At 50.9% G+C, this 70364-nt stretch overlaps 1 protein-coding gene across 1 annotated transcript; it reads left to right on the forward strand.

Annotated features, from left to right (window-relative positions):
* Positions 1–528: 528 nt before the first annotated feature.
* MTMR12 (myotubularin related protein 12) lies at positions 529–51671 on the forward strand. Its single transcript, XM_059694999.1, has 16 exons — positions 529–744; positions 17356–17416; positions 20071–20213; positions 21161–21233; positions 22047–22177; positions 25028–25121; positions 30462–30591; positions 33498–33573; positions 39127–39233; positions 40143–40267; positions 40933–41011; positions 42027–42097; positions 43824–43996; positions 46587–46754; positions 47531–47692; positions 48984–51671. The coding sequence occupies exons 1-16, from the start codon at positions 532–534 to the stop codon at positions 49551–49553; spliced, it is 2376 nt and encodes a 791-aa protein (XP_059550982.1). The 5' UTR covers positions 529–531; the 3' UTR covers positions 49554–51671.
* Positions 51672–70364: the final 18693 nt, after the last annotated feature.

The raw sequence follows: 70364 nt of genomic DNA on the forward strand, positions 1-70364 counted from the left end.
GCCTATTCCCAAGTGCCTGTTAACTCTTGGTTTATCTCACTTTTTTCAACATTTGAAATAAACCTGAAGCCACTAGTGTGGACTTGGAACTCACGCGGAGACTCCACATACTCTGCTTCTGGGAAGTTTCATTTCAAAGCCACCAGCAGCAATGGGACACCCGCCGTGAACCGCCCCTCATCACTTAGTGGCCGCAGGACCATTGGACGACGGCGACATTCTTGTTATCCAATCGCCGAGGAGTCCAGAGAGAGTGCTCTCTGGATTGGTCAGGGAAACATCACTCCAGGTGGGGCATGGCGCAGGGGGTGGGCCGAGAGCGTTTCTGGCCAATCATAAAATCAGGGGGCGGGCCTTTCCGGTGAAACATAGCCAATCTCAGACGGCGAATCTCCGCCAGTTAGACGCGCCGGCCGCGAGGGGGGCGTGGCCATTGGGCGAGGTCTCCCCGACGGCGGGGGAGTGGGCGGGGCTCGTGGGCCTGGGCGGGGCGGGGCGGGGCGGGGCGGGCGGAGCAAGCGGCGGAGCCGGATGCGGGCTGCGCCGCGGCCCTCGCGGCCCTGGGGATGGGCGGAGCCCCCGCCGCCTGTGCTGGTGGCCGCCGCCGCTCCGGGAGCCGAGCAGCCGCCTCTTCCCGCGCGTCGCGGCTTCCAGGGCGGGGGGATGCTGGGCAAAGGGGTGGTCGGCGGTGGCGGCGGCACCAGGGCGCCGAAACCCTCCTTCGTGTCGTACGTGCGCCCCGAGGTGAGCGGGCGCCGCGAGGGCGGGCGTCCGGCTGGGCGGCCGCGGCGAGGGGCGCCGGGAGCCCTTTCCCCCGCTGCGGGGAGGGCGGCGGGCGTGTGCGGAGGGGAACCGGGCGGGGTGACGCCCGCCAGGGCGCGCTGGGGCCTCCGGGGCCCGGGGTGGGGACCCCCGGGGCGGGCAGGCAGGTGCCCGAGCGCAGGGCCCCTCTCGCTGTCGATCCGGTGAAGGGCCGGAGCCCAGAGGTCCGGCGGCCCGGGGCGCCCCCGGGTACGTCGAGGGGGAGCTGGTTTCTGGGCCCCGAGGCAGGGGCAGGGGCGGGGAGGGTGGTCCCGGTCCCGCGGGGCCTGCCCGGGGCCCGCGTCCGGCGAGTCTGCCCTGCCCTTGGGTTTCCCCGCGTCCTCCGCGCTCCGTCTCAGCCGCCCTTTGGAAGCGCTGCTCAGCGCCGCCGGCGGACCCGGTGCCACTGGCGGACCCGGTGCGCCTCTCGCCTCCCATCGGCTCTGCGGGAGGAATCCTGCGGCCTGGTCCCCCAGCCTTCCTCTCCCCGGGGAACTCCCCCCCCCCGCCCCCCAACTTCACCCACACACCGGCACCCTTTCCACCCCCCTTGCCTTCCTCCTGGAGTGCTCCTGTCCATTCATTCATTCATTCATTCATTCATTCATTCATTCATTCATTCAGAAACAGTTCTTGAGCTCCTGCTTGGTGCCAGGCACTGTCCTAAGCGGCTGGGATAGACACCAGGGGACAAGCCACCGAGCCTCCCCGTTCTTCCGAGGCTCATCTGGGAGAGGAGCGAGCGGTGGGGGAGGCAGAAGGGAATTGCATGGTGTGTTAGCAGGCGGTGCGTGTCTGGGGGAGCGGCTCCTTTTTCCTCCTGCAGCGGTGGCGTTTGAGCCGAGGCCTGAAGGATGCTTGGGGCGAGGGGACAGAGCCTGGTGTGTGTGTGTGTGGTGGGGGCACCGAGGCAGCAGGCCCAGTGTCTGCGGGGCACGGTCCCAGACAGGGGCTGCGAGGTGACAGCTTGTAGGTGCCCAGGGCCTCTTGAGCAGTAGCTCGCGATCCAGATGTCCAGTTGGACAGCCCCCCTTTTGGATTCCAGAAGTCTCTCCTGCCCCCCGCAGAAGCACTGCCAGCTCTGTCTTCAGCGGCCTCCACCTCTGCAGGGAGGGCAGGTAGGCTGAGCCCGCCCGCCTGGGCCTGCAGCCTTGGCGTCTGTGTCTCCCACTGCAAAATGTGTGCTTTCCCCGGTGGAGCACGCTCGTGCACCGGTCCGATTGTTAGACCTCATTTTAAAAATAAAGTGAAAACCACTTCCTCTTCCTCTGTCAGTGCTCGATAAGGAGTCAGGGTCGCTTTGAGTTTCCAGCTGGCTTCCCTTGCGGTGTCACGGCAGCACTGTGGCCAGTGGGTCGCGGCGTCTTTTGTTTTTTATTGTGCCCTGGGTGAAGTACAACTGATCTTTAACCTTCGCTTTTGAGCGAGGTTAAACGCAAGTGGGAACCTTCTGAAACGTGGCCAGAGTTCAAGAAGGCCCAGGTGTTTGTCATCCGCCAAGTGCACATGTTGTAATTAGACTTGTTTTCCCTCTGCCCGCAGCGCCTGTTCTGTTTCTTTGGAGGATAGTTAGGGAAGGGGAGTGGTTCAGACCCAAAACGAGCTGAAGTGATCACGTTTTTGTTTTTGTTTTTTTCAGATCCTGATAGTTGGCAGTTTTTTCTTGCAAGAAAATAGTGCTGTGTAGACTCTATGCTTTTTTCTTGTAAGCAGTCTCCACGAATGTTCTATAACAGGATAAGGCTCTGATGTGAATCGTGGAGGGCTTTTAAGAGATACGTGAGTGAGGGGTGAGGAGACAGTTGGTTTTGAAGCGTGTGTAGCTTTTGCCAGATGCCGCGTTGGAAAGGCATGAGAGGCAGCAGCGTCCAGGCTCACTTGCGTGCCTCCCAGAGCACTGGGCCTGTTGGCATTCTCCCCCTCACTCAGTGCGGGGGGTGCCTCAGACACTCTTCCGAAGACTGTCCTCCTGCTGTTTCTGCTGCTTTCCCTTCTGTTGCCTTCATCTTTGCTGCCTGCGATGTCTGTCTCCCTAGCCCTTCTTTGTGTGCACGTTGCTTCTGCTAGCTGGGAGGTCTGTGTCTGAAGACGCCCGCCTGCTGGCAGGTCTCTGAGCTGCCGGGACAGCCTGCACGCCTCCTGATGCCGTGACACCTGTGCCCGGAGATGAGCTTGTTTCTTGGCTGATGGGACCTTGGGAGGCTCAGCGGTGGCGGCTTTTGAGAGGCCAAGCAATCTATTGGGAGTCAGCACTTCGTGTTAAAAGCAGAAGTGTGGAACTGGATCATGGATTGGGCGATGATGCTTTTAAACATCATGGCTTATTTTTTATTCTTATCAGAAAGGATTGGCCCGGCCGGCGCGGCTCATGGTTGAGTGTCGACCTATGAAGCAGGAGGTCACGGTTCGATTCCAGGTCAAGGCTGGATTCCATCCCCAGCGTGGGGCGTGCAGGAGGCAACCGATCAATGATTCTCTCTCATCATTGATGTTTCTACCTCTCTCTCCCCGTTCCCTTCCTCTCTGAAATAATAAAAACATATTTTAAGAAAAAAGAAAAGAAGGGCTTGGCTTTGGCTAGCCTAACATGAGGGGTAGAGATTAGCTCCAACTTTTAAAACTGGATCTCTGCCAGAGTAACTTGTGTTCTCCGGTTATTGACCCTCTTAAATCAAGGAATGTGAACGTTAAAATCCTGAACTGTAACTTAGGGCCTTTGGTCAGTTTTGAAAACTGCCCAGAGGGTTACAATCAAATAAACCTTGTGAGTGGGAAGCCGATGGCTCTGGAATCAAGGTGAACAGGAAGGAGAGCTCTGGGCCTATCTCAGTGGTACTTGATGGCTGGTCCCTAAAAATCTCAGCGCCCGCCCCAGCTTGGCCCCAGGTACAGTGTACAACAGATGCTGGCCTCTGTACGGGGAATCCCTGAGCTCTGCTTGAGGGAGGCATCTGTTGATAGTTTGGGTGCCAGGTCCATTTTTATTGTTACATAAAATGTTTGCATTATTTCAGGAGGTATAAGTGTTCATTGTAGAAAAATAAGAAAATTGTTCGGCTGATGTGGCTCAGTGGTTGAGCATCGACCTATGAACCAGGAGGTCACGGTTCGATTCCTGGTCAGGGCACAGGCTCAGGTTTGCAGGCTTGATCCCCAGTGTGGGGCGTGCAGGAGGCAGCTGACCCATGATTCTCTCTTATCATTGATGTTTCTACCTCTCTCTCCCTCTCCTTTCCTCTCTGAAATCAATAAAAATATATTTTAAAAAAATAATAAGAAAATAGAGATATGCAAACATTTTACAGAAAAATTATAAGCTTATTAACAACTTGGAGTGTATCCTATTGGATGCGTGTAGGTGTGTGCATATACCAGTATATATTTTTTACCAAAATGGGATTGATATTGTTGATTATATTACTTTGTAATCTGCCTTTTTCACCAGAAATCTATATTGTAAATGTCTTTCCATGTCATTTGTAACCTCATTTTAATTTGACCCCTTTTCCTCAACAGAGGCATACAGTGTCTTGGGGAGATGTTAGGTAGCACAGAGAACCAAGAAAGTCATATGATTGTTGAGTGTTTTTCTACTTAGTCCCCTTCTCTGGTGCTGAGTGACAGTTCTGATTCTTCCAAACTGTCAGCTTTCTGCTCAGTTACCTTGAAATTGTAAACACTGGTCTGGTAGTTTCTCGTGATTAGAAATGCTTGCCTGGCCAGTGTAGCTCAGTGGTTGATCATCGACCTATGAACCAGGAGGTCACAGTTCAATTCCTGGTCAGGGCACATTCCTGGGTTGTGGTCTTGATCCCCATTGTGGAGCGTGCAGGAGGCAGCTGGTCAATGATTCTCTCTCATCATTGATGTTTCTATTTCTCGCTCCCTCTCCCTTCCTCTCTGAAATTAATAAAAATATATTTTAAAAAATGTATATGTAATTTTAAAACAAAGAAATCTTAGTGCCTGTAACCAGAAGCTTGTAAGTCACGGACCATTAAGAGGTCCTAAGAGAAAGTTCTGATTTAATAATAGTCTGTTCCGTTGTGAGAAGGAAGTTGAATGGAAACTTCGGGGAACTTGTGTGTTTAGAGCTTGCTGCGCTTGTGCCCATATTTGTGCGATATTCCAAGTACAGTTAAAGTGTATTTTCCAGTCGATCTTAGGTGAGTGTTTGACTTGAATGCACTAATAACAGTTTTCAGTTTCTTCTTTGTGGAGAGTTAGATTTGGAAGAGAAGTTAAAGGTCATCTAGGGAGGCCTGTGCTCCTGGTCCCGGATGTGGAAGTGAGGCCTCCCTCCAGCTGCAGCACTATGGCAGGACAGCGATGGGACTGTCTCTAGAGCCAGTGGCAGTGGCCAGGCCCGGGCCGCAGGAGCGCAGGGAAGGCTTTAGGACGGCGTCGGGAGAAAGGCAGGGAGAGAGAGGAAGACTGAGGGTCAGAACAAAAATCCAGACTTAAGAGCTATCTTTTTTTTTTCCCATTTATCCCTTAGGGCAGCGGTTCTCAACCTGTGGGTCGCGACCCTTTGGGGGTCGAACGACCCTTTCACAGGGGTCGCCTCAATACATCCTGCATATCAGATATTTACATGACGATTCATAACAGTAGCAACATTACAGTGATGAAGTAGCAATGAAAATAATTTTATGGTTTGGGGTCACCACAACATGAGGAACTGTATTAAAGGGTCGCGGCATTCGGAAGGTTGAGAACCACTGCCTTAGGGACAAGAATCCATTCCATTGCTTAGTCCTCATTTAAGGTTCTTTCTTTTGGTGGGGAGAGGTAAGCCTATGGTCCTGTATTCTTCCCAGAGGGAGGACTGTGGGTATATGTCCAAATTAAAACACTTCATAATCCCTGACATTTCTGAGGTACTGCTGTGTCCCAGGAGCTGCACTTGCCTGGTGTCACCCTTTCAGCTTCTTACGTCGTGGATGCCAAGTCCTGTTACCTCCCTTTTTGGGCCGAGAGGTGGAAAGTCAGACCCAGAGAAGTGAAGTCGTCAGGGTCCCAGTGGCGAAGGGTGGCGGGGCTTTAACGAGGGCAGTCGGCCTGCAGGGCGTTCGTTATCCTGTGATATGAACGCAGGCGTGTTGTCCGTGAAGCACGCGCTCTGAGTGCCTTCTCCTTCGTGTTCTCAGCAGCGGTTTCTTTCTTGGCCTTTGTTAGGTTATCCGCCAGGTGACTGAGTGGACACAGGCTCCGTGGAGACACAACTAGTTTGTTCATCAGATATTTACTCAGCACCTTCCAGTACCAGGCACTAGTCTAAATATTGGGGATACAAACAGATGAAATATTTGAGATTATTTTGTGGTAAAATACTCTGTATTGGACCACTAATTTTGATGACTTTGATGGATTGATGACAAGAAGAGATTGTTTTATCCTAAGATAGCCCTACTTCCCCAGCCCTAGCAATAAAATTACCGTTAAAAGCAAAATCTAGATCCATTACTTTTTTTTTTTTAAAGATTATAACGCTTTCTGTATTCCAAACTAGTGTTTTCATGGCAGAATTTTTCCTTTTATAGCGGGCATTGCTAGTGATTGAACAGGCCATGAAGGACATGGAAAGTTCTTCCCAAAACGATCGCTTTCTTAGCTGTGGCTGGAGCCTGACGTGTCCCGAGCTTCTGCTTCCCCCCCATGTGCTTCCTGCGGAGTCTGCCTGGGTCCTGTCCAGCGCCGCCCGGCCCGCTGCTGCAGATGGAGCGCCAGCAGCACTTCCTGATCGCCCAGCTGCCATCCGACAGCCGCCACCCAGGCCAGACCCGCCTCTGGACGGCTTCCGCCTTCACTGCTGTCAGAATCTTGGGCTCTGGGGAACCCGGACTTAGAAACCTAAAGTTCTAGATTTTTCTCTAAATATCAACAGGACGTTTAATGGTCTTGAGCTACTTCCACATTAAACCATCCTGTGTGGTAGCATACTTTAGAGAAACCTAGATTTTGGGGGGCCACAATTTTTTTTATCACTATAAAGATGTACACCCTGTTTTTATGATAAAGACAGTGTAATAAAGTTGCAGACTTTAGAAGTTAGAAAACAAAGTCGCCCTGAGTGATGCTCCCCTAACGAAAGCGCGTGCTTGTCTTCGAGTCTGCCCAGGCTTCGTCCGTGTGAGCCTGTCTGACATGGTCGCAGCCACGTGTACGAATCATAACCTGCGTGTGGTGCCGGGGTGCCGATGGCCCTGCTGCTCTGTGTCGGGAGAGCTTTTACTGGGGGTTGTTTTCCCAGCAGGAGAACGCCCTCCGTTTCTCTTCCCGTCCCGCTCCTGACTTCTGATGTGCTATATTTAAGACCATAAGGACAGCGGGTTTGCAGTTTAATGAATCATTTAAAATAACTTCGGAAGATAGGTTGGGAGGTAGGATGGAACTGGAATAATTCTCAGGTGACCTCTCATCTTCCGCTGCTTTGGGGGAGGACGACAGGAGGTGGGGGTGGACTGGGAGGGGGGAGGGAGTGAAGCGGCAGGAAGGGCTGCAGGGTCTGCCTACCTGGCGGGTCGCAGCTCCAGGGAGCCAGCAGCCAGTCGCTCTCCCGTGCTCGCTGCGTGTCTCAGCCGTATCCCTACAAGAAACATGGGAATAGTGACACTCCCGCTTTTACCTGAAGTGTGGATGAGTATTGTGAACAGTAAATGTGGGTATGCAGGGAGAGCCCTTAGCGGGGTCCACGCAGGGGTCGGCCTTCAGGAGCTGTGGGTCAGAGCCACGTGCATGGCTTCTGAAAGCGCTTGACCATTGCTTAGGACACAGCTTCCCCAGCTCAGGGATTCATGAAAGCGGAGTTTTAGTTGTGGTGGTGGTTGCCATGGCATCATGCCAGGAAAGTTCACTGTGTGGTAACTGACAGTATTTTTCACTATCTCTAAAGTTCCTTTTCCTCTTTTCTTTGTTCCTTCATACATTTGAGAATGGTTTGATTACATTTAAAATTCCAGCCGAACGGGAACACTTAGTAGTTGACTTTTTTCATTGTTAATATTTGGCCTTTGACATTTTGCTAGTTTCAGCCTGTGTGCTTATTTCTCTCTCTTTCTCCTCGTTTCTAGTAAGTCTGTCTGTCATAGGGCAAATTCTGTCCATTTACCACTCTGTTCAGAGGTTTACATAAGATCTGAGTAAGCAAAATCAATGACCTGTGGGAGTAATAGCGATTTCACAGGCAGTGGCAAGACCATGCTGTTTTGATTTCATATGTAAATGCTTTTCCTAAAATAATATCATCACTTTCCCCTCCTGTGCCCCGTCCTTCCTTGTAGCTCGTAGACCTGGCTGGTGGGCAGCCTTTCAGAGGCGGCATCCGAGGCCTCGCTTCTTTGCTTTTGGGGAAGGGAGAGGTTTCAGCCACGAGAAAAGCCAGACTTGCCTGTGGAAGCCCTCGCCACAGTGGTGAGGTATTTTGAGTCCGCCTTTCCCCTGTGACAGATTGCCAGCCCTGTTTCAGACAATGGCCTGTGCTGCTGAGGATTTTGCTTTTGTTTTTGCTAGGAGAGTTTTAAAATTCCTGAGAGAACCTTGGAGGAAATGAGCCCAGTGTTTTTGATGAAAAGCCCACTGTTCCTACCTTTTCTCTGGACATAAAATTGAATTCCTGTTTTGCTTCAATCCGGTGAGATCCATTCCCCATTGTGACTGGCTTTCTGACTTCCTTTCCTCACCTGTAACCGCGATGGCCGTCTGCCCTGCAGGAGAAGAAATACCATGTCTGCCCAGCCCAGGACCTGACAGACGGTGGACATTCACCACAGGCTAGATGCTGTGGCTCTTCGTAATGACTTGAGTGGGAAGGAGTCTTGCTTGCATGCCTACCGTTTGCTAAGCACTGTGTTAGAATGAGGGCGGCAGAAAACCAGCCTGTGCACTCAGGGTGTCACATTCTGTTGAGGAGCCGGCAAGTCAACAGATGGCTCTATCGCGGAGGTGGGTGCTGCCTGCTGATGCGGGAGCAGGTACCACGGAGCCCGGAGGAGGCCTGCCGCAGCCGCAGCCGCAGCCTGTGTAGGACTTGGAAAGGGCGGCCTTGGAGTGGGCTCGGTGGGGCGGGGGATGCTGGAGCTGGCAGGCCAGAGGGACAACTCAGAAGGCTCAGAGGGGTGGGGACCAGGTGGCTGGAGCACCTGTCCTCATCCCTCATGGAAGGCATGTGCGTGGGTGCGAGTGAGGAGTCTGAAGAGTGGCTCGCGGCAGGACTGTTTCTTCCTCTCTCTGGAGGCTGCTTTCCGTTAGGTCAGCCTGGCCCCTCCGGCACCTCTGCCCCTGGTTCCGCTCGCACCGAGCCCTAGGACAAGCTCCTGCTGCCAGGCTTTCAGCCCCTCACAGTCTTCAGCTGAGCTAGTATTTATGGAGGGGTCCTGGAGGGGGTGTGGTCCTGGAGGGGGAAGGGCTCTGGAGGGGGAGGGGTCCTGGAGGGGGAGGGGTCCTGGAGGGGGAAGGGTCCTGGAGGGGGAAGGGCCCTGGAGGGGGAGGGGTCCTGGAGAGGGAGGGGTCCTGGAGGGGGAAGGGCCCTGGAGGGGGAGGGGCCCTGGAGGGGGAGGGGTCCTGGAGGGGGAAGGGCCCTGGAGGGGGAGGGGTCCTGGAGGGGGAAGGGTCCTGGAGGGGGAGGGGTCCTGGAGGGGGAAGGGCCCTGGAGGGGGAAGGGCCCTGGAGGGGGAGGGGTCCTGGAGGGGGAAGGCCGGGGGACAGAAGGCAAGGCCATGTGTTTCTGCAGCTGCTGTTGCTCACATCAGTTAGCACGGAAGACTGACAGCCCCGGCGCTGCCGCCTGCCGCCTTTCTCTGAGCACGTGCACACATCCCAGTGCTGCCACTTTAAACTGCTGTGGGTAAGAGCTGGCTGTGGAGCTAGCGCTCTGCTGCTGGCTCACTGTGGGTTTGGGCTGGGAATTTAACTCTCTGAGCCTCAGTTTCCTGATCTGTGAAATGGGAATTAAAATCATAGTATCTATTCTAGCCCATAAGATTGTTGTTAGTCTTCAGTAAGGCAATCCTTGGAAAGTTAGCACAGTACCTGGCATGCAGTAAACACTTACTGAACGTGAATTGTAGTGGCTGTTACTCTTCTCCCTGAAGCTGCGGCTGTGTGTGTGTGTGTGTGTCTGCATGTCTGTGTTCACATGTTCTTTGGGCCACCCGTGCAGGTCCCGATAGTGGCAAGACTTGACCTCAAGTCTAAATTCCCTTCCAGCACTTTCTCCCTGGCGCTCGCAGAGGCTGTGTCTGGAGCTGGGGTGCTGTCCGTCTTGCAGGACTCTGCCAGGTCACACAGGCACCCAGCCCATCTCCCTGGAGGCCCTGCCTTCCTGGAGTTTTCCTTCTCCGTGAGCTGTTTCATGGGTCCCTTCTCTGCCCTCCTGAACAGTATTGTCTCTGGTCTTAAGGGCTTCCAGGAGGACCTGTCAGCGGCCCCGTTTTCCCAGTCGCTGGACTCCAAACCAGGCGTGGTCCCCAGGGTGCCTTTTGGGAGGGTGGTCTGTCTGCATTTCCATCACCACCCTCTGCTGGCATCTCCTCTCGTGCCTGGGACCACACACCAACGTCCCTTCTGCAGCGCCCGAGTCAGCCCATGCACCGCGGCCAGGCCTGGACGCAGCCTTCACGCGTCATTTCCATGTGGAGTTCGTTCTCCCCTCCCCGTGCCCTTTCCCGGGTCTGATCCTCACTGACTCGCCGGCTCCTTCCGACTGCGCTCCTGGTTTGTTGAAAGAGCGTTCGTTTGGCTTTGGGAGGCCGGGCTGGGCCGTTGCTTTTCTGTGTGCCTCTCGTTTCCTGATTATAGAGTTGGATGAGGGGGGTGTGTTTAAACCTGCTTCGTGCAGGGAACTTGTACTTTTTATTTTTTTAAACAACATGGTTCTGTGGGGGACTTTCTAAAAACACACTGTTGCCATCCTGCTTTAGCGATTCGCGGCTGCCTCAGGGCGGGGACGGGCGCCTGCAGTAGGACTCAGCCTTCCTCCCAGGCACTGTGGTCTCCCGTCCTTGCTGAGACGGCGGTTTCACATGAAATCATAGAGGAAACCCAAGAATAGAGAGAAAGGAAAGAAGAGAAAGGGTGCAAGTCTAGTGTGAAAAGCACCTGGCCACACGCCTTGGAAGCCCTTGCCACAGCCTCTCTGCTTCTCGCCTTAGCTCACTGGCACTCCCTGTGTTTTGGCCTGTGCCAGGCCTTCAGGCTGCCTGTAGCTCTGGGTTCTTGGGGATGCAGTTGAGATGCGCTAGCCCTCGCTGTCTGACTGCTCTCTGCCTGTGGTCTTGTTTCGCCGCAGCACTGTAAGCTGTCAGGGCAGGGCTGTGGTGCCATTCAGGGTGGCTTTGTGGATGGAGCTCGGGGTGGCAGAGAGAATGGGTCCCGGGCCCTCCCAGGAGGGGGCTCAGCGGGTAGCTGACGAGAGCCTCACTCGGAGCTTTTAACATGTCTCCTCCACAGTGACTCGGGGGCCGGGGTTCAGCGCTGTCTTAGGCCGTCAGTGTGACTGCTGACTTGCTCTCTGTCTTTCAGCCCCAAGAGTCGGCTTTGGCATGAGATGCTTCGCCCGAGAATAGTCCCTTTAGCTGTCACCGTGGCTTGTAGCTTGTTAAACCAGGGCCTTGGCATGGATGCCAGAACCCAGCTGTTCTCTGTGGTGTCCTCTGCTTCTGTTTGCTTCCAGGCAGCTTCCTAGTCCATCGGGTGAGCAGCCCTCTTAGTTGGAATCGAGCCAGCTAACTGTTCGGTGAGGTCACGTCTATGGTTCCGAGGCTTCCACTGGTATTTGGGTCTTAACATTTCTTCTTGAGCTTGAGTGTCTTACTAGGGAGAGTTTGATAAAGCGTTTGGATTGTTTAAAGGCCAAGGAATGTCTGGTAAGAGCAATCCTTGCTAAGAAGCTTGAATGAGTAATACTTTCACTGCCCTTCAGTGAATGCTGAGCTGTCAGAACAGAGTGAGGGCTCTAGTTTGGGTCTTAGCAGTTCCTTCCTTCCTTAAAAAAAAAAACGAACTGAGATAAGGGAAAAAGCAGTCTAAATGTGAAAAATGGACGTGAGTATTGCTCAGCTGCTGGGGTGGCGCCCCATCGCAGGGTGCTGTCTGCTCCGCTCTCCTGAAGCCTGGTTACAGCTGAAAGGACACTCCCGTGGTGTAGTTTATAACAGGAACAAATGTTATGATTGGTAGTTGCCAAGGGCTAGGGGCAGGGGGTGCAGATAAGGAGAATGAGGGGATGAATGCTAATGGGTACAGGGTTTCTTTTGCTGTTGGGGAGGGGGGGAGAGAGAGGTATCAGGTTGTCTCCTGTACACACACTGACTAGAATCAAACCTGCAACCAGCCACTGCCTAGGGCTGGGTACAGGGTTTTTGTTGTTGTTGTTTGAGAGAGAGAGAGAGAGACAGAGAGAAACATCAATCGGGTTGTCTCCTGTACGCACACTGACTAGAATTGAACCTGCAACCTTTTGGTGTACGGGACGGTGCTCCAGCCGACGGAACCACCGCCCAGGGCTAGGTACAGGGTTTCTGTTAGACATGATGAAATGTTCTAAAATTGATTGTGGCCATGGTTTTACAACTCTGGGAATATACTAAACACCATTGAATTGTACACTTTAGGTGAATTGTATCTTCTGTGAATTATGTCTTAATAAACTTGTACAAAAACAGAGTTGGAATCAAGAGCACTGAACTTGGTCCCCACGTGTGTAGCTGTGTGAGTCCAGGCACATTGCTTACCCGCATGGAGCTTCCTTGGCCTTATCTGCAAAGTGGGGGTGGAAACGCCTTACAGGATTGTTGTCAAGGTAAAGACAGGACCTCCACCACTAACCGGTTTGGCTCAGTGGATAGAGCCTTGGCCTGCGGACTCAAGGATCCCAGGTTTGATTCTGTTCAAGGGCATGTACCTTGGTTGCGGGCACATACCCAGTAGGGAGTGTGCAGGAGGCAGCTGATTGATGTTTCGCTCTCATCGATGTTTCTAACTCTATCCCTCTCCCTTCCTCTCTGTAAAAAATCAATAAAATATGTTAAAAAAGAGACATATTTGCGTGTTTAAGGTAAACATATATTTCTGTGGGTAATAAACGCTTAGTCCCAAATGCTCGTGAGTGTCCCGGTGAAATGAACACGTGTGGTGGCTGAGAACGGGTTCGCATGCTGGGCAAATAGCAGGGTCCTTAAAGCTCAGTCCGTGGGCTGGTACCTTGAGCCCAGACAGGTTTCAGTTTCCTCTCCCTGCCTGCCTGCTTCCCTGGCTTCAGATGCTGTTTGCTTCCTTTATCGTCAGAGTGACTGTTGCTGTATTTGCCAAAGCCAGTGTCCAGTGGGTCGAGTGGAGTTGAGCTGGCCGTGCTCTCAGGGGCGTGAACCTGCTAGTCATGCCGCTGGGAGGGAGCGAAGCCGCCGGGCCAGGAGCAGGGAGCCAGCGGCCCAGGAGTCAGTTCTAGGAAACAGGTCCTGTTCTGATTTCTAGTTTCCTGGACCTGGACGGTGATAGAGTCACCGAGTCTCTAGTCTCTGTCCTCAGTGGTAAGGCTTCAGATTTGGAGAAAGCCCCTACCCTATTGGTGAGACTAGAGCGGCGGTTGCCAACCTGTGGTCCGTGGGAACTGGTGGTCCCTGAGGTCCGAAAGGTTCGCTGGACTAGAGTGTATTTCAGGAGCCAACTAAGGGAGGGTCTGCAGAAGCTCCGTAATACCTGGCGCTCATCGTATGCTTAGGTCATACAGTTGTGTCTCTCTTAAGAACTGTTCAGGGTTAAAGAATAGTACCAGGATCTAGAATTATTTGTCTCTCTGTATGCTTTCATTTCTACGTTCTCTCAGTAGACTTTTATTGGCAATTTACGCTCTGTCAGGACAGGCTGCTTCCCATTGCTGCATGGGATTAGGTGTTCTGGAGAGGACTGGAGCTGTGTGGACTGTGGGTTGGAAAGTGAGTAGGATGGGGGACCGTGGATTGGTGGGCCCAGTGGGTGCACTGGGGGCTAGATGAGCGCAGGGCAACTGTAATCAGGAAGCAGCCAAGCAAGTTGGAGCTAACTAACGGTCGCCTGAGCAAGAGAGCAGGAGGGGTGGGCGGATGTGGATGAGCTCTGAGCTGTTAGAGCAGAGCGGGCAGAATGTGAAGGGCAGACTGCAGTTAGGATGGCTCTTGAGTGCTGGTGTGGCCAACGGGGTGGGTGGCGGGGCCATGTGCTGAGCCAGAGTCCAGAGGAGGACCAGCTGGCTTGGTGAGGGGCAGGGGGAAGTGACCGCTGGTTGTGAAGTGTGAACTGGGAGGCGCTGAGGGACATTCCAGTGCAGGTGGCCTGGAGGCTGTGTGATGTCCAGGTCGGAGCTCTGAAGAGAGGTCTGGAGGGAAGAGCCATTTGGGGTCATCAGCGCATATTGCTGGCCATGTGAGCGGGAGAGCTCATCCAGGGAGCACAGGCCTGGAGGAGGGAAGGAGACCCGCCAGAAAGAGACTTGAGAAGAGCAGCTGGAGAGAGCGCTGGTCGTTGGCCTGTCGCTCATTTCTGCTGATTTTCAGGTCTCGGGGTAAAGGACACTCCTGGGGGCAGCCTCCCTGCCCCTCTGACTGCAGCTCCCGCTTCTGCTGTTCCCAGCCGAGCCTGGCCTTCGCGAGCAGCCACGTCGCCGTGTCCCTGTCAGCGCGTCGCCGTGTCGCTCCCGGGCACCCGGGAGGGCGCCGCCCTGTGTGTTGTCCCCCCGGGTTTGCAGTGCTGGGTGAGAGCGGGGGCAGGTGCCGTGGCCGTTCAGTAGATGGAAGTGGGTGAAAGCCAAGGAGGAGGCAGCACCTGGGGGAGGATGTGGCCGGCAGGGACAGGCCGGTTGGGTTGTAGTCAAGAGTATGGCCGGCCAGGTAAACTGAGGCTTGAGTCCCACCTCACTTAACCAGGGCCAGCTTCATCTCCTCGTCTCTGAAATGAGGACAGTGATGGCTGTTCGAGTTTTGAGGACTAAATGAGACCGTGAGTCGAGAAATCATCTTTGTAGGCTCTAGTAGTATTGCCTGATCTCCCAGTGTTCCAGTTATCTTTGTATGTCTGCACTTCTTGAGGGCAGAAGTCAGTTCTCACTCGTCTTTTTATCCTCAGCATTGGCTATTTAGGGGAGTCGGGAGCTGTTTGCTGGAACGAATTGGTCTATAGTATCATAAAAGCTTTGAGTAGCCAAACATACAACTTGAGTGCTGACCCACTGGTTTCGCTCCCTGCGCTTTGGGCAGCTCTTTCTAGAATCCTATTTCTGAGGAGTGAGCCGAGGGGCAGCTTTGTGAGTCTGGGCCAGCTGTGGGAGGTGGTCCCACGAGGGGGTCTCCTGGGCCATAAGCACGCGTGACAGTCTCACCTCCTGTCAGGCGTAGCCTTCGGCTCAGCGCTGGGTGAGACGCCTGGATCATGGGGGCAGGGCAGCTGTGGGGCCCTGGGACTTGTTGATACTAGCAGTGGGAGCAGGAGCAGGTGGCGCTCCTTTTGATCTGTGAGGTAAAACGTGGAAACTGGAGGACTTGTGAATCATGCCCTTATCCTCTTTACATTTTTTTACTTAACGAATTGAGAGAGAGAGAAATGGAGCCAGAGAGACAGAGAAAGAGGGACACATTGCTTTGTTGTCCCACTTATTCATGCATTCGTTGGCTGAGTCTGTGTGTGCCCTGACCAGGGATTGAACCCACAGCCCTGGTTGTATCCGGGCGATGCTCCAACCAACTGAACTACCCGGCCAGGGCTTAGCCTCTTTTTTTTTTTTTTTTCAAAAGGATTTAAAAAATATATATATCTTATTGATTTTTTACAGAGAGGAAGGGAGGGGAATAGAGAGTTAGAAACATCGATGAGAGAGACACATCGATCAGCTGCCTCCTGCACACTCCCTACTGGGGATGTGCCCCCAACCAAGGTACATGCCTTTGACCAAAATCCAACCTGGGACCCTTCAGTTCACAGGCCGACGCTCTAGCCACTGAGCCAAACCTGTTAGGACTTTAAATTGATTTTTTAGAGCGAGAGGATGGGAAAGAGAGAGAGAGAGAAATATCGCTGTGAGAGTGAATCATTGATTGGCTGCCTCCTGCAAGGCCCCCAGTGGGGATTGAGCCCACAACCTGGGCATGTGCCCTGACTGGAATCAAACCGGCAGCCTTTTGGTGCACAGGAGGTTGCCCAACCAACCAAGCCACACTGGCCAGGGCTTACCCTCTATTTAAAATGAAACAAACAAAAGGAGTACCCAACCCCTCGCTCAAAATGGGTTCTCTGAAACAGCCATGATTTTCTACTTCAACCCCTCCCTGTCTCAGCTGCACCAAGTTTCTTCTAATTCAGTCGGAATTAACAACTTCAGAAAACTACCAGAGCCTTCTGTCAGAAACAAAACAAAACGAAACAAATTCCAATTGTATTTGTTGACAAACTGGTTGCGTCTTGTAGAGTCAGGATTTGACTGATTGCATCCCCGTGGTGTCATTTAACATGTTTCTCTGCCCCAGTGTTTCTTATGAATTGGTAGGTTAACATAGGTATAGATCAGTGGTTCTCATAATCACCTGGGAATCTTTTTAAAATCCTGATTTCTGGGCCTCATCCTCCGTAATTCTGTTTCTTTGTGATGGGGTGGGGCCACAACATTAGTAACATAGAAACAGAATTTCTGGAGGATGAGGCCCAGAAATCAGGATTTTAAAAAGATTCCCAGGTGATTCTAATGTGCAGCCAAGGTTGAGAACCACTGATATAGATGCTCAAGCAGACGGAGATGAGCTATTTTGGCAAGACTGCCTCATGGGTGGTGTGGTAGGTTGCCCACCATGCCTCTCTTTTGTTAGGTTAACTGCCGTGGATGAGTGTGGCTTTGGTCCATTAATTCATTAAGGATTGCTGATTATCTCTGAATGTCCAATAAACACTGAGCCCAACAGGGAGGCATTTGGAGAGGTTTTCATTGAGAAACGGTGACACAGAGGCTGGCCTCAGCTCCTTACCTCAGTGGCACTGTCTTGGGTCTTGGTCATTGGAAGGGGCCGTTGGCGTTCCCAGCTGTCCTGGCCCTGCTGTGCCTGGAGCAGCTGCGTTAACATTGGCTTGATTTATTTTTTACTATTTTATTGTTTTACAATCGGAGTACTGACTTGACACATTCATATTTTCCTGTTCTTACCTTTAAGCTCTTTACAGAAGTCCATTTTCTCTCCAGAACAGCAGTTGCGTGCTTTTCACCCTTGCTTCTCCCGGAGGGAGAGGGAGTCACTCTGTGGGCTGCCTGGCTTTGCTGTGGGACATCTGATCCTTGGAGAGGGAGTGCCTCTCCGTCCCTCCGCTCCGGCAATGATAGTTGTCAGTCCTAAGTAATTATTTTAATGCCTTGAACTAATTTGTTGGAATTTTCTGTCATCCTTTAGTTAAAAAATACTTTTAAAAAATAATTAGCTTGTCAAATAAACAAAAAACTCCTGCGGGCATATATTTTCATGAATATTCTGAAAGCATGGCTTTATGTTACTCATTTTGAGCCCTAAACAAATAAAAATATTACCCTTTGCTCTTCTCTTTTAGGAAATTCACACAAACGAGAAGGAAGTAACAGAGAAGGAAGTAACTCTGCACTTGCTGCCAGGTAACAGTCACGTTAGCTTCATGTACTACGCAAAGTCACGTCCTTCCTACTGTCACTATCTACACCTTTGTTTCCATCCAGACAAAAATGTGACAGTTGTGAGCTGGACAAAATAGCAAGGTCTTTAGTTCAGTAGTTACACACCTGGGTTGTGAGTATTACAGCAGCGGTAAAGAATTTTCTTCTTTTCCTCCCCCCAAGCAGAGGAAAATACACCTGGGAAATGCTCACCTTTCACAATCAAAGGAGACCTTTCCAGGTTGCCTCGCTGGCCCCAGCCACTGTTCTGGTCCTCCGTCAGGACAGTCCTGGTCCCCGCACAGCCCTCCTCCCCACGCTCTCCTCCTGCCGCCCTCACTAGCGCAGCTGGCATCTCCGCTTGGCCATCGGAGCCCCGTGCCAGGTGTGCTGGGGTTTGCCAGCGCCATCCCAGGGCCACCAGAGCTACCGGGACTTTGCTCTGTGGTCATCACCGAGGAGCGTGGGTTGGTTGGGTATTTTTTGTTGTTAATCTTCACCCAAGGATATTTTTTCCATTGATTTTCAGAGAGAGTCGAAGGGAGGGGGAGAGACCCAGAGAAAAATTGGTGTGAGAGAGACACATTGATTGGTTACCTCCTGCATGTGCCCCGGCCAGGGCCGGGGATCAAGCCCAAAACTGAGGTCTGTGAATTGAACCTGGGTCTCTTCAGTGCACGGGCCAATGCTCCAACCACTGAGCCAGATTGCCAGGGCTGGTTGGGTACTTTTGAGGAAAGGAGAGTGACTCTATAACTTGAGTTAAGCTTTCATCAGTTCTGAATTCAGAACCAGAACCTACTTGATGGCGTGTCCTCTTCATACCTGGGGCTGTCCAATAAGCTATGCATTCACTTCTTCCTCTTTCTTTTTTCTAACCCCAAATAGCTTTTTAAAATGAGTGTTTAAAGGTGCATTTTCCTAAAACAATAGGGGCTTGTTCTGGTACTTTTTATTATATTCCGTTTTATTGGGAGTATGTGAGTACGTATAGGTTTCTGGCTGGCCCACCTTATTTGGTAAATATGTTGGAATTTTATAACTTTTTTAAAAATGCTTTTAAGTTTCAAAGGCTTTTTCCCATGATAATGGCCTAAACCTTAATCCATATACCCTATTGTCTTTCCTTTTCTTGGACTGGAGATTCTGAAAATACTTTATGTTAAGCATAGTGTTGCATGCATTCTCCCATCCCCTCTTACCTGATGGTTCTTCTGGGTGTGCAGCTGTGAGCTCACAGCTGACTCCTCTGAGCCCCGCCTCCGAGACCCGACTAAGATCCTGTCCCGCTCCCATGATCTTCCCCCCTCTGCACACACAGGCTGATGGCGGCGCCGTGTGCCCGTCTGCACAGCCTCACCAGTGCTGGCGGCCACTCACGGAGTTTCCAGTCTCCAGTGCATGACCGCAGGCTGTCGCTCCCTGTCTTGGGCGAGGTCCACACTAGGAGCTGAAAGCACAGGAAGCCTTGTTCACAGGTCTTCCACCTTGGACAGGTCTTCCACCGCCGGGACTATTTAAAACCCTAATGAGCCCTGACTTCATTGTTTTCTTCAAGCTCTGTGGTCTTGCTGGAGGCTGAGCCGTCTCCCAGTATTTCGTAGTAACTAACCCCTGGAAGGGAAAAACACACCACAGTGTCTCTTGATAGTCTCAGTGTCTTGTAACTTTTCTGTTTACATATTGATGCTAGACTAAATGAATTTCTAAATGAATTTCCAGCCAAACAGTACATTTCAAGGCGTTGAAGGAAACAGCCAGAGGGAGCTTCTGGGGCAAAGATTCTGGGGGCTACTGATTGGGGAGAAGAGTTTCCTTCTCCTTTTGGTTGCAAAGTATTTACACTTCTTTCCCCCATAACCTTCTCTTTTCCTGCCCTCAGCCAGACACCCCGCCCTGACAGGCTTCTCTGTGGGAGCAGAGACTGTCACCCCTAAACCCTCACCTTTCTGACTGTTAAGAGAACTGCTCTGGCTCCAGGAAGTGCAGCTTTCCATGGGGCTGGGTTGCTGCAGATAGAGCAGGAAGGTGACACACTGGGAGGAAATAATCTCAGCGAAGAAAGAGAGGAAACCATTCTTTCCCACAAACCTCTGCCCTCCCTTTTCCTCCCGTCCTGACTGCGGAGCCAGGATGAGTGTGGTCATGTTGCAGCCTCTGCCACAGCGGAAGCTGCCGGGAGCCCTGCGGCCCGGGAGACGCCCACTGCCTTGTCGCAGCCCCGGAGAGAGAAGCAGCCACTGGCCGGAGAGTGGCCGGAGAGTGGCCGGAGAGTGGCCGGAGGTCCTGCTGCCATCGCTCCTGGGAACCTCTGCTCGGGGCCAAGCAATAAAACACGAGACCTCAGCCTGAGGGTAGCTGAAGTCATTGCCCCCTGGGGAAACGTCTGTATTCATAGTGAGAAGATAGAGAGGCGCCCTGTGTGAAGGGGGATCTGAGCCGTCTATCTCACTCCTCAGGGGCCCCCACGCGGCCTCATCTGCTCCGATTTTGGCAGCTTGTGCCTGTTGGAGGGTGAGCGTGCGAGGGCTGCGTGTGCTGAGGGCTGGCCTCTGCAAGAAGAGGACAGGGCAGCGTGCTGCTGGCGAGCTGGCGGTTCCCCAAGGACTAGCGAGGACTTGTTTTGGTGTCACCAGGTGAGCAGCTGCTCTGTGAAGCCAGCACCGTGCTGAAGTACGTCCAGGAAGACTCCTGCCAGCGTGGCATCTATGGCAAACTCGTCTGCACGGACTTCAAGATTGCGTTCTTGGGCGACGACGAGTCTGCACTGGAAAGCGACGTATGTCCGAGCCGCCTTTGGCTGCATGGGGGGGGCCGTGCAGTTGTGGCCCAGTGTCTGTCCCTGGCTCCCCAGCTCCTCCACCCCCAGCACACACAAACGCAGGCACAGGGCCCTGCTCCACTCTCTCTCTCTCTCTCTCTCTCTCCCTCAGTCCTTCAGGTGTCCTCCCTGGGGGAGGGCCACCCTGGAGCTTCCCGCTTGGGCCTCCTGTCACGCGGGCTTGCGTTTGACTTCAGAGGTTGACACTTTCTCTCATTTTCTTCTGTATTTCATCGCAGCGTATAACTCATTGGAATCCCATCTCCCCGAATATACGGTCCCCCACCCCCACCCCCACCCGCCGTGTTCTCTATACTAAGCTCTTCCTTAAACTCGGGAGCTAAGTTCGTTTATGAAACGTGCCCAAGGCAGCCCTTGGATTGGGGTTTACGCTGCCCCCCGTGGTGGTGCCACTGGATGAGCAGCGCAGTGCGAGGACTGGCCACGCCACTCGGAGGCGCCATGCCGCCCGGCCACCCTCGCTTCTTAAGCAGCAGCTCCGTGGCCGTTGCAGAGTGCCGTCTGCTGGCTGCCGTCCGCTAGCGGCGTGGCTCCCAGTCCTGGGAAAGAGCATTTACCGAAACGCGAGCCTGCCATGTTTTCGTCCTGGGCAGCTCTCACTCACCTACTTGCATTGGTGTGGACCGATCGTAACCTGCGTGCCACTTCCAGCACCTCTCACGGTGACCCTTGTCATGCCCAGGAGCGGCCCAGGAATGGCATGTTTGGCCTGGGTCTGACGAACCGGGGATCACAGCTCTTCACACGTTTTGTCCCCTTCCCAGGCACGTGGCTGCATTGCCCTGTGTTTCCTAACGTGCCCATGGAGAACAGCGAGCTGCTCTGTATTAATGTCCAGCAGTGCATAGAAAGGAGTCACAGTTGTTCCCTTTTGAATCCCTTAGGAAACCCAGTTTAAGAATAAGATCATAGGAGAGAATGACATTCCGCTCCACTGTGTTGATCAGATCTATGGAGGTAAGGATTAATATCTGTTTTCCCCGGGGGGAGAGGGGGTGCTAGCTTCTGAAAGTGTAGCTGATAGTGTGTTTATGGTCTTACATAGTTTACTGTAATTTCTTCACATGTCATCTTGTTTAAATCAGTGCTACGGATGATAAAGTTGAGATAGGAAGTGATTGTTTGGGTCACCTAGCTGGAGGAGCTTGGACTTGACCTTGGAACCTGTTCTTCCCAGTCCCCACAGTGCCACTGCGTAGGGTTTTGTGTCGCTGTCAGCGTAGGTTTTACTGTAAAGGGGAACCTGGGGAAGGGCCGTGTCCTGCATGTGGCTGTCGAGCCTCGGCTCCACTCCTCTATTTCTGTAAGCAGGACTTTCCCAGAAACCATGCAGTAGTCATTTATGATGCTTTTAACACCAGGAGGAGCTGCATGGTCAGACTCAGACAGGGAGGGAGGTGGAAGGAGGGCCCCCAGCTACAAGCCAGGAGTTGACAGTCCTAGCCATGTCGCTAGGGTCTCCCGTCCATCGTTGGTAATCTCAGCTTTCGGAGCTGGGTTTTCTGCTGGTCGGTGGAGGCCGCTCTCCTGACAGTGGCCAGTCCCTTGAGTCTAGTGCTCCCTCCAGAGGAATGAGGGGCCTGAGCGGCTCAGAGCCAGGCCCTGCGGAGGGATGGGGGGCCCTGCTGGCTGCTGCTAGGAGGTAGCACCTCTCCTCTCACTTCTGCGCGCTCTCCTGGAAGTCAGTAGTGCACCTTGTTTCTTTGGCATTAACTTGTTGCCTTATAACATCATTTCCCTTCCTGGTTTTATCGTTTGTCATATGCGCAGTGTTTGATGAGAAAAAAAAAACTCTGTTCGGACAACTGAAGAAATACCCCGAGAAGCTCATCATCCACTGCAAAGACCTCCGGGTGCTCCACTTCTGTCTGAGGTTCACAAAGGAAGAGGAAGTCAAAAGGGTAACTAGCTCCCTGTGTTTCAGGCTGTATTTCCCACCAGGGTCCCCACTGCTTGCTGCTTACGTTGCATGAAGGTGGAGGGCGCCTTTCACTCTGCAAAGTTGAACTTGGTTATAACCCCAGAGGCTTTGACAGAGTTGAGAGACACTGGTGAAGTGTGCCTGCGTATTATCCTGCACAGGCCACCGTTACTTCTTTTTTTTCCCCTCCTCCACCCCGCCACCTTTAGTTCTCTAGTCCATCATGTTTTCATTCCTGGAGCCTCTGCAGGGGTCAGGAGGCAGTGAGGGAAAGGGAAGGGGAGCAGCCAAAGCAGCCCTCTTACCTGGCCCCCGACAGCCTTCCGGGAGGCGGTAGCAGGGCCCCAGCTCCTGGGTGGATGAGCGTCTGTCTGGGAAGCAGTGAGGAATGTGGGAGGAGGAGGCCACAGGTCGGGTGGGCAGAGCCGAGTCACGGGGTGATGCTGTGCTTTTGGACTTGGTGGTAGACTCCATCTAGTTGCCACAGCAAAACAAGATGAATAACTGCGTCAGCTGGTTACAGTGGTCATTGTGACTGCTAAGCTTTCTCTTGCTGAGACATTGAGGGGGTCAGACTTGCCCCCTGACCACGTGCGCCAGGGCAGCCCGGCGAGAGCCCAGTTCATCTCTGTCTGTGGCCCTGTGAGTTACGCACACTGACAGGCGAGTCCTTGATTCTCTCTCGGTCAGATTAGAGAACAGGGCCCCAGGATTTCCCCGAGCAGAAGAGTGGTGCAGACATGGAAAGTTCCCTGAGAAGCCGAAACTCGCTCTAAATGACGAGTAGTCGTCTACCTAAACTTCCTTTGGCTGGGAACCTTGAACAAAAAAGCACAATTGGTTGATGTCTTCTGATCTTCTAGAAGGAAGTCCTAAAGGCCAGAAATGGGTCAGGATGACTCCGTGTATTGGTTATTATCTGATATCAGCTGTATGTTGTTAATGTCAGATTTTTAGAGTATCTAAATATGGCCCTTGAGGTTTCTTAGCACGTAGTTTTTGAGAAATTGGGCTGTGCTTTAAAAATTTCCCTAGAAATTCAATGCTCTTAGAAAACCTGACAGAATGGTTAGCTTTTGTTTATTTGGTGTTATTATAACAGACTAGAGGCCCAGTGCATGAATTCGTCCACGGTGGGGTCCGAGCAGCCTGGCCCCAATCAGGGCGGATCGGGCCTGGGCCTGTCAGGAGGAGGAGATGGCCGGTGATTGGCTGGCAGGCCCCGCCCTCGATTGGAGTTGGGAGGCTGATTGGGGGTGGGGCCAGCCATGGGGAAGGGCTGTGGGTGGTGGGCTGGCCGGCCCCACCCCCGAATGGGGTGAGGGGTGTCAATTGGGGGACAGCGGTCTGGAGGAAGGGCCATGGGTGGTTGGCTGGCCGGCCTTGCCCCTGATTGGGGTGGGAGGGCTGATTTGGGGTGGGACTGGGTGGGGGAGAGGGGCTGCAGGGGGTTGGCTGGCCAGCCCCGCCCCCGAATGGGGTGAGGGGTGTCAATTGGGGGACAGCGGTCTGGAGGAAGGGCCATGGGTGGTTGGCTGGCCGGCCTTGCCCCTGATTGGGGTGGGAGGGCTGATCTGGGTGGGACTGGGTGGGGGGGAGGGGCTGCAGGAGGTTGGCCAGCCAGCCTTGCCCCCTATTGGCAGGGGTGTGATCAGGGCCAGGGCTGGCCTGGGGGAGGGGCTGCAGGCCTATTGTGGTATGGTGGGCCAATCGGGGGCAGGGCTGGTAGGGGCAAGGGGGTGGGGCGTTTGGCCGGCTAGCCCGCCCTTGATCGGGGTGGGAGAGTCCAGTAGTGGGCAGTACTTATTAAAGGATACTTTTGAGAACAGTAACTGGGAAGAATGGGAAAAGAGCAGGTTTGAGCAGAGGAATAAGTAAAGCTGCAATGCTGGCCAGGCATCAGCCTCAGCGAACCACATAGAGCAGCGGTTCTCAACCTGGGGGTCACGACCCCTTTGGGGGTCGAACGACCCTTTCACAGGGGTCGCCTAATACCATCGGAAAACACATATATAATTACATATTGTTTTTGTGATTCATCACTATGCTTTAATTATGTTCAATTTGTAACAATGAAAATACATCCTGCATATCAGATATTTACATTACGATTCATAACAGTAGCAACATTACAGTTATGAAGTAGCAACGAAAATAATTTTATGGTTGGGGGTCACCACAACATGAGGAACTGTATTAAAGGGCCGCGGCATTAGGAAGGTTGAGAACCACTGACATAGAGAGCTCTTGGGTCAATGGGGAGAAAAGGAGATGTATGTACCTGATCAGGCCAGTTCGCTGGCCACAGTGGGCGTCATAGCGACCGGTTAGGTTATTATGGTCGTTAGGGCATTATGGTCGCTGGCTTTTTGTATATATTGACTGGTGGCCCGATGCATGAAATTCATGCACATTAAAAGGGAATTAATTAGAGGAAATATTTTAATATTGCTATTTGTCCTTTCTCTATAATAGAAGTGTTAGAGATGAAAGAAAATTAGTAAAATGTATATGAAATAATATATAAGTTTATTAATAAACCATAACAGCCTCCTGTCCTCTGGCCGGCACCAGGTGGGGGACACAGCCTCACGTCCCCTGGCCTCGCCACGCATGCACGCAGCCTCCTGCTGATTGGTTGTTATGGCATAAGGGCGTCACGGCCATTTGCATATTAGCTCTTTATTATATAGGATAGCTTCCTGGAAGCAGACCTCAGCGCATTGTCACATGCTGCCCCCAAGGTGCCTATTAGCTGGACTGAGAACTTAGACAACTCGGTGCTTTCTGCCAGAGACATGACTGCCTCCATTGCGTGCTTCTTTTCTAGATTGTCAGTGGCATCATCCATCACACCCTGGCTCCTAAACTGCTGAAGCGATTGTTTCTCTTCTCCTATGCAACCGCTGTGCACAGCAACACGCGTGAGTGTCTTGTGGGCTGTAGTTTGTAGGGGGCGGAGCTTCCAGTTTCTACCTGAAACTGCTGGGAGAAAACCCATCCATGGGGCATTTTCTCCTCTTCTCTAGCAATTGGTCCCCTTTGCCAGGGTGACACATGCAGGATTCTTTAAATTAAAAAAGTTTGTTATTTTTCCTGTGATCTTTGTTGCTTTAACTCATTTTTTAGGTTTGTTGTCTTTTTTTGAGGGATGAATGGTTTGTTTCTTATGAAAGGTAAAATCAATATATTATAACTGGGGATGTGAGATTATAGAGAAACAAAATTGAGACAAGTTTAACATTGCCCTGTTTGTCCCTGGATTCTTTTTTCCACTTTAATATACTTGGTTTCATTTCATCAGTCTCTAGAGCAGTGGTTCTCAACCTTCCTAATGCCGCGACCCTTTAATACAGATCCTCACGTGGTAGTGACCCCCAACCATAAAATTATTTTCATTGCTACTTCATAACTGTAATTTTGCTACTGTTATGAATCGTCATGTAAATATCTGATATGCAGGATGTATTTTCATTGTTATAAATTGAACATAATTAAAGCATAGTGATGAATCACAAAAACAGTATGTAATGATATATGTGTTTTCTGATGGTCTTAGGTGATGCCTGTGAAAGGGTCGTTCAACCCCCAAAGGGGTCGTGACCCCCAGGTGGAGAACCGCTGCTCTAGAGGCTGCTTTGCATTCTAGAAGGTTTTTTCAAATATTTATATTTTTCAATCCTTACCTGAGGATATGTCTTTATTGACTTTAGAGAGGGAGAGAGAAAGATTGATGTGAGAAAGAAACATCGATTGGTTGCCTCCTAAAAGTGACCCAACCAGGGATCGAACTTGCAACCTGGGTATACACCGTGGCCGGGAATCGAACCCACCACCTTTTGGTGGACGTGGGACTGTCTGGTAGGCACACCAACTGAGCTAGAAAGTCCTTAAACAACTAGAGCATGCTTGATAGCAGATACTTGGGGCGGGGGGAGGGGAAGTGGGACAGCTGTACATAAAAGAACACATCAGACGACAACGAGAAGGCTCATGGAATAGCTTGAGAGGCAGTGTCGACACAGGTGCCAGAATGCCTGGGTTTGAATTCCAAGTCCACCAGTTGCTAGCTGTGTGATCTTAAGCAAATTACTTACATTTTCTGTGTCTCAGTTTATTCATCTGTAAAATGGAGATAATAATGGTATCTACCTCACTGAGATGTTCGGAAGGTTACATTAGGGAATGTAGGTGAACTACTCAGAAGAGTATGTGGCCCATCGTGAACTCTAAGGGTTTGCAGTTAGCATTAGTAAAAGAAGAATACATCAGAAAACTAGCTTGGGTAGAAAATGTAAGATTCCAAGTATTTTCCATTCAGCTCACTGGAAAAGAGAGTGGTCGTTTAAGGAAGTTTGGTCATCTGAATTAGCTATTAATAAGGCCTTGCATTGTAGTGTTTCCACAGATGTCTGCCTTCCTGCTCCCGGTCTCTCCCTCCGGCTGTCCTCTTGCCCTGCCATCACTCCTAACAGGAAATGGACGTTTGATGGTCCCGTGCTCTGTGCTTCTCGTCAGGGAGGTGGCATGTTAGCTTAACGCCCGTATCAGCCTTTCTGGAATGCAGAGTGCATGCCACCTGCTGCTCGTCAGCCAGCATGTGTCGGATGCTTGCTGAGGGGCAGGCACTGGGGCTCTTGGGTGAACAGGGCCACGCCCTGCCCAAAGAGCATCGCGTCGGAAGCAGCTGAGGGATGTGGCCTCTGTCGGGAGGGGCTGAGGAGCAGGAGGACGCGCCCGACCCCCGGGGAGGGAGGAGGGTGGGCTGCCAGAGGGCGCAGGTTGTGCCTGAGCTGACGGAGGACATGGGCATGTCTGGTGGGCACAGCGGGTATAGGCAGCGCTGGAGAGAGCTGAGAGCAGGTGGCGTTTGGGAACTATGGTGATTTAGTAGAAAAGGTGTGAGTTTTGGGGTCTGTCCCACTCGAGTTCGCATCCTTGCTCAGCTGCTTAGTAGCTGTGGGGCTTTGGGCCTCTGTTTTCTCATTTTAAAAACCAATAGTGTTCATGTTTCCTTTGAAGTGTTGTGAAGAGTATAAATTGTTAAGTGTGTGACACAGAGGACGGTACTAAATGAGGGTTCATTGAGAGTATCAACACTAATAAAAGAGAAAAATGGTAATTGGTGTACGAGCTACCCTTTTCATTGGCTAATCAGGGCTATATGCAAATTAACTGCCAACTAAGATTAATTTGCATATGTAGGCACAATGCAGGGAGGTGAAAGGGAAAGCAGGAAGAAGCCCCCTGCCACTGACAGTGATCGGAAACCCAGGGGGGAGCTAAGAGCTGGGGGGCAGGGCAAAGGCGGCCCTGGGGCCGCCTTTGCCCTGCCCCCCAGCCATGATCGGAGAATCAGGTGCCTTTTCCGCCCTGGCCAGTGATAGCAGGAAGTAGGGGTGGAGCCAGCAATGGGAGCTGGGCATGGTCGAAGCTGGCAGTCCCAGGAGCTAGGGGTCCCTTGCCTGGGCCTAAAGCAAAGCCCACGATTGTGGGGCCGCTGCAGCTGCGGGTCCCCGCTGCCCGGGCCGGACGCCTCAGCCAGAGGCGTCCTGCAGGGGCAGGTGCGGAGCCCGCGCGATCGCGGCACCCCCCCACCCCGCTGCCACTGGAGGTCCCCGCTGCCCATGCCAGACGCCTAGGCCAGAGGCGTCAGGCCTGGGCAAGGGGCCGATACTGCAATTGGAGGGTGATGGGGGTCAATGCCTGAGGGCTCCCAGTATGTGAGAGGGGGCAGGCTGGGCTGAGGGACACTCCCCCCCCACACACACACCCAGTGCACGAATTTCGTGCACCGGGCCCCTAGTAACTGCATATTACACAGGACGGGTTATGTTCAGAGGATTACGTTGACATAAAACACAGCACGACTATTAGGCTGAACATAAAATTTGTTTCTTCATTCAATAAGTTCATCTTTTCACTTTTTTTTTAATATACATATTTTATTGATTTTTTTCACAGAGAGGAAGGGAGAGGGATAGAGAGTTAGAAACATCGATGAGAGAGAAACATCGATCAGCTGCCTCCTGCATACCTCCTACTGGGGATGTGCCCACAACTAAGGTACATGCCCTTGACCAGAATCGAACCTAGGACCTTTCAGTCTGCAGGCTGACGCTCTATCCACTGAGCCAGACTGGTTAGGGCACATCTTTTCACTTTTAAAAAATATTTTTAAAATTGATTTTAGAGAGGAAGGGAGAAAGAAACATCAATGATGAGAGAGAATCATTGAACGGCTGCCTCATGCGTGCCCCCTACTGGGGATTGAGCCCGCAACCTGGACATGTGCCCTGACCAGGACTTGAACCCAGGACCCTTCAGTCCTCAGGCTGACGCTCTATCCACTGAACCAACCCAGCTGGGGCTACCTTTTCACTTTCAATGTATGTACAAGTACTGATTAGGTGCTGGCTTACAACTGCTTGTTGCAGTATAAGGTATGCAAAATATGACTTTGTTGATTACTGTAATTTAAATAAACCTGTATTGGGTTTACACTTGAAAAATCATCCTCTATTTTTAGGAGTTCTGCTTCTTCCTTATATCCTGATTCTTGGTCCGGACCTAGGGTAGAACAGTTTCTCAGCTGGCGAACATATGTCAGTCGTGTGCTGAAACCCTGGCAGTTTCGTTACCTTGTGGTGGCGTGTTGTGCCAGAAGGCCCAGGATATGAAGCATCTTGTATTCTATTTTAACCCCATCCTTCTTCTCTCCTCCTCCTAACCCCAGATTTTGATAAGTAAAGATTATATCAGATAATTGTGACTTGACCAGCTAGCTTTTTCACTGCGTAGGGGTGTGGAGAGCTGGCTGCTTTGCAAGCTGAGCACCTTTCACTGTTCTCAGGCTTAATTCATTACTGTGCTTGGCGGAAAGGTACTCCTAAATTCTTATGATGGCATTTTGGGGAAGGACCTACCTATATTGTGGAGAAAATGACCTGTTATGCTTGAATTGGAATATTATTATTTATGTCCATGGGGAAACTTTATTGCATTTATCATTTTCTGGACTTTTTAAATATTTGCTAGGTTTCAATTCCAGTTTTGCCGTTGCCTAGCTCTGTGGCCTTGGGCAAGTCATTTGACCTTTCTGTGCTGCACCTGTAAGCTGGAAGAAAGGATATCATCTAACTTGTAGGGTTATAAGGACTTAGTTCATGTAGTTTGTTCAGAACAGTGCCTGGCACATACATATATACTTAACTACTGTGTTTTCTAAACCATTTTTCTTATTATCATCCTTTATACAATGATCTGGTTTTATTAAAAAGAGCAGGTGGGAGTTTTGTCAGACACTTTTTTTCCCCGAGAATGCTTGTTTTTTTAGATGTGTAAAGGCTTAAACTAACCGATTGGTGTAAATACCCCAAACTCTAGTAGTGCATTTCACCCCAACAAGCAGTGCTGTGGCCTGGGCGAGGGCTGAGCTACAGAAGCAGTGTCCTGGGCATGCCCTTCCCGCAGGTGGTCGCAAGGCAGGGCGGGGGCAGAGGTGTCGTCCTGTGACGCAGCCGTTGCTAGCAGGCCTGCCATGGCTCTGAGTGGTTGTGGCTTCAGGAGCGAGTGTTACACTGGAAACTCCTCTGGGCAGGGTGTCTTCAAAGTGAAGGAGGATTTACACTCAGGAATCTGGCATGCTGTTGGATGAGTTTGCATCCTGTGTACATATTGGTAGGGCTAAACATCTATTTTAGCATTTGTGCTAAGCCCGTCTTCAGTGCCTCTCAGGATCTTTTTATGTCATAAAAATGGTCTCATGGTCAGATGACTGAAAATGGAGCTATAATGACTTTTGCAAGGAAAGGAATGAGAACAAGCCCTTTGCTACAGTATGAAAAGACAGAGAGCCTCGCCCGGCTAGAGTGGCTCAGTGGGTTGGCCCATGCACTGAAGGGCTGCCAGTTCCATTCCCCGTCAGAGCACATGCCTGGTTGCAGGTGTGATTCCCAGTTGGGGCGCAAGTACGGAAAGCAACCAATCTATGTTTCTCTCTCACTTCAGTGTTTCTCTCACTCTCCCTTTCTCTCCCTTCCTCTCTCTAAGCATATCCTCGGGTGAGGATTTTTTTTTTTTTTTAAAAAAGAGCCTCAGTCGTAATTTTGGAATAATGACAAAAAAGAGGAACAAAGTTAGAATTAAGCAGTGAATCATTCTGCTTGGATAATCATGGGCATAGTAGAGGAAACTGGGGCCTGAGGATTCACTTTCACATCATTAACATACCAGTGCTTCATGCTAAAAATTTATTTTGTTAGCCACCAATCCCAAAAACCATACTGTGATGTTTGACACACTGGAGGACTGGTGCTGGGAACTGGAGCGGACCAAAGGCAGCATGAAGTACAAGGCAGTGAGTGTCAACGAAGGCTACAAAGTCTGTGAGAGGTAAGCGCTCACGCTGTGTTTTTTAAAAACATCTTTACTGAGATTTAATTCACATGGCAGACAGGTCCCCTGTTTGAAACATACAGTGTTTTCAGATATAGTCACACAGCTGGGCATCCATGACTCCCGTCAGTTTTCATCGTCCCCCAAGAAACTTCATCCTCATTAGGAGTCTCCCCCATGTCCTCACAACACCTCCAGCCCCAGGCAGCCACTCAGCTACTCGCTGTATCTATAGACTTGACTGCTCTGCACATTCATATAAATGGAGTCATGTAATACGTGGTCTTCATGCCTGGCTTCTTCCACTCAGCATAATGTTATTAAGGCTTATCCATGTTGTAGCATTTATTAGAATGTCATTCTTTTTTATTGCTGAGTACTATTTCATGGGATGGATGTGTATACCACGTTTTATTTACCCTTCATCAGTTGATGGGCATTTGGGTTATTTTCACTTTTTGGCTATTATGAATAGTGCTGCAGTGAACATTTGAGTCCAAGGTTTTGTGTGGATGTATATTTTCATTTCTTTTTGGGTAAATACTTAGGAGTGGAATTGCTAGGCCAGGTAGTGACTCTAAACTTAACTTTTTGAGGAACTGCACTCTGTTTTCCACAGCAACGACTCCATTTTACATTCCCATCAGAAGGTTCCCCTTTCTCCACACTAATACCCTTACAGTGTCCCTTCAAACATTCAAAAGCAAATTTGTGTCTTTTCCCCCCATTACTGTATCTATAATCTAAGTGTAAAATTTTTAGAGGCGTCTCTGAATTTATATTGTGTATTTGCTTTCCTCTTATCAAACGTTTCAATTTATTTATTCATTCAATAAAAATTTGTAGTGCCTACTCTGTGCCAGGAAGTCCTGGCCACTAAAGATACAGCAGCAAACAGTCTAAGGACCCCCGCCTCTCGGCAGCTGTCATTGCAGTGGCAGGAGATGTGACGGAGTGACTGAGCATTTGCAGTGGACTGGAAGGCAGAAGTGCCGAGGGGAAAAGTAGGTTAGGGCAGGGGAAGACAGGTCAGCAGGAACCAAGGCCTGCGGTAGACTCTTGTCCGGCTGGGTGGGGAACAGCGAGGGGACCTGGGGCTGGAGAGGAGTGAGCCAGGGCGTGAGGTTGGGGAGGAGGGAGTGGCTGGAGGTGACTGCCTGGGAGGCTTCAGAAGGATTTATAGTTCAGTGAGGAGGAGTCTGAGCGGAGGCAGGATGTGCTCTGACCTACATTTTAAAGGATGACTCTGCATAATTCTCTTTTGGAAACTTGAATCTTATCATTTTGGAGCATAACGCCCAGCACTCTGCTGACAGTTTCATAAAATTTGAACAGTAGTCTTCCTTTACCCATAGTTTTGCTTTCCATGGTTTTAGTTACCTGTGGTCAACTGCAGGCCAAAATATTACATGGAAAATTCCAGAAATAAACAATGCATAAGAGTGAAATCGGGTGCTGTTCTGAGCAGCGTGAAGAAACCTCATGCTGTTCGACTGCGTCCCTCCCAGGATGTGAATCACGCCGCCCTGTCCAGCTTGTCCATGTGCAGACGCTCCTGCCCCTCACAGCCCTGTTGGTTCTCAGACTGACGGTCGTGGTATCACAGCGCTTGGGTTCACGTGACCCTTCTCTTACTCAGACATGGCCTTAAAGTGCAAGAGTGGTGATGCTGCAATTCAGTAAATGCCAAAGGAACGGTAAGGGCTTCCTTTAAGCGAGAAGGAGAGTGCAGCACAAGAAGATATTCTGAGAGGGAGGACCACTGTAAGCCTGCTTTTGCCCCACCCCGTGCACCCTCAGAGCCTGGGTTGAAGAGGGACCCCAGAAGGAGGAGACAGGGAGTGCATTAATGAAAGCGCCCTGGTAGGGAGAGGGACTCCGATCAGTCTGGAGAGGAGTGAGAGACCCAGTGTCTACGTCCCCTTCCCCCGCGGTCAGAGCGGCTGTTCCAGCCCCACAGTCTGCTCCTTCCCCTGAAGAGCTTTCTCGTCCCCCGTCCCAGGAAGGTGGCGGGAGGCCTTGGCCCTGGAGGATTCGTGTAGCAGGAGCCTGTGAACAGGCGGCCCAGGGCGCCGTAGCTGCTCTGTGTGTCGCCCTGGGTCCCTCACCCCACCTGCCTGCCTCCCTGAGGCTTCCTCTCAAGCTCTGAGTGAAAGCTTCCAGCCCCACGGCCACGCCCGTGGGCAGCCTGGTTAGAAGAAGCCGCCTCTGCTGACGGGGGTGTGGAGCCGGCGGAGCCCTGCGCTCTGCACTCTGAAACCCCCTCCCTGCCCCCCCCTAGCCGCTTGGTTAGTTGTAGACTGTCTCGGGTGGAGTCTGGAGTCAGTGCTGGGGGTCGGGTCCTCGCCCCCCTGTGCTCACTACCGTGTGACTGCGGAGGCCTTCGCCGGCTGCGTCTCGGCTTCTTTACCTGCCACATGGAAATAATCCGAGCACGTGCCCCATCGCGCTGTTGGCAAGATGAAGCAAATAGCTCATGGGAGGTAATGAGAACAGAGTCGGGCATGAAGTAAGCACTTGGGCGTTGGGAGAGCCCTTGGCAAGGTGGGCAGTAGTCATCGTGATGACCGGGTTCAGTAATCTGACTGAGAGCAGCGTCATTGCTTATTTTGCCCGAATGTGATGACAGAGACCACTCCCAGCTTGGGCCTTTGTGCTCATCCTCCAGGCCCTCCTTCTGGGGGTGAGAACGTCACCTGCGGTGACACAGGCTCAGGCAGAGCTCGGCTTTGCACTGAGGCTCCTGACTGGTGTGACTGGAGAGAGTTTACCTGCACTGGTTCCTGACGGGGAAAGAGGACCCATTCCTACCTCTCTGCTTAGCTTCCTGTGTTCATTAAAGCTGAGCTTCCATGTCTAGTGAATTAACTCCAGTCCTGAAACTGCCGCCCTCTCTCTTCCAGGCTGCCGGCGCACTTCGTTGTCCCCGCCCCTCTTCCTGAAGAGAGTGTGTCCCGCTTCCAGGGCCACGGCATCCCAGTAAGTGCACCTGGAGACCCTCACAGCCATGGGTTGCTCATCGGTCCATCTTGGCAAATTGTTCTCCTGAAAACCTTCGGCTTTAGTACTACATATTTTGTCTTCAGTCCAAGAGTGATCCAAAAATATCTTAGGGACTCCCCAGGGGAGAGTCTTGGGCTTGAGGCTCCCTGGGACAGGTTCTGAAGTTCTCACAGAGGCCCTGGCGTGCTCAGCAGACATCTTCTCACAGCTTAGGCCAGCGGTTCTCAACTTGTGGGTCGCGACCCCTTTGGGGGTCGAACGACCCTTTCACAGGGGTCGCCTAAGACCATCGGGAAACACATATATAATTACATATTGTTTTTGTGATTCATCACTATGCCTTAATTATGTTCAATTTGTAACAATGAAATTGGGGGTCACCACAGCATGAGGAACTGTATTAAAGGGTCGCGGCATTAGGAAGGTTGAGAACCACTGTCATAGAGGGTCACAGACCTGCCTAGTGTTGAAAGACAGCCTGATTTGACACCTAAGTGATCTGAGGCTGAGCCAGCCACTCTGAGGGCAGTAGGGTCTAAGCTCCTACTTGGCCCCACCACTCATCTTGAATGGGCGTGGCCGTCTTTTCCCCAGAGACAACATAAAGTGATTACTGAGTTTTCACAGAATCACTGGATGGGAGCCATATTTAATGTCTCACTGATCAGAGAGAGCAAGCCTCCGGCAGTTACTCTAGTTTCTAATGGGTGGTTGGGAGGTGCCAAGCCGGCAGGAATTTAGTGAGGAATGAGAATTGCAAACATGTGCTTTGCTGTGTGCATGGCTGGTTCACCAGAAAGGCCACTCCCTCCCGTGTAGGAGGCGGTGTGTACGCTGGGGTCACCTGCCCGGAAGCACGTGCAGGCCGGGCGTAATGACAGCACAGGGCGGCTGCTCCGTGCCAGCACGTCCGTGCTCAGTGGGAATATGGGCCTGGTGTTGCCAGGTGCTCTGACTCCTCAGGAGAAAACACAGGTAGGATTTCTGTGTGTGTTTTCCCGATTTCTAAATGGACGCATCTGACTTGAAGGTTTAAAAAACATGTCTTTGGGCCCGAGTTGGTTCATGTACCACCAGTTTGCAACCTTCAATTTAGAGCAGCAATTCTCAAACTTTCTGGTCTTAGGACTTTACACTCTTAAAAATTACAGAGGATCTCAAAAAAGTCTTTGTTTATGTGGTTGTATGTACTGTTATTTGCCATATGAAAAATTAAAACTGGCCCAGGCCAGTGTGGCTCAGTTGTTTGAGCATCATCCCACGCACCGAAAGATTGCTGGTTTGATTTCCAGTCAGGGAACACACCCAACTTGCAGTTTCGATCCTGTTTGATGTGCATATGGGAGGCAACCAATCGATGTTTCTCTCTCACATTGATGCTTCTCTCTCTCTCCCTCTTCTTCCTCTCTCTCTAAAATCAATAACATATTTTTTAAAATATAAAACTGAAACATTAAAACATTTCCTAGCTGGTTTGGCTCAGTGGATAGAGCATTGGCCTGGAGACTGAAGGGTCCCAGATTTGATTCCGGTCAAGGGCACATGCCTGGGTTGCGGGCTCAATCCTCAGGAGGGGGCGTGCAGGAGGCAACCGATTGATGTTTCTCTCTCGTCCTCTCTGAAACCAATAAAAATATTTTTAAAAAATCACAAAAAAACATTGTTAGGTTAGTAATAAACTCATTATCTGCTAATGGAAGTAACACATTTATATGAAAAAATAACTATATTGTCCAAATTTTAAAAAGCAGTTTTACATTTTTGAAAATAGAAGCCTGGCCTGGGTGGCTCAGCAGTTGAGCATTGACCTATGAACCAGGAAGTCAAGGTTTAATTCCCAATCGGGGCAGATGCCCGGGTTGCAGCTCATTCTCCAATAGGGAGAGCCCTCTCTCTTCCTCTGTCTGAAACCAATAAAAACATATTAGAAAAAGAAAATAGAAGACAGCCGTCCGCTTCTGTATGCCCTTTCATTTAGTCTGTTACGGTATGTTAGGCTGTGGTTGAAGGACATGAAGAAAAATCCAGCCTCACGCATCTGTATTTGGAAAAGGGAGGAATATTTAATAGCCTTTTCTCATAACTGAGAAGATTGTTCTTGGATGGTACACCAAAAAATGGCCAGTGGGAGTTTCATAAAGGTTAATTGCAGTAAGGAATCTGATGAAAACATAATCAAACTTTTCATTCTCTAAATTAAAACCACTGGTCTATCTTGTACTTTGAGTCTGCAGGCTGACACTCTATCCGCTGAGCCAAACCGGTTAGGGCTATCTTGTACTTTGAATGAATCTTGTTCATCTGGAAAATGCTGGCTCCCTAGGTAATATAGGTTGTCCAGATAGTGACGTTTTCTTATAGACTATAAGTGACTATAAAAATCACACATTAATATCACCCCATTTCATCAGCAGGACCTTTAACTGTTGGAAGCTGCCCAGCTAAAAAGTCAGAGACTCTCTTTTCCAGAATCCTAATTTTTACTTGAAAGTTCAATTTTTAACCGTTGGCGACAATTTGTCAGTTATTTTCCTTGACGTGATAAACTCACTTTATTTACTTATTTATTTAAAAAGAATGACTGTCTGCCCGTTACTGAAGTCTGAACACGGAAAGAGCAGCTCGCCGGGTCCTCAGCTCAGTTGCATAAGCACGTTTCCTTGTGAGAGACATTGTACCGTGCTGCTTGCCGCGTATTCCGTCATGTTAATGCCTTTAGTCCAGCCGTGGGCAAACTACGGCCCGTTTGAAATGAATAAAACTAAAAAAAAAAAAAAGACCGTACCCTTTTATGTACTGATGTTTACTTTGAACTTATATTAGTTCACACAAACACTCCATCCATGCTTTTGTTCCGGCCTCCGGTCCAGTTTAAGAACCCATTGTGGCCCTCGAGTCAAAAAGTTGGCCCACCCCTGCTGAGTCCCTCACCAAGGACCCTGACCAGGGACCGAGTGTTCTCTGCGTGGCAGTGAGGCTCAGGGCGGCAGGGCCCTGTGGCCTCCCTTGCCAGCAGTGCCAGTGCCAGTGCCACCCGGCGGCCATGACAGGGCTTCTGAGCGCCTGGCAGGGTCTCGGCTCCATCTTGGGTCTGTGGACCGCAGTTTGCGAGTCACTCTTAGAGGAATGAAATGAGGGTCTGCTCCGTCAGCCTTTCCCAGACGATCCAGGAACAGGGTGTGCTCTGTGGGAAGAAACAGGAGTCGCCTGCCCACTGGGCCAGCTGCTTCGCCGCCGCGTTGTGCAGGACTTCGGTGTTCTGTGTTCTAGCAGCAGAACATGTGCTAACACCTGCGCGAGGGGTCGGCAGTAAACTTCGGTAGAAACTGTAGGAAGTTGTGCTCACTGTATTAGGTCGCCAGTCCTGAGAGCGTGAACAGACAGCAGAAACTATTAGCCAGATGGAATTTACACATGTGTTTGGGGAACACAGCGCTCAATACACATAATGTGAACTTTACCATAGTGACATTCGGTGTATTCACAGTCCTGCGGAACCATCACCACTGTCCCCTCCGCTGCTCCCCTGCCTTTCCCTGTCTGCTTTCCTGCCGCCACGCCTCTCAGGGAGGCCTCCGTGGTTTGTAATTTCAGTCTTTCTCTTGCCGCCCTTCTGGAGTCTTTGGCCCCAACCAGAGTATTTCCTTTTATTTTTTTATTTTTTTATGTGGGGCCATAGATTATCCACTCGATGGGATACGTGAGAACTCAGCTTGCCGTGGAGGGGTCCTCGTTCTGCTCAGCGGCTCGCCTGTTGATTAACTCCTGGCGCCACACTCTTCCCTGGGCTGGACGACGCGTTCTGAACTCTCTGGCTCTCGGAGACTCGCCCTCCTTCAGTGGGATCTTGGACAGCAATTGCAAGACCTCCCTCCGCTTCCTGCCTTTCCACTCCTTCTCTGTGCTCGTTTCCTTCCTCTCGACCCCAGGCCTCTGCCTGGGCTCTGGGTCTCCAGCCCTTGCGTGGCTGGAACCTGCTCCCCAGTCTTCCCGTTCCCCGTAACCCTTCCGCGGCCCTCCCACCCGAAGCGGCTCTTCCTGCAGAGCCACGCTCCTGTCTGACGCTCCTTCCACGTGCTGCCAGGATAGGGAGAGTCTGAGCTCACTGTCTCCGCTGCCTCCCTGCTGCCCGCACTGCCACTCACCCCGGAGGCACCGAGCCTGCGCCCGGGCCCCCACGCCCTCTCCGCAGTGTTGGCACTGCCTACGTCTCCCTTTTAAATTCCTGTCTTGGCTTTGGGAACACTGTGCTATCTTGGTCCTCTTACCTCCTTCATAGTTCCTTACTTCACTGCTTCCTGGCCTCCAACTGCGCCCCTAAAACTCTGGTTTTGGCCCTATTAAGAGAGACCCTGTAAGATGTATGAAATAATGAATAATTTCCCCTTCCTTTCTTTAGGTAAACAGGATTAACAAACTACGATTCTTGTCTGTTGTCAGGTCATTCACACTAAGAACCCTGTAGCCCAGACAGAAATAGTACATATTACAATAGGGGAGGGCGTGCTTTTTTGCTAAATTCCTGAGAAGTCGCTCTGTCCAGGAAGTTCGCTTGTTTCCATTTACGTTTCAAATAGAGGAGAGTCAAGGGGGTTGCATCTTAGCGCCCCAGCTGAGCTAGATGTGGTTGTGCCCCATAGAAAACGAGTGACAGCCTTTCTGCTGCAGGAAAGGAGATAGAACGGATGAAAGCCCTCCGTCCCAGTCGTGCCTGGAGCGTGGCAGAGCAGTGGCAGCTGAAATCCTCCAGGCTTACCTGTGAGCCCAGGCCTGATGCCGGGCAGCAGAGCAGAGGTCGGGCTTTAGCTACTCTGGAACCCTTAGCCAGGCCGTGTCCCAGGCACCAAGTCCATACAGGGACTCATGGCCCCAGCCAGCCTCAGCCTTGCCTGCCTCCCTCCCAGGCCCTCCTGGCAGATCAGTGCCCTGGAACACTGCTGATCTGCTTTTGCTGCTGCCAAACAGCAAACCAACCAGCCAGTGAAAATGGCCGGTGTATCCAGAAAAACACGGAGACTGTCACTGTGGTCACTCCCAGGACTTCTTCCTCTCTTGCCCTCCCTCCCTTTGTTGGTCCTTGACGTCCTCGCCTGGGGGTAACTTGGGAAGTTACTTGGTCTGCAAGCCTCAGTTTCTTCTTGTTAACGGTGATAATCATACCTGCCCCAGTGTGAGGACTGAGTGAGCCGATCCAGGTGAAGTCCTGGCCGCCCAGCCTCACTCCAGCAGGAGCCCCTGCCCCAGGAATAACAGCCATGGTGTCGTCAGCCTCTAGGCTCCCAGTGCGAAGGCCAGGCCAGAGGCGTGTGTCAGACCAGAAGCAGGTCTGAGCGTGTCCACCGAGACCGGTCTGTTTTCTACGCCAGTCTTTTTCACTGAAGCTCCTCGTGAACTTAGCGAAGTTGAATAAATCCAGCCATTTCGTAGTGAACTTAAAAATGTTTCTCTCTGACTGAATTTAAATGCTAAGTTTACCCGTTCCCTGTTGTCGTGTATATTATCTGAGAAAACCTTCATTTCCCTCCGCAGATATGGTGTTGGTCCTACCACAATGGATGTGCCCTTTTAAAAATGTCAGCGCTGCCCAGAGAACAGGACGATGGCATTCTACAAACCCACAAGAACTTCCTGGATGGGTCAGTGCTGTTCAGTGTTTTGTTATTGCTCAGCTCTGTTCTTGTTTTCCGAGAAGCAAGGGGCAGTTCCTAGTCGTGTCTCCATATCTGCTTACCTCTGATCGCGTGGCATTCCCGAGTGCAGCCTCGAGTGGCTGTTTTTAATGACGCACGCTGAGCGTTAGGGGCAGTGGCCGGGTGTCTGTGCCGTTCACAGCTGTCCAACTGAGGTCATGGCGCACGTCACTGTGCTGCATGTTTGAAAATTTTCAAAATAAAAAGTTAAAACCCAAAGTACATGAATTAAGAAGCACAAATTGATAGTTACAAAATAGTCACGTTGACGTAAGTAAAGCAGAGGGGATATAATCAATAATATTGCAATACATATATATGGTTCCAGGTGAATATTGGAAATACCAAGGGGAACGTTATGTAGAGCATATGATTGTCTAACCACTAAGCTGTACACCTGAAACCAATACAAAACAAAATTGAAAGAAAAAAGAACATGTTTGAGATAATGGCTGTGAAGTTATCGTGGTAGTCACTTCATAGTATATGTAGGTCCAGTCATCACTCTGTACTCCTCAGACAGTGTTGTGTGTCAGTTATATCCCAATGAAACCGAAAAACAAAGGAGAAAAGGCGTGGACTTTGGAGTTAAATTGCCTTAGTTCAAATCATGGCTCGATCAGTGTGTAAACGGCATAATCCCGGGCCAGGAAGCTGCAGGCCACACACCACCCTTTCCACGCGCGCTGCCTGGCCCGGCGGTCCTGTGCCTGCCTCGCTCGCAGGTGAGGGTTACATGGGAGGGCACCTGCAAAGCTCCTCACACAGGTCTCGGCCGGAGCGAGTGCTCAGGAGAAATCAGCCCCTTCTAGTTCATGTCTGCCTTTCTAATCACGCATTACTTTTGATACCTAGAATTTACAGGGTCATCCACAGGCCACCCTATGAAATTGTCAAAACTGAAGACCTATCAAGCAACTTCCTGTCCCTGCCCGACATCCAGACTGCGTACTCGAAGTTTAAACAGCTGTTTCTGATAGGTGAGAGATGCTGGCGAACGTGTTCTGTCACGGAGGGAAGACACACAGCGGACCTGGTGGGAGGTCCTGCCTTGTCCCTGGCCCTTTCCCTAGCTGAGTCTCCACTAGAGTTTTCACCATCTGGGACCATCAGCCTTTGATTTGAATTTGCAGCTTTGAAGTAGTAGACGTCTGTGGGATGCGGGGCTCTGAGTCAGCTGGGCTGGGCAGGGAGTAGTGGTATGCAAGGTGGCTGAATGGGTGTGTTTAGGGTTCCGGTGGAGGCTGGGTCTCCCCCTTGGGCCCTCATAGCACCAGGATGTACCACTTCTAGGAGCAGCAGCCTGTGGCACTCCCTGGATCGTAGGTGAGGGTGAAGTGGGGGGACACTGCCCAAGGTGTCCACAACTGTCTCTACCAAAGGATGCCGCTCTCTCCTGCGCCCCAGGTGGGCGTGGCTCTGTGCATGTCGTAGGCACTTTTCCCTCAGCAGTAACACCTGGTTTGGCTGCCACACACTCCCAGGGCCTTCCAGCTCAGAGCCATTCCCGCGGGGGTCTGGAAGCGCCTTGATGGAAACGGAGACCTGTGTCTGGGCGCGCGCGAGCAGCGCGTTGCGTTGAGCCGCGCAGGTTCGGTGCAGGCGTGTGCGTGAGCCACCTGACTTCTCTGCTCTTTCCCCCCAGATAACAGTACTGAATTTTGGGACACAGATATCAAATGGTTTTCTTTGTTGGAAAGTAGCAGCTGGCTTGACATAATCAGGTATTTGAAGCCATTGTTTTGCTTGTGACTTTTATAGTTCTCTAATTGTCGTAAAGCAAATGGACAGATAATGTGTTTTATATTTCACAGTGAAACATTTTGCATTTGTTCTGTATCATATCGGTGCTCATGGGATCAGAATGTACAGACATGCTGCCTGCTCCCCAGGAGACATCCTCTCATAGGCTAGGCCTTGAGAGAGGCGAGGGTAGGGGTGAGGCAGCCTGATCCTGCTGCAGCAGCAGTGCCGGCTCCGGGAGGAAGCGGGTGGGGCCGGGGAGGGGTGCTGATTGTGGACTAACCACCTTTGCTCTGATCCTGGGGTGAGCGTTCTCCCGTGCAGGGCCCGCCATCCTCTCAGCTGGGCCCTGTGCACTGTGGGAGGAGCCTCCCTTCCCACGCTCCCTAACAGATATGTTTTGAAGCGCCTGCTGCATGTCTCAGAATTGGAATATGTTCTCGAAAGCAGCGATGAGTGTCATCAAGGCCCTTCTCTCTGCAGGCAGGGGAGGTTGAGTGTCCGCAAGCAGGTGAAGGGTCGGGCTGGGCCCGCGCCCCTGGGCAGAGGCCCGCCTGCGGGAAGCCCTGGGATGAGCAAAGGCAAAGCTGCCAGCCGCGGCCACCGACGCGGAGGAACAGGTGCAGCTAGAGACACGCAGGACCCCTGGGCGTGGTGGGGCTTGTCGCCCACTGACCGCCGGGCAGTGACCTTGAATGAAGCGGGTGGGCGTGCAGCACTCAGTGGGGGCCCGGCAGGTCTGTCCGCGTTCTCCCTGAGGACTTCTAGTTTAGAAATCACCTGGGAGCACTTTTACATCAGTCTTGAGAGTCCCTTCTGGAAAGGTTGAGTTTCTAATAGGCAAACGAGTGTCTTGCAGTATCTGTTTCTTTTGGAGGTTTTAGCGAAAGCAGGTAAGACAGAAACTGAAGGTCCGCGTGGACTGTCTCTAACGCTCTTCCTGTTTCGTCCCAAGCCCGGAACGAATGCCTCCTTCCTTGTCTCTTTTCCATGTAGACGCTGCCTGAAGAAGGCGATCGAGGTCATAGAATGCCTGGACGCACAGAACACGAACGTCCTTCTTGTAGGTATGCGCCTGGCCTCCATGTTCCTGCTTGAGGCCCGGTTCTGTGGGCACAGCCGATGCGACTGGAAGCAGTGACCCAGCGCAGGATTCTGCCCGCCTCCTGCCTGACCTTGCAGTCCTTTGCGTCGGGTTCAGTGTTTCAGCTTAAGAATAAACTCCTTCGCTTGGAACTTGGCAGATCTGTTCGCAGCCCAATAAGGAGTTGTTTGGTGTCTTCACCGAAGCTCATTTTCTAATGTTTGGGATTTTGTTTTATATTAACTCAACTTGGTTAAAGTTACAATCTTTGGATAATCCCTTTTATAAAAAGAGACCCGTGGTTTAATTATTACTTTTATATGTTTCTGTCCAACAACCTTGTGCAGCTGCCACAGGAACTTTGTGGTGCGTGATTTCCTGCTCCTCGGGGGCTGACTCTGCTGTGGGTGGGACAGGCGTGGGCGTTTGCCGTGTGTGAGAGCAGGTGGGAGCCGCCACACGGTGTATGGCTGGGATTGGTGAGGTCCGAGCCAAAGCACTGCTGCTGCGAGTACCATCGGTTCTTCTAGCCCCTGCATTTCAAATGGCGTAGGTCGCCTCCTGCTTTCCTGCCCTCAAGCTCTTATCATTTCTCTGACACGCTGCATGGCTGCTGAGATGTAGCTTTTATGAGCCGATGGGGAAAAGCATCTGCCTGTGGCTTCTACCCCATCTGATGCTGGCTCGCTGGCCTAGGTTTGATTGTTGGGCACCTACCATGTGCAGAGCTCTATGCGTCTGCCTTCTGGGAGCTGACAACCAGTTGGGAGGGTTGGCTTGAAGTGTGTTACTGAAAAAGCCCTAACCAACAGCGACAGCTCAGTCCTCACGGTGGAGAGGAGGTGGGGTGACGGCAGGTCTGAGAGGGGGAAGTCCCAGGGCCAGACTGCTCTCCCTGCTCACAGTCCCTTCTACTGTCTCTGACCCCTAATGCCAGTGCCCTCATCCTGTGGGCCATTTTAAAATAGCCACTGGAATTGCTCTTCTCTTTATGGAGAGGAACCCTGGAGTGTTAGACCCTGACTCCTAATGCCTTAAACGCTCAGACAGACGCACAGATGCAGATGAGTGTGTATTGGCTGTGGGCCATGAAGTAAGCAGGTATTTGCTGGAGTTGTCACTGTGAGGGCTTTGTGCTGCCCCTTCAGGGCTGGGCCGGGGGACTCGGCCACAGAGAGTTGTCTGGCCAGGCAGGGAGCCAGGCTCTCCACCTCTTCGACACGAGCGTGGAGCACTGGGCACGTCCAGAAAGACTCACTTTCTCCAAGCAGAGGGCGGAGGGGCTGGGAGCGGGAAAGGAGTTCCGAGGAGGGTCCAAGAGCAGCTCCTGGGAGCAGTGAGTTCAGTGACGGAGACGTGGACACGCAGCCCCGGGTGGTGAGCTTGGTCTGCAGAGCCCAGCAGGTCACCATTGCGTGTGTGATCCGACCTCCCATGCAGCACACGGGATGCCCACATGCTTCAGGGTCTGCCGTGCTGCGTTCACTCCTTCAGCGAGCACAGCGTGCTCAGTGCCCTGTGTGCGGGGGCCTGCTGGCCGGCAAAGCTGCCCCCTCGCACTTGGAACATCCCCTCTTTCTGTTGCCCTTGTTCTGAGGGAATTAGAGCTGGGCTGTCCATGGCAGGCCTGGTGTTGGGGCCCTGCTCTTGTGTGCGAGTGTGAGTGCTCTGAAGGTTTTAACACTTTCGCCCTCCTTCCTGGCTCCTAGAGGAGAACGCCTCCGACCTCTGCTGCCTCGTCTCCTCGCTGGTGCAAGTGATGATGGACCCGCACTGCAGGACCAGGGCCGGCTTCCAGAGCCTCGTCCAGAAGGAGTGGGTCGCGGGCGGGCACTGCTTCCTGGACCGCTGCAACCACCTGCGGCAGAGTGACAAGGAGGAGGTGAGTGTCCTGGCGCCTGGGGCGGGGCTGCTGTGTGGGGATGCACCCGGCACTGCTCAGCAGGAAGGCTGCGTGACTCCCCGTGTGAGGACTTTGACGGTTTAAACAACATTGGAGCCCTTCCCAGAGGGAAGAGATGTTAATGGTAGCGGGTGTGCTCGGCATGCTCTCTTCTCAAGCATGGATAGATAGTCCATGGTGGGAGGAGGACTGATTTGTAAAACTTAATAAAAATTAACTCAGCAAGAGAGACTCCTAGAATTTCTGCTAAGTTAGTTTTTGCAAAAAAATGGATACTCAGTGTAAGTTTCCTATAGAAAATACGTGACACTGGATCCTTTTTCCTTGCACATAAACCTGTCCCAAGTAAAGCAGAGGGGGACGCTAGCGCCACCTGCTGCCAGGGCCCTGGTGGTGTGCCTGTGAGTGACGCACTCGGCCTCTGCCTCTGGCCCTGTGAGTGCGGCTGCAGGAGTGTTAGCATTAGGGTTTGGTTCTGCTTGTCTCGCTGCAGCGGCACAAGATTAATGATCATGGAAGGAACAATGAAAACGGGTCCTTTCCGGAATTAAATCGCCTGCAGAGCTACCATATGCTAGTAGCGTGCCTCGTGGTGTTTCTCGCTCCAGAGAAAAGCATGTCTGTCTGCGTGCGTGTTCCCGGGGACCCAGGCCTCCGTCGCTGGGCCTGGAGTTTCTTTCAGGCCTGGGCTGTATCTCACTGAGCTGAATGGAATTCACTGTCTTCATTCTTGGAGTGGAGTTTGCCTTTCTGGGAAATTAGTTTGAAAGCTTATGGGACTCAAATAATATGATGGGCAGAGAGAGCTGAGATTGGGGGGGAAGAGTGTGTTCATGTCTCAGAAAATAGGACCGACAGGCATGTGTCTAACGGAGAAAAAGCCCCGAGAACTTCTGACCTGCTCATGCAGCCCGGTAGCAGTCCCCACGCCTTCTGACCCACGGCCCCGACTGCACGGCCCTGACCCACGGCCCTGACCCACGGCCCTGACCGCACGGCCCTGACCGCACGGCCCTGACCCACGGCCCTGACCGCACGGCCCCGACCGCACGGCCCTGACCCACGGCCCTGACCCACGGCCCCGACCGCACGGCCCTGACCCACGGCCCTGACCGCACGGCCCTGACCCACGGCCCCGACCGCACGGCCCTGACCCACGGACCTGACCGCACGGCCCCGACCGCACCGCGAGGACAGACAGTCTTCATCTGTTTCATGGTCTGGAGCATGAAACGAGGTGTGAAATAAAAGTGCAGTGTAAGTGTTTCTCAGCATCTCAACATCGAAGTATTCAAGTTTTGAAGGAAAGCTGGATGGTCTGTTTGTGATGTAAATGATACAGTGCTGGACTTTGATTCAGAAGTTGGATTCCCCACTCACGTCTCCTGTGAGCTGTGCGGTTCCACACTCACGTCTCCTGTGAGCCGAGCAGTTCCACACTCACGTCTCCTGTGAGCCGAGCAGTTCCACACTCACCTCTCCTGTGAGCCGTGCGGTTCCACACTCACCTCTCCTGTGAGCCGTGCGGTTCCACACTCACGTCTCCTGTGAGCCGTGCGGTTCCACACTCACGTCTCCTGTGAGCCGAGCGGTTCCACACTCACGTCTCCTGTGAGCCGAGCGGTTCCACACTCACGTCTCCTGTGAGCCGAGCGGTTCCACACTCACCTCTCCTGTGAGCCGTGCGGTTCCACACTCACCTCTCCTGTGAGCCGTGCGGTTCCACACTCACCTCTCCTGTGAGCCGTGCGGTTCCACACTCACCTCTCCTGTGAGCCGTGCGGTTCCACACTCACCTCTCCTGTGAGCCGTGCGGTTCCACACTCACCTCTCCTGTGAGCTGAGCGGTTCCACACTCACCTCTCCTGTGAGCCGTGCGGTTCCACACTCACCTCTCCTGTGAGTGAGCGAGAGACCTGGGCCAGCCTCCGAGGGAGAGGCTGTCAGGGGCCTGTCTTGCCCACCTGCTGGCACAGGTGGCTCAGGGTGAGCACGGGTGGGTGGCGAGGCCCTTGCACACTATTCTCTGCTAATACTGGGCTTGCCTCTCAGTTGCTAATAAAGGAGTCCGTCAGTTAAAAAATATAATTGTGAAAAAATATTAGGAACTCTTTTTTGCTGCATCTACCTTCTCCCCTGTTCTCTCTCTTCTGGTTCTCATTGTGGGCGTGGGAAGGGGGTATTAACAAAATTCAAAATAACTAAATACAGTTTTTTAAATAAAATTGGCTAAGAAGATTCTGGGATTCTTCCAGGGGAAGTAACGTCCCACTTAGGGCTCACAGTCGGTGTTTCCTGTCAGAGTGACCGCGTGCCCCTTGGCTAATGCCGAGCTGGGCGGTTCCGCATCATGGTCTCCACGTGCCCTACAGGGGGCGCTGCCAGGGTGTCCCGTCGGGGCCTGCGGCTTAGCTGAGCGCCTCCCGCTCGGAGTGGAACGGAGCCCCCTGCTGCCTGGAGACTGGTGCCCAGCAGGTTCTTCCGCAGCCGTTGGGGGACTGCCCGAGCTCGGGCGGCGGGCACTGCCCCTTCGTGCCCGCTCAGTAACGCGTGTCTTGTTGTCACGTAGGTCCCCGTGTTCCTGCTCTTCTTGGATTGTGTCTGGCAGCTGGTGCACCAGCACCCCCCCGCATTCGAGTTCACGGAGACGTACCTGACCGTCTTGTCGGACAGCCTGTACATACCTATTTTCACCACCTTCTTCTTCAACTCGCCTCATCAGAAGGAGGTGAACCTGGTGAGTCCCTCTTAGGAACCTTGTGGGGAAGAAACTGCCTCACAAGCAGACTGCAAGAAGGTTGATGATAAAATGAAACGGCTTTAACACGACGGGCGAGCCCTGCTCCGAGTGCCTCCTGGGGGTGGTTGTAAGCCCAGCACCTGGGTCTGTCCCGATGGTCCCCGAGGGGGGCGCAGGGAGGAGCCGTCGCTCACCCTGTCTCAGTCAGTGCGGAGTGGGAGCCAGTGCTGGGGTTGGGCAGTTCACAGAGCTGTCCTTGGGGACGGTGGCCAGACGGCCAGACCAAGGCCTTCCCTCCCACCTGCTCGACGCTCGGAGCTCCTCTGGAGAACAGAGACCAGGCAGCGCGCTGGTGCTTCCCTTAGTGTCCTGAGGCCATGCTGCCGGGGCGGGGGGGGGGGGTAGCTCTGACCCGACTTCTGCGGCCTTGGGGTTCGCTCCAGCTGGCCCTCCAGGTGGGGTTTTGCCAAATCCACGGTGAAGTGAGACACAGCCCGGCCACACCAGCTCCGTGACGTCAGACCGTTCACTTCAGTTTTCTGAGCCTCAGTTTCCTCAGTTGTACAATTGCAGAAATAATAGGGACGTCACAGGTGGTTGTGAAAGTGCCCAGGACAGCGACTGGCACGTGACCCCTCCCCTCCCCCCCACAGCCTAGAGCAGGAGCCTGAGAAGCGAGGCGCGTGGGGCGGGTCTTGGCGCAGGGGCCTCCCCGTGCCCTGTGTCCGCCCCGGCCCTGGCCCGGCCCTGCCTGACCTGTGCTCGTTTTGCAGGGCAGGGAAGCTCAGGATGCACACAGCACGCCCCTGCACCTGCTCACGGTGTGGGACTGGTCTGTACAGTTTGAACCCAGAGCCCAGACCTTGCTCCAGAACCCTCTGTACGTGGAAAAACCCAAACTGGACAAAGGCCAGCGGAAAGGAACGCATCTCAAAGTAAGGCCCACGCGCCTGGCCCGTCACCCGCCGGGCGTGTGTGGAGGGGTAACCGTTACGCTGGTGCTGGAACTGTCAGCAGAGCTGGGATCAAGTGGGCTTGGTCCCCTGTGGGGGGCGGGCAGGAGGCAGCCATCAATGATTCTCTCATCACTGATGTTCCTGTCTCTCTCTCCCTCTCCCTTCCTCTCCCAAATCAACAAAAATATGTTAAATAAATAAATAAACCAAATAAGGGTTAGGCCTTGCCATTGCTGAGGGCTCTTACCCACTGGCCTGGGGCCGTTTTGTGATCCTAACTCCGCTATCACCAGAAGTGTGCATGTCGCCACCAGGGGGCGCAGCACACACACAGAAGCTGAGCTCTGGCCACGCTGTGTGGAGCTCAGGGAGCTCTGGGCTCCCCGGCAGGAGAGAGGGTAGCCGGGAGGGAACGTCCACCCTGAGCCCGAGGCCCCTCCAGGGGCCCAGCAGCAGCGGGGAGTCGTTGGCAGCTGCCCTGCTGTGAGTCCTGGCCTTGGCTCCCCGGGCCCCAGGCCCCTGGAGGATGGAGCCACCGCCCACACCGAGCAGCCAGGCTCCCGCCCCCTTTAGGGCTGAGCAGGGCCTGGGGATTGGCCGGACTGCCCTCCCCTCTGTGGGGTCTGTGGGGAGAAATCCCGGCCAGGAGACAGAGCCAGGAGATGGAACTCGCCTGTCCGCGCGAGAACTGAGTTACTAGTAAAGTCAGGACTCGCCCGTCTTCACAGCCTGTCACAGCCGCCCCAACACAAAGCACCTTGCTTGGCTGCGGGAGAGTTACCGGGGAAACAGGCGAACGCTCTCACCTTTTCCCTCCGTGCAGCTTGTCAGAGGAGAGCACCTGGCCCGTTAGTCAGTTCCTCACAGTCTTAGGCCCCACCTGCCTCTCCGGAAGAATCTTTCTGACTTAAGCGTCAGCTCCACTGGCCGCCTGGTAACCACAGTCATTTCATCCAAGGGGCAGGACCCTCGGGTCGTTGGCCCCTCCTCACGGTGTTCACCCGGCTTCGGGGAAACCTGCCCTTCCCAAGTGCCGGTGCCCTTGGCGCCCCTGTGACCGTGGGGCGGGGGCAGCTGCCCTTGGCCCGGCCGTGCGGGTGGAATAGACACGAAGCCGCCCTCTGTGAGCATTTTCAGGAATTTGCATGCACATGGCAGTTCTGAGGGCTCGTGACTCGTTAGCCCAGGACCGGGCCCCTTTCTGTGGTGGGAGCAACGGTCCCTGTGCGGCCAGGCTAACGGAGGCTTTTCTTTGTGTTTTCTCTCAAAGCATCAGCGACAGCTTTCTTTGCCGCTGACCCAGTCTAAGTCATCTCCCAAAAGAGGATTTTTCAGGGAAGAAACAGATCATTTAATTAAAAACCTTCTGGGCAAGAGAATTAGCAAACTGATTAATTATTCCGATGAGCTGCAAGACAGCTTTCGAGAGTTCTACGACAGCTGGCACAGCAAGCCCCCCGACTACCACGGCCTGCTGCTGCCTCACATCGAGGGGCCGGAGGTCAGGGTGTGGGCCCAGCGCTACTTGCGTTGGATCCCAGAAGCCCAAATCCTGGGTGGTGGCGCGGTGGCCATGACGAGCAGACTGGTGGGAATGATGGAGGAAGTGCGGAGCTTACAGGAGAAAATCAACGAGAGACACCACCACCAGAGGGCCCTGCCGGCCGAGGCCCCGTCCCTGCTGCGGAGCTCGGCGCGCCTGTCCTCGCTGTTCCCCTTCGCCTTGCTGCAGCGGCGCCCCTCCAAGCCCGTCCTGCCCACCAGCGGCTGGAAAGCCCTGGGAGACGAAGAGGACCTGGCCAGGCGAGAAGATGAGTTTGTGGACCTCGGGGAGGTGTGACCTGCGGCCGGTGGCTGTGGGAGAGGAAGCCGAGGACTGGGACCGGCGGCCGCACGTGGACACGCTGACCGGGGCTGTGTGTCCCGCGGAAGCCGTGCTGGGAGGGGGGCCAGCGGCCTCAGGGGAAGAGCCGGCTCTCTCTCTCCTGGTCCTGGGCGACTATGCAATTAAAACCGTGTCTCTAGTATTAGTAACTGTTCCCGACGCACAGTGTTACACGGAATCGGCCGTAGCTCGTTTACTACTCAGAAGGGCTTTGGTCAGATATTCTTGGATCGATTCTTTCTTCAGATCCTTTCGGTGCCAAGATAACTTACCCAGTCTCAGTGCAGAGCAGGTTCAGCTTCGTGGGATGTGAATGGCGACGGGGGGATTCAGGTGGAGCGTGGAGATGTGTGGCATTCACTTCAACACCCGCCGCGTCATTCCTTCCTGCATCACTTGCCCGTGGAAAGCGGAAGCCAGCCTCCCGGTCACCGTCCTGACGGGCAGACCGTCCCCCTCCCGCAGGGATGGCTCTTCCTGTAGGGGTGCTGGGCCCGCCAACCGCGCCACCCTTTTTCACGTGCTGACGCCTCCAGGTCTCTGCCTGCTCCGTCCCCTCGCCCGTCCCTCCATGCTGCCCGGCTGCGGTGCCCGTGGTCCCGGGCCTTGCTGCTAAACCTGGTTTTTACACGGGGGGACTCTCTCGTCGGCCCAGAGGCGCTTCCGTTCTGGAGGCTCAGCGCGTGCAGGTGATGCTCGGCCTTTTCCTAGCGGCGTGCCCAGGCCGGGGTCCCCACCGCAGCCCCGCAGATGGTTCCCCACACTCTGTCCGCTGCCAGGCTGATGAGGATCCCTTCCGGCCGTGGCTGCCGTGGGAGGAGCTGAGCATCAGCATCAGAAGCGATGGCTGTCCGACTGTGCCTCCGCGACGTGAAAGCCATACAAGAAGCCGAACTGCACTTGGGAGCCTTCTCGCACCTGCTTCTAAATGCGGGAAAGTCCACTTCGCAAGGACCAGCTTCTCATTCTCAGGGGGACCCCGTTAAACCCACAAGAGGCAGGGGAGGAAAACGTCTAAGGTTAGAAGGTGTCAGCAGGAATGTTTGCCTTTTAAGTGCATTTGCTGCCCAGTGCAGAGCCCGGTTTAAGTAGCAGGTGTTAGAAACACTCCCACTCGTCCCGGGGCAGGAAGAAGCGTGAGGTTCTCGGTGTGCACGGAATCGTCTTCTGTCCGTAACAAGACTGCTTGGCTCCCCCACTCGTGTGGACACGGGAGCGGGCTGGGCGGAGGGCGGGCTCCTGCGCTGGGGCCAAGCACACCCCGGCCTCGGTCGCCTGAAGAGTCTCACTGGGGAGGTGGGCGCAGGCTTGCCATAGCTTTCACCAGTGCACTCGTTCACTAGCCCCCCTCACACGCTCTGTGGGCCTCGTACACTAGCACCAACCTCCACGTCTCTGCCCCAAGGGCCTCCCGAATACACGACGGAGCTATTTTTGCTACCATATTGTAGCGTGAATATTTATACAGTGGCCTCTTCAATCTTAAGATCTTAGCAATTTTCATTCCAGAAACGCCCGGTGCGATGCTTTACACTTCACAAAGTATGGTTTAAAGGCACACGTCATGGCCCCTGTCATAGCAGTTGAATGTGCATTGAAATATTTTTCTATGATTTTAAAAAAATTACAGTAGAAAAATAAGCTGTTATAACATGGGAGGTCATGACAATTTATTTATATTTGAAATCAGATTTCTATAAACTTGTATTTGTGTACAGAATTCTCAGTGGGTTTATATATTGTGACGTTTTTATTCAAAATTGAAATGTGGGTTATGCTTAACAGTTAAAACTGAAACGAGACCATTCGCTTTGTTTAAGATGCTGCACTGTGCACGTTTGGAAATGTACGTTACTTTACCGCGTATAATATCTTGAGTTTGTTTATACCTCCAAGTTTTTACACTGAAGATAAATTAGCTTTAATTACATGTAAAACTTTTTTTTAAGGGAATAAGCTGTTGGGCTAAATCTGTATAAATGTGCTTTTTATTTTTTGAACGTACAATGAAAGTTTACTTGTATCTCACTGCACCATGTCTGACTGCAGAAATTAAAGCACAATTTACCAGCAGACATACTCAGTGTGGTTGGTAAAACATGGAATAATTACGTTCACACATTGTGTGTGTGTGTGTGTGTGTGTGTGTGTGTGTGTGTGTGTGTGTGTTTGGTTGGTTGGAGGTGGTGGGAAAATCAATAACCAAATATTTAAATTTCAAGTGGTGACAAAGTACTGAATGAAAAGGATGATAGGGAGGAGGCTGTTGGAGCGGCTGAGGAGCAGTTTTAGACCCTGAAGTGAACTGCCAGGGCGCTCTGCTTTGGGGCTGTTTGAGATGAGGACCGTGTTTTCCGGCTGGAAGAGCTCCGAGTGCAGGTCCACCGTGAAGGGAGAGGCCTCGGCTGCCCTTCCCTGGGGGTGCCCGCAAGGCGCTGCCAGCCGAGGGGCGCAGACGGCCTTGTGTGGCCGGGCCTGGCACCTGTGTGTGCGCGCGGGGAGGAGGCCCATTTCTCCGGCCTTCCCGCCCTGCAGCCCTTTCCCTTCGTCAGGACAGGACGTCCCCTCTCTCCTCAGGCCACCAAGCCGGACCCTGGAGGCCCCGCTGCCGCCACGTCCTCTCGGGCTCCAGTTCTGGTCTTTATTCGTTTCCCAGGAGTGGCCGGGACCCGCCATTGAGCGGGCTCTGGTCTGGTTTCCCCGGGGGCCTGGCGTGTCTCCCCTGAGTTTCTTGTTCCTTGGCTTCCAGGTGAGGTCGGGGGAAGACGGAGGGGCGGGAAGAGGGGCGTTTCCCATCCGGGGGAGACAGGACGGGCGGGGCAGGGCCCCTGTGCCTTCCTGGGTCACCTCCTGTCCTGGACGGGCGGGCAGGGCGAGCCTGGACGGCAGCTGCTTCCAGGCCTCCTGGGGCTGTGGTCAGTGCTGCTCTGCAGGAGCGTCTCAGCTGGCATTGCCCTGGGCTCTGGAGCATTTAGGAAGGCAGCCCTGGGTGATTCCAAAGAACTGTGACGTGTCCTTTCTACACTGAAGAGAAGTCATTTGTTGGGGTGGTGGCTTTGTGTCTTTAAAGGCACAGACATCTTGGCCTGCTTTGTGGTTCAGGCCCGGACTCTTCTTTCTTCTTCTTTCCTGTTGACCCTCCTATGACCTGCCTGCCTTCGGCAATGAGAGCAAGCGGCGTGTCTGTCACCTGGACGTCTGTAAGTAGCTTTTGACCTGCGAAGGAAAACTTCCCGGTTTAGTAAGCCCCATAGTTACCACTATGGACAATCCTCACACCTGTTGCAGAAAAAAGTCACCAGAGACCCTCAAACTGCAAACCCGAGACCATCAGGCTGTCGCCGCCTGCCTGCAGTCTGCCGAAGAGGTTCTGAGTGAGTCGTGCACTCAGAAACCCTCTGGACTGGCTGCCTGTGGACTCGAAGCTGGGCTTCTAGCCTGCCGGTCACTAACCATTGGGATCCTTTGCTCCCATAGGGAGGCCTCTTAGTATTGCCTGACTGCTTGCATCACAGGCCTAAGTTGGAGAAGCACCTGCATCATCGCTACCTGATCAGATCAGGTCGATCAGGTCAACCGATTGGACTACATTGATTAGTTCAGCCAATTGGATTAAGTTGATTAGATTTAGGAAAATGAGAGAAGCGAGAGATGAGAGAAAATTGAGAGAATGAGGATTGATTAGATTAGCCAATTAGCTTTTGGGGGCTATGCTCTTCAGAGGACCCCTTCATCAGAAAATCCCTGGCAGCCATTCCCTGTGGTTCCTTTGGAAGTTCTCACATGTGAGTATGTTAGGGGTAGGATTAGGGGTAGGGGTAGGGGTAGGATTAGGGGTAGGGGTAGGATTAGGGGAAGAGTTAGGATTAGGGGAAGGGGTAGGATTAGGGGTAGGGGTAGGATTAGGGGTAAGGGTTAGGGGTAGGATTAGGGGTAGGGGTAGGGTTGACTGTCAACTACGGAATGCCTAGGAGCCACTGTTCCGCCGTTGCTTTGGGGGAGACTCCTTATTGATGTTGACGTTTTTCAGAAGTTTGCAGCCCTGGAACTAACCTTGAAAGATTCTCCAAATAAACAGGATTGGCCATGGTCTGCTGGGCTACCTTTGGGGCTCACTGAGGACGTGGACCAAGTCCACGAGTGAAGCGAGCCCAGTAGGAGTGTGTTGGGAGGGCAGATGTAGGCGTGCAGGACGGCAGGATCAGTTCCCCGCCTTCTCCTGTATGAGCGTGTCGTGGAGGAGGGCCTGGTCACGTGGGCTCTGTCACTCAGTAATTATATGACTATCGGCAAAGTACCGCATCTCTCTCTGCATCTCAGTGCCCTGATCTTTAAAGTGGGGAAAATAACACCGAATTTGTAAGCTGTCTTCTGGATTAAGTGGCATGCTGGGAGAGTGTCTGGCCCAAAGAGTGTACAACATCCAGAGTGAACCCTAAGATAAAGTATGGACTTTGGGTAGTGTGGCCATGTAGGTCCTTTCTTGGTAAAAAGGAAAAGAAAATAGCGCTCTGGGAGTGGTGCTGATAACGGGAGAGGGTATGCGTGTGTGAGAGTTAAGTGGTGTATGGGAAACCTCTGTACCGCCCTCAATTTTATTACAAACTTAAAACTGCTCTAAAAAATTAAGTTTATTTTAAAAGCACATGCGAAAGAGAGAGAAAAGAAAAAAAAAGAGATGTACAATGATTCAAAGAAAAAAAAATACTTCTAATAATAAATTTAATAGAGCAGAAGTTCGGACACACTTGAAAAATAATTTCAAGACATTCTATTAAACATTCCCCAAAGAATAATTTGTACTTGGCTTAAAAAAAAAAAAAAGAAAAGAAATTGTAGGTTACTTACTTGGCAATATCACTGAATTAGATATTATTTCTACCTACAGTTTCCAAACATTCAAATCGCACCCTGTGAAATTCCCTTTAAAAATAACTGTCCGTGAAATTACAGAAGTGGTCCAGGTGTTACCAAGTAGCAGCTGGTTTCAGAGATGAATCAGACGGTCCGAAGTTAGAAGTTCATGGGCGATCTTTCGGGGAAGGAGAGAAATCTGGTGAAACCAAGTACCGTAAGAAGCGTACGTGGGACCCCAGGACAGCTGAGCAGAGTCAGCCCCTCCCCAGCCCACGCTCCCCCTTCCTGCCCACCACGTGTATTTAGGTCGCCTGCTGCCACCTCTCAAACGCCCTTCATTTTCCCAGTTAAAATCCATTGTATGTTCTCCGTCAGGAAGCCCTGAAGATAGGTGTTTGTCTTTCAGTCCTCATTTGATTTCTTTCTTTTTTAAAAAAATATATTTTTATTGATTTCAGAGAGGAAGGGAGAAGGGAGAAACATCAATGATGAGAGAGAATCATTGATGGGCTGCCTCCTGCACGCCTCCCACTGGGGATGGAGCCCGCAACCTGGGCGTGTGCCCTTGATTGGAGTCGTACCCGGGACCCTTCCTCCGCAGGCCAGTGCTCTATGTACTGAGCCCAAACGGCCAGGGCCTCATTTGATTTTAGAGCTCATGTCTGACCAGTTATCAAGTTTTAACATCTTTCTGGTGACAAGAAGAGTAGACTGGCAGTTACTTCTTACTGCCTTTCTTCAGCCTCAAGCCTGGAAGGGGAAAGAAAACTCTAAATGTAGTGACCACAGTTCAGTCATTTGCTTATCGATGGAAGAAGGTGCCTCTGAGTTTAAAAATAGCGCTTGCCTGGCGTCTGGGGATCCACATCTATTCTTGTCTCAGCTACCAACTCGCCCTGTGACATCTGATAAGACACTTCCCCTCTCTGCTCTGTCGGATTGGTGGGGGAGTGGGCGGCGTTCTAAAATACCTTCCGCGTCTGGTCCCCGTGATTCGCTTCTCAGAGGAGCCCCTTTCTTTCCCACGCCGAGACACTTGTCACTTGTCAGTTTGCGTTCCTGCCCAAACCACTGCAGCTCGCGGCCCTACCATCAATCCACCTTTGACCTTCCTCACAGATTTAACTTCCTAAAACACCGTTTTCCTTGTTCTTTTCTGACCTAAAGTGGCCAGCGGTGTGACTGCGATCAGGCCGTAGTCCGTATCTTTCCAAGTCGCCGCCACTGGAATTTCTCCCCAGGCCAGTCACCTACAGAATCAGCTGTTTTGCTCCGTCGGCCTGGCTCGCTATGAACACAAGCACGCCCTGAGCGCGCTCCTTGCTCCCTGGTGCCCGTGCCCTGCGCCTCGGCCTCTCTAACTGGAATGCCCTCCTGGTTCCTTGCTGCCCACTCATATTCCACATCCTCCACAGAGTCTACTCGAATGGCCCCAAACCAGAAACGCTCCCTCTCGCAGCTGAGCTGTCACATCACAGGAGGAGACCTGAGTGTTGGTAGCGGGGCTGCCAGGCCTCAGGGATAGAGAGGCCGCCAGGCTAGGCTCGGTGCCTTGGCTGGAGGGGCCTCCGCTCTGCGCTCCCGCAGTCGCCCTGCTGAAATGTTTCCAAAAAAGCAGTGAGTAGGTGCCTAGCCCAGGCTGGGGGGCCTGCCCCTAACTCATTGGCACCGTGCTTGCCCACACGGCTTGCTGCGCGCCCCTGGGGTTCCCTGGGGAGGAGCAGCCCGAACGTTCTGGAGAACTGACAGCCAGGAGGAGCCCTCAACAGGTGCAGGATGAGTTTGTGGATAAACACCCTGCTGTCCTGGTCCCTCAAGGAGCACCGTTCTGAGGAGGGTTCCCCACGGCCTCCCGGAGGCCTCCAGGGGCCGGAGTCCCAGTGGCCACCATGGGTAACCCGCCCACGATGCTCCCTGTAGACCTTCTCGTTCTGCCCAGTCTTCCTCCATCTCCCTATCAGAGCTTTGGGACGTCAGCGGCTATATAAACTACTCCCACCCAGATACTTGTATTGGGGTCTGCTTCTGAGGAAAATGGATCGGTTTTCTATATACTTTATTTGTTTAACTTTTTCCCTTTGCCTTGATTTGGTTTACATACTTTATTTTTTAAAAAATATATTTTATTGATTTTTTTACAGAGAGGAAGGGAGAGGGATAGAGAGTTAGAAACATCGATGAGAGAGAAACATCGATCAGCTGCCTCCTGCACACCCCAAACCGGGGATGTGCCGGCAACCAAGGTACATGCCCTTGACTGGAATCGAACCTGGGACCTTTCAGTCCGCAGGCTGACGCTCTATCCACTGAGCCACACCGGCCAGGGCTGATTTACATACTTTCATCTTTTGAGGAAATTATGTCATTTATCCTTGCAAATTTGCTGATAAATATTTGTGCATTATGTTCTCTTACAAATTAGGAAGTTTCTAATGTAGGTTCTTTGTTTTCACTCCCAATCCTGTACTGTCTTTACTTCATTCTCCCGGTTTTATTTACCCCACTTCTAGGAATATCTAATTCACTTTTCTTTCCAATGAGCCATCTTTTAGTTCTGTTGATCGTTATTTCTGACTTTGGGTTATAATTGTTTGCGTTCCTTTTGTGATTTTCTATTTTATTAATTTCTACTTTTACCTTTGGTAGTTCTTCCTCTACAGCAGTGGTTCTCAACGTTGGCTGCACATGAGAATCACCTGGGAATCTTTTTAAAATACTGACTTCTGGGCCTCATCCTCCAGAAATTCTGTTTCTTTGTTATGGGGTGAGGCCACCACATTAGTCACAAAGAAACAGAATTTCCGGAGGATGAGGCCCAGAAATCAGGATTTTAAAAAGGTTCCCAGGTGATTCTAATGTGCAGCCAAGGTTGAGAACCACTGCTCTACAGTCTCTCAGTTTACTACATTTGTAACTTTTTGAGATAGTTGCCAAATTTATTTATTCCCAATTTGTCTTTTCTTTTAACTAATGGATATGAAATCATACATTTCCATCCAAATATTGATTTAGGACCACCAGTTGGGACATAATGTGCCTTTTTGGTTTATTAGTTTTAAGCATTATTAAATCTTCATTGTTACTTAGCAATGTGATATTTTATTTCCAAAATTACTCTGTTTTTGTTTCTTTTTTATTGAATTGATTGGGGTGACACTGGTTAACAAAATTGTACAAATATCTGCCATCTTGACCTTGAAGTCTATCTAATTGATTCTTAAATAGAAAATGTGATTAATTGGCATTTCCATCCAATTTCTTGAATTGCAAATGCAATTCTTTCTTTTAGAATCAATTTTCCTGAGCAATTGAGTGAATAGCCTCATTGCTCGCAGGTGAAAGTTGCCCAAAAGATTTTTATAAAAGTTGCTAATGATGACCCCGTTGTTTCACTGGGACGCAGAGCTGCCCTCCACCCGCCCTGGCGCCAGCGGTACTGCTCATTGGTTCTGCAGGAGGCCTTGTCAGACGCTTAGTGCTGTTAGAAATGGCACCTGGGCGGGTGCCCACGCCTACATTAAGAAGGGAATGGTATTATTGTGCCTTTACAAAAGCATCTTTTATAGCCAAGCAGGAAGAAAAATCATTCTCATAATTTGCTCTATGTATTGCTATTATCATTGTTAATTATAGTATCCAAATAAAGTGTTTGTTTCGGAGGTCTGTTTAGTTTACGTTTTCTCAATTAGTAAAATTTATTACCCTCTCTCCGTACAATTTGTTTCTTTCTATTAAAATTTTATATAACTTGATTGGATAAAGGATATGGATGGCCGAGCAAAATAACTAGTGGGAGAGAGGCTGGTTAAGGTAATGCCTGTTTCCTTTGTCATTCTATTGAGATATTAAAATTCAAGCTCTTTTTTCTTCCTAAAATAAAAAAGGCTTAAGGCGTTCTAAATCTCGTTTAGCTAGACGTATCACCTTATATCGCTAACAATTTTGAATGTGTTTTGACAGATTTTCTTTCTTTGCCATCTAGATTATAATGTAGGGGTTCATTTTACAGCACTTAAATATTATAGTCATTTTCAGGAAGAGAAAAAGTTACCATCACCTAGCCCCCTTTATACTGTCATGCATGAATCATCTAGAAAATTTTCGGAATCCATCCAACTGCATTTCTCATTTTAAAAAAATTCTCATATCTGCATACTGTGCCAAGAATTCTATCTGTGTAGTTTAGAAAATTGAGATAACTAAGTAAAGCAAAACAAAAGAAATTAAATAAAGCAGGTTTTACAGTACCATCGAATAAAGCAAACTTTATTCAAATGCATTTTCTTACATAACATTTCCCAGCATTTTACATAATATACTATGAATAAAATATAAAGTAAATCTTCACATGTAAGCAAAAAAACTCTATATTCTATTGTTAAATGGTCTGTATTCTATTGTCTATAGAGTCTATTCTATGGAATTCTATTCTATAGAATCTATCTTCTCTTGTCTGGCTGCAGATGATAAGAAATATGTTTCCTTTTCTCATCAAGACTAGAATTGTTATCCCAAATATAACTGAAGTTGATTTTTAAAGAGGAAAAATAAATAGTTTATTTATGGTTACATTATATAGTTACTTAAACAGCATAGCTTGTGTTTATTGCATTTTCAAATCAGATTTACACGCATTTAAAAATGTGTTGTGTGATTCAGTGACTAGATCATTTGGGACAGAAAAGTCTGTTCTCTAGCATGTGTTTCTTCTGACACTTGACCTGGAAATCAGTCTAATTTCCTATAGCAAAACAATGTTATTAATTGATATCACCATTAAGTTACCTGATGAAGGAATTATTGGTCTACATGTGTTTTCTAATTGTTTTTTATTTTTAATATTTTGTCATGGCTTGATTATCTTAATTTATTCTCTTGCGAATATTGTTACCTTTTAGGTTTTCAAATTTAAATGGCAGGTACTTAGTCATTAAGTTCTTTTTAAATTTTCTAATATAGCTGCAGTTTATGTCCCTGTTTCATTTTCAGTGAAAATGGTTATCATTTGCAAAGTGCAATAAAAAGAATTACTTTGGTTATACATTAGAATATATTTAGTCTCTTCCAATTGTATCATTGACTCTTTTTGATCTTAAAATGTTCGCAGTCTTTATCATTTTCCACTATAAAGTGTATTTGTTGAAGTTTCCTTCCTGTTTATTCAATGCCTTCGGAGCTCCAGATGAAAAGATGTGGTAGTGGAGCAGTTCACTTGTGGTACATCCAAAGTGCGGACTTCCTCCCAGATGAGTATAATTTCTGACTGCATTACCTTTTTTTTTGCCAGTAATAATTTTCCATAACAATGCATTCATAATTGTTTGAAAATATCATGGTGTTACTCCAAATGGTTTTCTCTTGACCTCTGTGAGGACAAGGACACACGAGGCACCCTCGTAACAGAGCACAATTGTCCTGTGGGTCATGAGACTCACAGTGAGACTGTGGGTCAGGGCTGACGAGGAAAAAACAAGCACATGGATTTGTGGAAACAGAGTTCCACGGAACAGTCCTGGAGGTCTGACCATATCCACATTTTTTGCTCAATGGAAAAGTTACACAAGGAAAATGCCTGGGGGATAAAGGAGGGAGGAAAGAGAAGAGGAAGAAGGGGAACACAGGAAGGGAATTGGTGACTCCACATAAAATCTTGAAATTGTATCACAGAACTTCTTTCAGTTGCTCAGGCTCTTTCTTAGAACGCATGTCATCATAACTTCAACAAATGATAGCTTTGTAATTCAGAAGGGAAAGAATCATACTTCACCTATTCCAGGTTGTCTTCAATGGTAAGAACAAAGACTGTGGGCCCAGCAGCATCGACCTATGAACCAGGAGGTCAAGGTTCGATGACTCGTCGGGGCACCTGCCCGAGATATGGGCTCCATCTCCAGCGGGGGCTGTGCAGGAGGCAGCTGATCGATGGTTCTCTCTCATCATTGATGTTTCTATCTCTCTCTCCTTCTCCCTTCCTCTTTCTGAAATATATAAAAATATATTTTAAATAAATAAATAAAATAAAAAGAACCCAGCCTGTGGTAAACGTGGAGGCCATTATGCACCTCTGATTTGACTTGGCCCTGTCTTTTGTGGACAGAGAAGCGGCTGGCTGGCATTGTGAGCACATACATACCATCTATGCTTGAATGCCAATGAGGGCGCCTTTGAATTGGAGACAGAGTGACCCTGACATTGTGACAGGCTCCTCATTTCATGCTTTTGTAACTGCTCTCTAATAGTAGTGAGCATTTGAAACACTTCGCCATCTCAACGTATTAGTAAATACTCAGCATATTTTAACGCAGCGGGGCATTGCCAATGACTTAGACTTGAGGCTTTAGCACAGATGACTTGGCCACCGAAGTCACCTGTGCTGCCTTCGAAAGCAGTGTCTAGGGTGGTTGTTTACAAATATAAACCTTCTTTACTTCCCCGCTTACACCCTCCAGTGGTTTCCCAAGGCCGCATTCCCGAGCAAAACCGTACTAAAGCCCCACACACCAGCCTGCGACCAGCTTTACTCCTCTCAGAGTCCCACGCCCCCAGGCCTTGGCACCTGCCTGCGTTTCGCTGAACTGTGTCCGCCACCCCTCCAGCTCAGACCTCCAGGCTAGATGAACGCTCATCAAGGTCCTGGTGTTGGGTTTCCTGCCATTTGTCACAGCCTGACATTGAGTGAGGATGGATTAATAACCACTGTTACAGACAACACTTGTCAATTGTACTCACCATGTTATCCGCACAACCTGGCATCGTGCCTGGGATCTGGTAGGTGCTCGAGACATTTTTGACTGAGCTGGATGAATACACGACGCGGCAGTTACAGCTTTCTTTATGCCGACGAAAAATGCATTACAATCCGAAGAGGACTCTCGCCGTTCGTAACGCACACGGGTGAGTCTGAGTCCTATCTCGTTCACAAGGAGCAGAAGGTTACATCTTCTGAACATGGCGGGAGCAGGTGCTCTTTTCCACCATCCTGGAATTTTTAAGTTAAATTAGAAAAAAAAAAAAAGCCATTGGGCTGCACCTACCTTAATTTTCTCCCAATTAACCTCACACTCCCCCGTCCACTACTGCATGTCTAGGAACTTGGCCGTGCAAACAAACTCACGTCTAGGACCCTCATCTGCTCTCGGGACCCGTGTATGCAGTCACACGTAACAAACAAAAAGAAGGGCTCCACCCGCTCTGAAAGTTTGATTTTAACACTTCGGTTCTTTAGGAAAGTCTGCCGCATAAAGAAATAAATCTGTATACTTTACATACATCTTATTATTAACCACTGTTTTTTCCTTGACTTTCCAAGTAAAGGTAAGCACGGGAAACCTCTGCTTTATCCAAGCCACAGCGGATCGCCCCTGGGGAACTGGCGGCTGAGGACGGGGTTCAAGTCATCCAGGGGGTAGTCCTTCACTCGCCAAGACATTCACTGTGGGTGACGCGGTGGGGACCGCCCAGGAGCCTGAGCGTCATTAGAAGAAACAGACAAGCGGCCACCATCTGTTTCACTAAACGAAACCGCTCTAGGGACACCAACAGCCACAGTGAGAAACAACCTCAGGTTTAAGAAATCCCAGGATTTCTCTTTCCCTCCACGGCAGGGGCCACCTGCAGTCTGATTTTACCCTTTAACCACCTTTACCTTGAACAGCTGCTGCCCTGCCCGGACCAGCTGCCCCCTTCCCAGGTGTAAAGTGGGGGCGAGGGGGGGTTGTTGGCCTCACGCTGGGGCTCCCACTGGAGCTCGCACCCGGATTCTTTAGCTCTGCCCTTGAATCCCAAGTGCAACCAGACTCGCGTGCACCCCCGTCTCACCCGGCGGCTCTGCAAGCACAGCCCCGCGTCCTGCACCGACCAGGCTGCAGGTCCAGAAACGACGGAACAGAACTCAGCATCTGCCCTGTTTCTGGGGAGACGGACAACCCTCAGCAGGCGGGTTGCTGCGGAGCATTTCCCAGGCCCCAGTCCGCGCAGACATTACGTTGTCTTTCTCACCGTCTTGCTTGATGGCGAGCAGGCGTAAAATGCAGGTGGGTGTATTTAATTTATGTTTTTGTACTAAAAAGTTGGGTTTTATGACAATGTAGTACTAGGAACCTTAACCTCACATGTATTTTCTAAATTTTTCTTAAAAATGTTTTGGTTTGGGGGGCAGGATTTGAAACCTAAAAATAGTTTATAACAGACATGAATTTACCGCAAGTTGTAGAATGCTGGCTCAATCTTCCTAAAGTTTTATTGTAATATTAGATATTAAGAAAACTGGAGAAATAATAATATATTAAGACATTGCTTCACAAATATTGGCTGGTGCTACACTTGAAAATAAATAATACAGTAATAAAATACATGATCTGAAGAGTTTGCTAAACATTAAACGTATTATTTATGTAAAGAATAATGCCCAGAAATGTAAATTTTATGCTACTTGCTGTAATTAGTAATACAGTAGAGTAGGAAAATATGTAACAAATATTAATATTTATAAGTCTAGAAATGAAGAAGTTTCCTTAGTAAGCCAAGTTTCCACAAAAGCTTTTATTACTCTTATTGAGAAAAAATGATGATAAACTTTCACAAATGTAATCACTTAGGCTCGATCTACTTGATCTACTTGACCACCTTCGTTCTGCTGGCAGAATAATTATATTGTTATGGTTATTTTGTTTGCACATTATTGGCGAAATGTGGAATCAGCTAAAAATCACAGACAACTGTGATTTTTTCCAGGATTGTAGAGCTTGGGTTTATGAGTGCCATTAATCTCAATGCCAACCATCCACAACATGCCCGTTTCTTAGCGAGTTTTCTAGTTCAGTGTTCCTGTTTACACCCTAGACATCTGTCATGCTGCGACATGGTCTTCTTTTTTAAAGAGAATATTTTTTTAATTTTATTACTTTTTTAGAGAGAAAGAGGAAGGGGGAGGGGGGAGGAAGAAAACTCCATTTGTTGTTCCATTTACTGACGCGTTCATTGGTTGATTCTTGTACGTGCCCTGACCAGGGCTGGGACCTGCAGCCTTAGCATATCGGGACACGCTCTAACCAACCAGCTACCCAGCCAGGGCTCCTTGGTCTTAATAATTATAAATTATTGATATCAGAGAGGAAGGGAGAGGGAGAGAAACATCAATGATGAGAATCATTGATTGGCTGCCTCTTGCACTCCCCTTCTGACAATCAAGCCCGCAACCCAGGCATATGTCCTTGACCAGAATCGAACCCAGGGCCCTTCAGTTTGCAGGCCTACACTCTATCCACTGAGCCACACCAGCTAGGGCTGGGCAATATTTCATTGTATGAATTTGTTTCGCCGTTCTTGTTATTTGGGTCATTTCCAGTTGTGGGAGATTATGAGTAAAACTGTTACCAGCATTCTCATTGAGTCTTTTTGTGGACGTAGGTTTTCATTTTACGTAGGAGCGGAACTGCTGGGCCAGAGGGTAGATGCATGACTCACTTTATTGGGAATGGCTCAACCATTTTCCAAAGTGACTGTATCATTTCTGTTACAACCAGCAATGCATGAGCGTTCCAGTGGCTCCACATCCTTGTCAGCACTATCACACCTTCTAGGCACGGCAGGACCATGGGGCAGGGAGACCACACAGCTTCGTGCCTGGGAGAGGGCAGGTGTCTGAGCTCAGAGCACAGTGAGGAGAGACTTCTAAACCCTGAGATCGCCACGTAAGCAATCTGTCCATTTCCAGGCCTGACCCAAGGCTCGGTTACTCGGTAAAATACGTGGCTGGAGGAAAGAGGCTTCCTCAGACTCAAAGCCCTCACCTCAGCTCAAAGGTCCAACAAAGGCTGGCAGGTTCCTCTTCCTTAGAGCACAGAGTGTCCTTGTTCCGAGGTTTGCTCCTCCCCTGACCGTGTCCCCAGCTCAGCAAGTGCACCAGGTAACGGTGTTCATCTCTCTGGGAAGTCTGTCTCCGGGTAGGTTCGTTCTTTTACATGGACTTGGACCTGTGACGCAGGGTTGTCCCAAAATGATGGTTTTAAACAAAAGTGTGAATTTCTGGTTTATTGGGTAACTTATGAGTCAGGGGGAGTGGAAACGTGGCTCAGTGGCTGAGCGTCTACCTATGAATCATGAGGTCACGGTTCAATTGTCGGTCAGGGCACGTGCCCAGGTTGCAGGCTCTATCCCCAGTAGGGGGCGTGCAGGAGGCAGCCGAGCCATGAATCTCTCTCATCATTGCTGTTTCTATCTCGCCCTCTCCCTTCAATACAATATATATTTAAAAAATTGTTTTGGCTAGTTTGAGTGATTTCCTAAAGATGTGCTTCCCAGAAGAACATTATTACATCAAGAATAATGAATGCTTTATGATAATTGCCAAGCAGAATGATAACATGATAATGGCATTATTTGTCAAAAGAAATGCTATGCTCCTTTCTTCACATAGAGTATTACTCTACCGATTTGAAACGGGGCTCACTGGATTTTATTGTGTTCGTTGTGTTAAAATATTTGTGTGTTGTTTTCAAATTTGTTTGTGTTAGATACTCTCCCCTCGTCCACTGCTCATTGGGCACCAGCTTCTTTCTGGAGCGATTGAAATTCTCGAACATTCATTGTGGTGGTGGTTGCACAGTCTGACTATAATGAAAGTCATTGAATCGCACACTTGAAATAGGTGAATTGTGTGAATGTTACCACAATAAAGTCGTTGTTCCTAAAATGAAGCAGGGGAAGGACCTGTGAATGTCAGTGAAGCTTTTATGATATGTCTCCAGCAATTAACTTCTCAGCGAACTGAAAACCAAAACCAAGTCTATGGGGCAACTTCCAAGCACACGGAGACAAAGGAGGTGAACGATCTGGCCCCCGGAGCCTGAGCACAATAAATACAAGAGCGCCCTGGGTTTTTGTTGTTTGTTATCAGGCACTGAGCTAAACATTGTATTTATTTATTTTCTTAAAAATATTTTTATTGATTTCAGAGAGGAAGGGAGAGGGGGAGGGAGGGAGAGATAGAAACATCAATGATGAGAGAGAACCATTGATCAGCTGCCTCCTGTGGGCCCCACACTGGGGACCGAGCCCACCACCCGGACATGTGCTCTTGACCGGACTCAAACCCGGGACCCGTCAGTCCGCAGGCCGACGCTCTATCCACGGAGCCAAACCGGCCAGGGCGGTACTGCTTCTTTATCCATTCATCTGTTGATGGACACTGAGGTTGCTGCTATGTCTTGGTTATGGTAAGTAATGCTGCGGTGAACATGTGGATTTCTATGTCTTTTCAATTTAGTGTTTTGAGTTTCTGCGGATAAACACCCACAGTGGGGTTGCCGGGGCCTGGCTGTTTCTGCCACATGTAGCCTTTGTTTAACGTCTGTTTTGGTTTTGGTCTGTTTTGTCCGGTACAAAAGGTTCTCTTCTGCCTCCTGCCCCCCTGCCTGGGCCCGGCCCCCCCTCCAGAGCACAGTCTGTGGCGCTGGCCTCTCTGTAGCCTCCCTGAGCCGAGAGCTGAGCCCACCGGTCAGTCCTGTGTGCAGTCATCCTCCCGCCCGACGCCGGGGCCCTTTCAGAGCCGGCTTTCTCAGCGGCTGTGTTTTCTTCGCCTTGTGACTCGAGATTTTGAACGCGGGGCTTCCGCCTTGTGCTCTGACCTCCCCTCCGTCTCCAAAACCCGCCAGGCACCATCTCCCGGAGCCGCGCTCTGAGTCCGCGCTGCACTGGGACTCTCTGGGGGGCTTTGGGAAGTGTCGCTTGGGCCCAATTAAAGCGAGTCTCTGGGGTAGGACCCAGGGGTGAGCTTATTTTTAAACGTCAGGAGCGAGAACGGCTACTGGAGATCACACTTTATTTCAAAAAGGTCCCTTCTCCTGTCCCCGAAACAAGGCAAAATCAACCAAACAAACCAAACAAAAAATCATAATAACCCTTCAGCTCAGGGTTAGCCAGAGGGAGCCCTAGAAAGTTCTGGGGCCTGGAAGCTGGGGCTCCCAAGAGCCAAGTGTGGAAATCACAACATTAAAGGACACACATTCAGCCAACGGTATGTACTTAGCGACTAGACACCGCACTTGTCCCCATTTCAGCAACCCCCCCCCCCCCCGAGTCTGCGAGGTGTCCCTCTTGCTCACATCGGTGTTTCAGCCGATGGAAGCTCAGGACTGCTGCCCTGGTCTGCGCAGAGGGGTGGGGAGAGGAGCAGAGGCCCCTGTCTTCTGTGTAGCTTCTTCTTACTCCTACGAGGCCCCTCAACTTTCCAGGGCGAGGGTGCTCTTTCAGGTTTACTAATGGGGGGCGGTCTAGAAGTTCTAGCCAAACCCCTGTCACAGGGGCTCCATGGGGCGAAGGAGGAGCACCTTGGGGTAGCGGCGCCCACAACTGGAGGCTGGGCACCCGAATAGGGCGCTTCATTCTGAGCACATCACCAACCAGCCTGTGCCACAGCTTCCTCACGGGCCAGAAGATGTAGGACCAAGTGCCGCACCCTCAAAGGGTTTTGTAAGATGACACAGTCACACGTCAAACAAACAAAAGGGCTGTCATTGTGATTATTTATGAGCAATGAATTGGCCCATGTTCTATGTCCCCAACTTTGGGGACAGAATGGAGTTTGGTGCCGGGGTCCAGCCCCGGGGGTCCAGGGGTTCCCAAAGGTGTGGATGGAGTCGGCGAAGAATGTTTTACACGGAGACAGCGTTCAGAACTCTGCTCTCTCTAGTCTCTGTGGATCTTCCTGTGCCTGGCTGAGGCCACAGAGAAAGATCTGGAGGCAAGCTGAGCCTTTATTTTTATAGTCAGAGGTAAACAAGGTAGTGGTTACCAAAGTTACACTGTTCTTGTCAGTTTTACTTGTTTACACTGTTCTTGTGAGTTTCACTTGTTTTTGTTCTTGTTGCACTCCCCTCAGCCCATTAGCTTCCCAGGTAAGATCTAGGGAGCGCTATAAGGTCAAGCCTAATTATGCTTAAGAGGACTGTGCCCTCTAAGCTGGGACTTGTTTGTGACTTTGCCAACAGGTCAGTCCAAGGTTTAACCCTATAGCGCAGTGATGGCGAACCTTTTGAACTCAGCGTGTCAGCATTTTGAAAAACCCTAACTTAACTCTGGTGCTGTTTCACATATAGAAATTTTTTGATATTTGCAATCATAGTAAAACAAAGACTTATATTTTTGATATTTATTTTATATATTTAAATGCCATTTAACAACAAAAAAAAATCAACCAAAACAATGAGTTCACGTGTCACCTCTGACACGCGTGTCATAGGTTCGCCATCACTGCTATAGCGGCTCCCCACAGTTTGGAAAATAAAAATGAAAAAAAAGTCTCATAGTAGATTTAATGATATGAGCTCAATGCAAACAAAATAATTTTTTTAAAAAGACAACCTGGGTATTTGTGATGACAGTGAGAATTTGGGGGAAGAGGGAGGAAGTGTTTTCTACTGTGCTTTGTTTTTAAAAAAATGTATTTGTATTGATTTTAGAGAGGAAGGGAGAGGGGAGATAGAAACGTCAGTGATAAGAGAGAACCATTGATTGGCTGCCTCCTGCAACCTGGGCATATGCCCTTGACTGGAATCAAACCCAGGACCCTTCAGTCTGCAGGCTGATGCTCTAACCATTGAGCGAACCGGCTAGGGCTCTACTGTGCTTTATTTATGATGTCCTCTTGCTGAAACAGGCTCGCTCTCCCTTTAGCAGCCCAGCATTGTTTAGGACAGAAACAGCTGACTTTTAATTTAAGTTGAATCCTCAACACTCCAGAAGGAACTGTTGTGCCCAGATTTCAAAGTTCCCAAGACCTCCAGGGAGCCAGTCAGTCCGATGCAAAAGCAAAGAGTCATTTATTTTCAAACCTAGGTTTGGCTCCCCTGCCACACTCACCGATGCAACGGTAAGCTCCAGTGGCCGAGAGAGAGAGAGGCCTGATGGGACAGGGGGTTTTAAAGGGGGGTGGAGTGAGGGCAGGAGAGGGGACTGCGGGCCCCGCCGATTGGCCAGGCGCGAGTCGGGTCATCTCTATGGCGCGCACGTCCCTTGATTGTCATTGGTTAGTTTAAAGAAATCCTGGGCGTGGCCAGCAGGGGCCTGGGCTTCCGGGAAGAAGGCACTCTCCTGAGCACATGGCGGCCGCCCCAAAAATGGAGGACCCAGGGCAAGATGGAGGGCGCAGTCCTAGCCCCCCCCCAGGGCGAGCTGAGCCCGGGCTCCAGGGGCCAGTCCAGTTGCTGGGGGTCCAGTAGATCGACCAGTTCCAGCCCAGGCAGGAAGTCCACATCCTCCGTCTCGTTCCCGGGGGCGTCGGCGATCGCCTCCTCCTCCATCTCCTCGGGCGGGCGAGGGCACGCACCCCGCCCCGCCGCCGCTGCTGCCGCGTGGGTCGGGTCCGGGGCGGCGGGCGGGTGGCAGCCTGCGCCGGGCTCCCGCTGTGGGCTGGGGAGTCGGTGCCCGAGGCCGCCAGCAGCGTGGTCAGGCCCCGAGACGACTCGCCCTTTCAGAACGTATGTCACTTCCTAAGCCAAAATGCAGACGCCGTCTTTATCCTCATCCCGTTTCGGCTCCTCGCTCCGTGCAGCCCCGGGACACGCAGCTGAAAGGCTGTTCCCTGTGGAAAACGATCTCGAAGTTCCCCCGAGATGTCGCCGTAACTTCTCACTTCAGCTACTTATCCACAGAGCGTCTTCTCAGTGTCACTTTCCAGAGACATCTTGTCCAGCGAGATCATTAATATTCACATTTCACATCAGAAATTACTTCCTGGTGAAGAGGCTAAGCCCATAACAGACTAGGAAGATTGCAGAACACTTGCTGAATCCTGAAGGCTTTGGCCACAAACAAGAAAATGAAAGGGAGCGAGGGAAGTGTGTTCCAAAGCCGTCGGAAGCGCTGTGTTCCGCTCCGTTCCTGCCGTGGTCACGCCTCTGTTCTGCTTATTTCTCAGCATTTGTGACGCTTTACGGTGTTATGTCATTTTATTCTCATGATTAACTTTGGATGAGTTCTCACAAATGAATCGCACGTTATTCCGCATGCAGTTAGCAGTGAATCAATACTTAAAATTACCAGCTAATTTGAATCACATGAAATTCTCACTTTCCCGCGTCAAATGCAATTCACTGTCAGCAATCTCATCTACTGGTTTTATACAGACTAACTCTTGTCAGTTACTTTTTCAAATATCAAGTTGTACTTAATTTGTGAATATCTAAAAATGTTTCCCCAGGTATATCAAAAACGTTTAGCTAAAATTCTCCTCTCTGCCCTGACCAGTTTGGCTCAGTGGATAGAGCATCAGCCTGTGGACTGAGGAGTCCCAGGTTCGATTCCGATCAAGGGCATGTACCTGGGTTGTGGGCACATCCCCAGTAGGGAGTGTGCAGGAGGCAGCTGATCCATGTTTCTCTCTCATGGATGTTTCTAACTCTCTATCCCTCTCCCTTTCTCTCTGTAAAAAATCAATAAAATATATTAAAAAATAAAATAAAATTCTCCTCTCTAATACTGTAGATGTTTGTACTTTATGGCAATTAAATAATTTTGACACAAATTTTCAAATTGTGCTTTTCCAAACTTAAAGAGGCACGTTCCCTAAGCTCCCACCACACCAGTGCTCAGACGATTCTTCTGAGCATTTCAGCCAGTCCCTTCTGCCCTTTTCCTTACCTCTGCCCCGTAGAAAACCAACGTTTCAAAACGTTTGTTTCACAATAAGAAACGTGGGTTTCCTTTCAGTTACTACTAGAAATCACAGATGTTAATGGTGTCTAACAAAGATACACATAGGTGATTGCACATCTTTCATCGCCAATTTAACTCAACTTCCCTGATTTTATTCTGATCACCAAACCAATAGAACCTCCACAAATATTAAATAACAAAACATTATAAAGGCTACACAATATCCCCCCTCTTATCTATGGGGTAGACATTCCA

Source organism: Myotis daubentonii, chromosome 4 (genome assembly GCF_963259705.1).
Source record: "Myotis daubentonii chromosome 4, mMyoDau2.1, whole genome shotgun sequence".
Lineage (NCBI taxonomy): Eukaryota > Metazoa > Chordata > Mammalia > Chiroptera > Vespertilionidae > Myotis > Myotis daubentonii.

Bases quoted from the DNA above. Each gene is read 5' to 3' on its own strand.
- MTMR12 (XM_059694999.1), top strand. From the start codon at position 532: ATGCGGGCTGCGCCGCGGCCCTCGCGGCCCTGGGGATGGGCGGAGCCC. The intron at 33,574-39,126 runs GTAAGTGCACCT...TTCCCTCCGCAG, and splicing joins TCCAGGGCCACGGCATCCCA to ATATGGTGTTGGTCCTACCA. The intron at 47,693-48,983 runs GTAAGGCCCACG...TTTCTCTCAAAG, and splicing joins GGAAAGGAACGCATCTCAAA to CATCAGCGACAGCTTTCTTT.